General features: G+C 40.0%; 3 protein-coding genes and 1 pseudogene across 3 annotated transcripts; 2 read left to right on the top strand and 2 right to left on the bottom strand.

Annotated features, from left to right (window-relative positions):
* Positions 1 to 5524: 5524 nt before the first annotated feature.
* LOC118634147 lies at positions 5525 to 7635 on the top strand (annotated as a pseudogene).
* A 4990-nt stretch (positions 7636 to 12625) lies between these two features.
* MEIOC (meiosis specific with coiled-coil domain) lies at positions 12626 to 29575 on the top strand. Its single transcript, XM_036269304.1, has 8 exons — positions 12626 to 12691; positions 13229 to 13363; positions 16737 to 16891; positions 21156 to 21260; positions 22445 to 24314; positions 25113 to 25247; positions 26972 to 27152; positions 29346 to 29575. Exons 1-8 carry the CDS (start codon positions 12626 to 12628, stop codon positions 29573 to 29575), a joined length of 2877 nt encoding a protein of 958 aa, XP_036125197.1.
* On the bottom strand, positions 19535 to 20104 carry LOC118634630 (protein lifeguard 4-like). The gene has a single exon (XM_036269305.1). The coding sequence runs from the start codon at positions 20102 to 20104 to the stop codon at positions 19535 to 19537; it is 570 nt and encodes a 189-aa protein (XP_036125198.1).
* A 3355-nt stretch (positions 29576 to 32930) lies between the features above and the next one.
* CCDC43 (coiled-coil domain containing 43) lies at positions 32931 to 41982 on the bottom strand. Its single transcript, XM_036269977.1, has 5 exons — positions 41766 to 41982; positions 39830 to 39917; positions 37606 to 37741; positions 36316 to 36374; positions 32931 to 34498 (listed from the first exon to the last, which is right to left on the bottom strand). Exons 1-5 carry the CDS (start codon positions 41967 to 41969, stop codon positions 34311 to 34313), a joined length of 675 nt encoding a protein of 224 aa, XP_036125870.1. The 5' UTR covers positions 41970 to 41982; the 3' UTR covers positions 32931 to 34310.
* Between the last annotated feature and the right edge of the window lie 8952 nt (positions 41983 to 50934).

Genomic DNA, 50934 nt, shown 5'->3' on the forward strand with positions numbered 1-50934 from the left:
GCACTATAAAAGGCAGAATCGAAAAGTTTATGTTATGGTTATCATAATTCTCCTATTGGGTATTTTATTCTGTTCTAATTACATAAATATTTGCAAATGCATATATGGTATATAACAACTTCCATTTAGCCAACATATGGAATACATTGGAATACTTCATTTCTTGTTCATTCTGATTAAGTGGGAGTTCAATGAATCTCTCTCTCTTCTGAGGAATTCAACAAGTTTTTATTTCTGGCAGTTCATTAACATTACTCACTCTTTGAATGATGAGGCTAGAGATTATTTTCTCTGGGTGATTGATGGGGATATGGAATCAGAACAATTTAGAGTTGGAAGGAACTTTAAAGTTTGACTAATCAGACCCTTTATTTTATAGATGAGAAAAGTAAAACCCAGAGGAGACAAAGGCCAGAAATTTGGAGATTGTCTGGACAAGAGCTGGAAAAATACACCAGGCCAGTTGATCCTCAGTTTATTTTCCAGTGGACACCTCCCAACAGATTTCCCTCTTGGTGTGCAATGTTTTAAGATGAGCCAGGCTTGTTTAGGGTTTACCTATGTGATAGGTGGTTCCTGTCTCTTCCCAACTCCAGCCTAGGGCCTAAATTCAGCTAACTGGCTCTAACTGCTGAGCCAAACTGGCCAGGGCTCAGTTTCCTAAGGGAAACTATCTGGAGGAGAAAGTTCTTTTTTTTTTTTCTTTTTTTTTTTAAATCCTCACCAGAGGACATTTTTCCATTTTTTACTCAGATAGAGCGGGAAGGAGAGAGAGGAAGAGAGAGAAACATCGATGTGAAAGGGACACATCGAGTGGCCGCCACCCACACGACCCAACCAGGGCGTGGGACAAACTGCAGCCAAGGTACATGCCCTTAGCGGGAACCGAACCCGGGTCTCTGTGGACCGCAGGCTGATGCTCTAACCGCTGAGCCAAACCGGCCAGGGCGAGGAGAAAGTTCTTAAATAAACAGAGATGCAAGACCCTTTCTTAATTTTTTTAAATTAATTAATTTATTTTTGTTACAGATATTTCTCCCTTTTCCCCCAGTGATAACCCCCCTGAGCCTTCCTTAATTTTGACAATGAAGTGTGGTTGAAATGGGGAGCAACAGCTCTCAGTGAGGCCCCTTTTAATCATTAATATTTACATCATAACAATGTTCAAGGAGCTTGCTTGCAAACTAGCTCACATTGGAAAGTTAAACTGTCCTGAATATAATCAGTAGAGCAGGAAGAAAGGAATGAAGGGTGGGGCTGGAGGTAGGGGTGGGATTAAGAACTCCAGACTGGTGCAATCTATTAAGGAATGATATTATGGGTAGAAGGAGCAGGTTAAGGGGGAAAAGCCATAAAGAGCACTATTGCCAAGAGCTGTTATCAATTAACATTCTGGAAACCACAGCCATACACTTCTCTTCTTTGGGGATCCTATAAAATGAGACCATAAAGATTCATTGAGCCAACAAGGCTCTGGCTGCATATTGGTGCGGGTGGTAGGGAATAAGGATCAAGAGGCTCACAAAGGGATCCAGACGTCTGCTTCACTGGAGTGGAAAAACCATCATAGCGATTTTCACAATATATCTGGCAGGACAAGTTGCTGCAGAAGCCAACTAAACTAGCTTGAGAGTAGGCATAAGGTGCAGTGAGAGAGAGTTTTAATTCAAGAGGTGTTGCTGAGTTATGAAGAAACAGCCAGCCCTAAATCATAGGCTCACCTCTCAATCTGTTGGAAATGTCAGTTCTGGGTTCTCTTGTCCTCTGAGAAGGAAGGCCCTACCTAAGCTGTTGAACATCTCTGTTCCCTTTTGTTGGATCCATACGTTTCTTGTGCAGTTCTAGAAAAGCAAGAACATTATGGGCCTACCTCTTTGTAGCTTAAATAAAGGCGTAGGTCAAATTTTGTAACCCCAATATACTACTGATATTTGGGCAAGCAGTTAGGCCTAAAAGCTAAGCAAAAGTTAGAAACAAGTAATAGGGGCAAAAGTAGAGTCCTTGCCCTGGCCAGTTTGGTTCAGCAGTTAGAGCTTAGGCCCATGGACCAGAGAGTCCTGGGTTTGGTTCCTGCTAAGGGCACGTACCTCGGTTGGTCCTCGCCCCAGTTGGGGTCGTGTGGGTGGCAACCAGTCAATGTGTCTCTCTCACGTCAATGTTTCCCTCCCTTCCTCCCTTTCTCCCTCCCGCTCTATCTGAAGATAAATGCAAAAAATAAATAAATAAATAAATAAATAAATAAATAAATAAATAAATAAATAAATAAAAGTAGAGTCCTCTCCCAGGGAATATATGGCAGCTGACAGTCTCGAACTTTTCCTGTAAAGGTTCAGACAGTAAATATTTTAGACTTGTAGACCATGGGGTCCTTGTCACAGATACTCTTCTGCCATTATAGAGCAAAAGCAACCATAGACAATACATAAGTAAATGAGTGTGTTCACGTTCTAAAAAAAGTTTATTTATGGACAATGTAACTTGAATTTCATATAATTTTCACATATAATGGAGTATTATTCTTTTGTAAAAAAAATTTCAACCATGTAAAATTTTAAATCACTCTTAGCTCATGGGCCATATAGAAATAGTCAGTAGGCCAGCCCTGGCTGGTATGGCTAAGTTGGTTGAGCATCAGTCCGTGTACCAAAAGGTTGCCAGTTTGATTCCTGGTTAGGGCACATGCCCAGGTTATGGGTTTGGTCCCTGTTGGGTGCATCCAAGAGGCAACCAATTGATATTTCACTGTTTCACATTAATGTTTCTCTCTTTCTCTCTCTCTAAAGATCAATAAAAATGTATTTTAAAAAAAATTCAGTAGGCCAGATCTGACCTAGAATAATGCTGTCCAATAGAAATATAATGGAAGCCACATGTATAACATTTTCTAGTAAACTCTTGTAAAAGCCAAAAAGAAACAGGTAAAATGAACATTAATAATATATTGTATTTGCCCTGACCGGTTTGGTTCAGTGGTTAGAGCGTCAGCCTGCGGTCCAGAGAGACCCAGGTTCAGTTCCCACTAAGGGCACGTAACTCGGTTGCAGTTTGTCCCCGGTCCTGGTTGGGTCGTGCAGGTGGCAACCACTCGATGTGTCCCTTTGATATCAGTGTTTCTCTCTCTCTCTCTCTCTCTTCCTCCCACTCTATCTGAACAAAAAATGGAAAAATGTCCTCGGGTGAGGATAAAATAAATAAATAATAATAATATATTGTATCTAATCCAATGTATCCAAAATATTATCATTTCAATATATAATCAATATAAAAATTACTAATGAGATATTTTACACTCTTTGTTCATATTAAGTCTTTAAAATCCAGGGTGTATTTTACACTTATAGAGCATCTCAATTCATTCTAGCCATATTGCAGGAGCTCACTAGCTACTTATGGCTGGAGGCTATCATATTGGACAGTGCAGGTCTAAAGCACTATTTTCAAACTTAAGCTTGCATCATAATCACCTGGAGGGCTGTCAAAATACAGATTATTGGTCTCACCTCCAGAGTTTCTCATTTAGTAAATTCAGACAAGGCTCCTCAATTTGCATCTCTAACAAGTTCTTAGGTGATTTTGATGCTGTTGGTCTGGGGACCATGCTCTGAGAACCACTTTTCTAGAAAGAAAAGTAGAGAAGCAGTTAGGAGCCAGGAATATGTAAAAACAAGAGATGAAAAATGAATATTGGATGAGATACCATTATACACCTAAAAGAATAGCTTAAATTAAAAACACTGATGACGCCAAATGCTGGAAGGATGCGGAGCAATAGGAACTCTCATTCATTGCTGATGGGAATGCAAAGTTATATAGGCATTTTGGAAGACAGGTTGGCAGTTTCTTACAAAACTAATCACACTTTTATCACATAATCCAGCAATCACACTCCTTGGCATTTATCCAAATGAGTTGAAGAAATGTTTACACAAAAAGCTGCATGTGGGTATTTAGAGCAGCTTTATTCATAATTGCCAAAAGTTAGAAGCAACCAAGATGTTCTTCAGTAGGTGAATGGATAAATAAACTGGTACATCTGGACATGAAATATTCTGTCCTAAAAAGAGATGAGCTATCAAACTATGAAAATACATGGGGGGACCTTAAGTGCATATTACTAAGTGAAAGAAGCCAATATGAAAAGCCTACAACTACATGACATGCTGAAAAAGGCAAATGCGGAGACAGTAAAAAGATCAGTGGTTACCAGGGGTTAGGAGGGAAGGATGAATAGGTGGAGCACAGAGGATTTTTAGGGCAGTGAAACTATTCTGTGTGATACTGTAGTGGTAGGTACATGTCATTATACATTTGTCAAAACCCATAGAATGTATACCACCAAGAGTGAACCCTCATGTGAAAAATAGACTTTGGGCGATAATGATGTGTGAATGCAGGTTCATTGATTGTAACAAATATACCACTCTGGTGCAGGATGCTGATATTGGGGTAGACTGTACGTGTATGAGAGCTGAAAGTAAGAGGAACTCTGCATGTTCCACTAATTTTGTTGTGAACATGAAACTCCTCTAAAAAATAGTTTATTAAAGAGAGAGAGTATCCCGAAAAGCTATCATTTAGAATCAATGGACACATAAAGAGTTTCTCAGACAAGAAAAAGCTAAAGGAGTTCATCACCACCAAACCATTAATATATGAAATGTGGAAGGATCTTCTTGAAGAAAAAGAAGATAAAAATATGAACAATAAAATGGCAATAAATACATGTCTATCAACGATTGAATCTACAAACAAAATGAACAAGCAGAACAGAAACAGACTCATAGATACAGAAAACCTTTTGTTGGTTGCCAGATGGGAGGGGGGTTGGGGGAATGGGTGAAAAAGATGAAGGGCTTAAGAGGTACAAATTGGTTGTTAGACTGCCGGACCTCAAAGGGAAGGGGGTGGGGATAAACCAAAGAATATATATGCATATATGCATAACCAATAGACACAGACAATAGTGTGGGGAAGGCAGGAGGGGGACAGGACCAGGAAAGAGGGGGTCAACAGGGGAAAAAAGAGAGACATCTGTAATACATTCAACAATAAAGATAAGTTTTTAAAAAAATTTTAAATAAAAATTAAAGAGAGAGAAATAACCAGATTACTGTTAGAAAAACAGTAGGACTCCAAAGGTAAATACCTTGAAACAGAGGTAGAGCCTTACAAATGGGGAAACCTCCCTTACAGGGCCTTCCAAAGCAGGAGTCAAGGAAGCAGCTTCTCCATATTTCAATTTTGTAAATGTCCTGGAGGACAGGGCTAGAAAACCCTGCCTAATTAGGGGCTAGCTCAGAATGTGAGCAGTTTTCCAAAGCATTTGTAATGGAACAGCTATCTCCTATCTCTGACAAACTCCAATAAAGATGCTCAAGCCTCTTCTTATTTAACGCAATGATCTACAAAACAACCCAACTTTCAGCTTGAACCTATAAGTATGTCCTCTTACAGTACCTTAGATTGCTGAAATAGAAAGTGAGACAGATAGGCGGCTTCAGGGGTGTCTTTAGGAGTCAGCAACATGACAGAAGACATCAAGACCAAAATCAATAACTACCAGACTGTCCCTTTTGACAGCAGCTTCCCCAACCAGAACCAGACCAAGAACTGTTGGCAGAACTACCTGGACTTACACTGCTGTGAGAAGGCAATGACTGCTAAAGGTATGATGTCTCTGTGTGAATGGTAACAACGTGTGTACAGGTCCCTTTGCCCCATATCCTAGATGTTGGCCTGGGATGACCACAGAGAATGAAACACATTTCCTGGGAGATCTGAACTGGCTGTATCACACCTATCTTCTGTCCTCTACCCTTCTCCCAGGGAGGTGAAGGGGGACATGGGTGCACCCCATCCTAGGGTTCTGAGTCATGGCTTAACTAATAATACTTGTTGGAAAAGTGTAAAAAAAAAAAAAAGTGAGGCATAAACTAATATAGAAATTGGGGCTGCTCAAAGATTGCAACAATTAGGTAGGGTGTGCATTTGTAGAGAGATTCTATAAATTCAGAATTTATTTCCCACCTTAAGGGTATATAATCATCCAATTTGGAAACCACATCTTTCATAAATGTCCTTTGATTATCCTTTGGAAGAAAGCCTGCTTGCAGCAGTACATTACAACATGCAAAGCTTTAATGGACCTTTAAAAATGGGTCTCCTTGCCCGATGGGTGTGGTTCAGTGGTTCAGCATCAACCCATGCACCAAGAGGTCACCAGTTCGATTCCCTGTCATGGCACATGCCCAGGTTGTGGGCCCGATCCCCACTGGGGGCATGCAGGAGGCAGCCAATCAATGTTCTTTCTCATCGATGTTTCTATCTCTCTCCTTCTTCCTTTCTCTCTCTCTCTCTAAAATCAATAAATAAAAAATAAATTTTTTTGTTTTGTTTTGTTTTGTTTTATCCTCACCCCTGGATATTTTTCCATTTTTTGTACAGATAGAGTGGGAGGGAGAGAGAGGAAGGGAGAGAGAGAGAGAAACATCGACGTGAAGGGACACATCGAATGGTTGCCACCCGCACAACCAACCAGGGCCGGGGACAAACAAAAAATAAATTTTTTTAATAAATAAAAATGGGTCCCCTCATAAGTCCTGCAACTTTGTGACCTAAATTAAAACACTGGATCATAATATTTTAAATGGTAAAATATTCATAGTAGTTTGTTAAAATTATTAAGCACTTCAATGTATATATAGGTATATCTTTATTAACTTTTTATAATTGTTTTAAATAAGCTGTTTTCTGGTCCATTGGTGTCAGAAGACCCTTCATTATATAGTTTGGAGATCTCTTAAATTCAGGAGAAACTTAAAGGCCTAGGAAAATTTGTAGACATCTTTTTAAGGTGTCTTTTTCTGGGGGCACTCTTCCATGAACTTTTTCTAACATCTGGTTTCAATCAAACACTGAGAAATAGAAACTCAGTTCGGAAAGGCAATGAATCAGATATTCAGAATTGTTCATTTTACAAAAAAAACCTTAGTTCAATGTCTAACTCTCTGTTTAAATATCAAATATAATCCTATTAAAATCAATTAAAAATGTTATACTTAGAAAAATATCAAAATATAAAAAGATGAGAAAGAACATTAATTCTGACCTTTGAAAGGATACAAGATTTTGTCATAGGAAAAACACAATAATGTTATCTTTGATAAATATTAATCAACTTAAGTATCTTCTCCCACTTCAAGCAGAAATATTTACTCAGTAAAGGTAAATGCATAAATCTTTCAGGATCTCATCTCAAACCAGTAAAAACCTAAGTAACAAGTTTCCTGGAGCACAGGTTAAGAGAGAGTGACCTGGAACCCCAACCAACCAGAAGGGGAAAAGCAGAAACAAGCTTATTTCTTACAAAGGAGGAAGCTATAAAACTAATGCTAGAGAGCCAGAAAAACAATCATTTAAGTATCTAAAAATGGAGTAGTTTCAAATAGCTCTAAAAATTAGTATTTTGTAAATCTCTCAACAAACTGTTAAAGGTTGAGAAACCATGTCTGGCAGCCTAGTTAATTTCAGAAAGACTAATTAAAGAAATTTAGTCCCTAGTCAGAGATGTCTGAGAAGAACTGCAAGTTTGAATCTCAGCAGGTCTGCAGCCCATTTAAGTCTTTGGATCACTAGTCCTTTAGGAAACTGGAAAAACAATTTGTTTGATATAGATGTGAGCATATATAACAGTCCTGCAGTGATTTAATTGTATACTGACTTGGAATTATATGATTGCTTTCTATGAAGGATTAATTCAGAGTTCTCTCTTTGGCACTCAGATTATGCCTATAATACATCTTAAACTTTAAAATATAAATGCTTTATTTAAATTCAAAGTTTTACTTGGGGCCCTGGCCAGTTTTCTCAGTGGTTAGAGCATTGGCCCACGGACCAATGAGTTGCGGGTTTGATCCCGGTCAAGGGCACATACCTCAATTGCAGTTCATATGGGCCCTGGTTGGGGTTGTATGGGAGGCAGCCACTCAATGTGTCTCTTTCACGTCGATGTTTCTCTTTCTCTCTCTCTCTTCCTCCCTCCCTCCCACTCTTTCTGAATAAAAAGTGGAAAAATGTTCTTGGGTAAGGATAAAAATAAAAAAGTTTTACTTGAGAAAATAATAATATTCTATTTATTTTATCACTCAAAACTGTAAAAGTATATAAAGGACTTCACTAATGTAACTGAAGAATACCACATTGTACATTGTCTTTCAGAATTGCAAAGAAGAAGAGGGAGAGGCAGAAAGAGAAAAAAGGAGGAGGAGAAGGAGAAGGAGGAGGAGGAGGAAGAGGAAGAGGAGGAGAAGTAGTAGTAGTAGTATAGTAGTAGTAGTAGTAGTAGTAGTAGTAGTAGTAGTAGTAATAGAGGAGGAGGAAGGAGAAGAAGATCATTAAATATATTTGGAGGAGAAACTCTGAATTCTGCACTGTTTTCCGGGATGAAATGGGTTTAAATTGTTACCAGTTCTATCAAAGAATGTTCTTAAATAAATATCTTTTAAAAATCCAATCATAAATTCATATTCACTTAAATATCCTCAAAATAGCAAGAAAATAATCAGTTTGTTACTAGAGGGCACCACCATTCTGAGTTAAGTCAAGGTCACTAAAATGTGATCAATCTTATTATATATAAAAACCTCTCATGCCCTGGCTGGTTTGGTTCAGCAGTTAGAGCATCAGCCTGCGGTCCAGAGAGACCCAAGTTCGGTTCCTGCTAAGGGCATGTACCTCGGTTGCAGTTTGTCCCCGGCCCTGATTGGATCATGTGGGTGGCGGCCACTTGGTGTGTCTTTCTCACATCGATGTTTCTTTCTCTCTTCCACTCTCTCTCTCTCCCTCCCACTCTATCTGAACAAAAGGTGGAAAGATGTCCTCGGGTAGGATTAAAAAAAAAAAAACCCTCTCATGGTTGCTCCTATGGAGGGACATTCAATAAATGGAGAAATGATTTTAAGTTCAGATGAAGGTAGAGAAGACATAAAACAATTATTTTAGTATTGCTAATGCCTTCTCACTTTAATCTGAGGTTTGTATTTATCTTTGGGTAAGATTGTGAAACCAATCCTACTCACTTCTCAAATTACATGTTCAACAATAGAAATGTTCCAAAAAAGAAATACCAGAGCTGAAAGAAAAAGCTAACTATATACTAAATACTTGCTCCATAACCAGAACATTCCTTATTAATGTAGCCACATTTGTTCAATGTTGTGTTAAATTTTTCTATAATCTTCATTTCCAAAGCAAACCATACCAATACTAAACAAAACAGTATAAATGAACAAAGAACTTGAATATTTCCCCAAAGAAGATATACAAATGGCCAATAAGCACATAAAAAGATGCTCAACATCACTAGCCATAGGGAAATGCAAATCAAAACCACAAGAAGATACTGCATCACACCTCTATAATGGTTATTATTATTATTTTTAATTTTATTTTTAATTTCATTATTTTTAATTTTATTTTAATTTTATTAATTACATTGATCAGCTGCCTCCTGCACTCCCCCTATAGGGGATCAAGCCTGGAACCCTGGCATGTGACCTGACCGGAAATCAAACCTGAGACCTTCTGGTGCATGGGATGATGCTCAACCAACTGAGCCACACTAACCGGGCTGCCTTTTTTTATTTTTTTTTAAATGAAAATAACAAATGTTGGTGAGGATGTGGAGAAAGTGAAACCCTGGTATATTGCTGGTGGTAATGTAAACTGATGCAGGTGTTGTGAAAAACAGTTTGGTGTTCCTCAAAATGTTAAACAGAATTACCATATGACCCAACAATTCTACTTTTAGGTATATGTCCAAAATAATTTTTAAAAAAGAAAAAGAAAATCAGCCCTGGCTGATTTGGCTTAGCTGTTAGAGCGTCAGCCCACAGACCAAAGAGTCTCAGGTTCGATTCTGGTCAAGGGCAGTACCTCGGTTGTTTGGTCCCTGGCCCTGATCCAGGTCTTGTGGGAGGCAACGGATCAATGTGTTTCTCTCTCATTGATGTCTCTCTCTCTGTCTCTCTGTGTCTCTCTCCCCTCCCTGCTCTGTCTGAAGATAAATGAAAGAAATATCCTCAGGTGAGGATATATTTTTTTTAAAAAGAAAAGAAAAGAGACACTTGAACACTAATGTTCATAGCAGCATTATTCACAATAGTGAAAAGGTGAAGAGAATCCAAGTGTCCATCAACTGATGAATGGATAAACAAAATGTGCTATACACATAGAGTGCAATATTATTCAATCATAAAAAAGAATTAAGTTCCACCCTGGCCCGTTTGGCTCAGCAGTTAGAGTGTCAGTTTGCAGACCAAAGAGTCGCGGGTTTGATTGCAGCCAAAGGCATGTACCTCGGTTGCAGTTTGGTCCCCGGGTCCCATTTGGGGTTGTGTGGGAGGCAACCAATCGATGTGTCTCTTTCACATCGATGTTTCTCTCTCTCTCTCTTCCTCATTCCCTCCCACTCTATCTGAAGATAAATGGAAAAATATTTTTGGGTGAGAATTTAAAAAAAACAAAATGAAGTTCTGACACATACAACAACGTACATGAACCTTGATATTACGTAAATGAAATAAGACAGTCACAAAAGGACACTTATATGAGGTACTTAGAATAGGCAAGTTCATAGTGACTAGAGGTTACCAGGGTTGAGAGTAGGGGAAATGGGGAATTATTGTTCATTGGGTACAGAGTTTCTGTTTGGGATAAGAAAACCATTTTATGGAAATGGATAGTGGTGCTAGCTGCACAACATTGTGAGTGTACTAAATGTCAATGAACTGTACACTTGAATATGGTAAATCTTTTTTTTTTTTAATCCTCACCTGAGGACATTCTTGCATTCATCTTCAGATAGAGCAGGAGGGGGAAAGAGAGCAAGAGATAGAGAGAAGCATCAATGTGAGAGAGCGACACATCTGAGTGACTGCCACCCACACGACCCCAACCGGGGCTGGGGACAAACCGCAACCGAGGTAGGTGCCCTTAGCGAGAACAGAACCCAGGACTCTCTGGTCCACCGGCCGATGCTCTAACCGCTGAGCCAAACCGGCCAGGGAAACATGGTAAATCTTATGTATATCTTATTATAATTAAAAATACATAAGAAGATTCATAGTTTTTCAATCTTTTCTGGGTACTATGAGAGACACTAGCAGAGAGAACAGTAAGGTCTCAATGCAAAAAGGGGAAATGAGCTCCCTGTCAGCAACTTTAAGGATGAGGTAGGAAAAGCCACGCCAGGGGGTCCACTTTCTAAAATCAAAACTAAGTAGAGATCCAAAATAACTATGTGGACAATATGGGCCAACTGTGGACAAATTGTCCCCTATCTTATTTCTAATTTGCACCTAAGTTAAAAAAGAAACTCCCACTTAACTGAGCAGGTCTCAAGTTTTCATTTTATTTTTGAATTGATTGTTTATGTATTTGTTTGTGTTTAGAGAGAGGGCGTGAGCGAGAGACAGAGAGAGATTTGTTATTTCACTTATTTATGCATTCATTGGTTCATTCTTGCGAGTGCCCTGACTCGGGATGAAACCCGAAACCCTGGCAGTAAGGGAGCGGTGCTCTAACCAAGTGAGCGACCTGGCCAGGGTTCAAGTTTTCGTTTTAAATATAAACACCCTAAAACGTTCTTATTGTGTTTACTTTTATCATCTTCAATATGTCAATGCACACAAATATTTTTCAGCATTGTCTGGAACAAAAACTTGCATTTCTCTGAGATACCACATCCCCCAAATGGGACTACCAACGTAAATGCCTTGTTCGGTTCAGATCGATGTGACCTTTGTTCAAAAGTTACATTAACACCAAAATGCCTTCACCCCCACTACAGCCTGGGATCAAGGAAAGAGGATGGCGCTCCCTCCGAAGGGGGTTTCCCAACAACACCCAACTCTGTAAGGGATTCCTCGCCCTCTATAAATGGACATAGGTCTTATTAGTCTCCGGGCGTCTCCAAGGGATTCTGGGAGTTGGGGAGACTCAAGGGGCAAAAATAAAATGTTGTCACAAGGTAGGCATTGGATAGGTTTAGGATCATCAGCCAGTTGCTGAGTGATTCCTCAAATCTTCCGACCACTTCCTTCACTTTTCTCACTCGGTAAACCCGCGCCCCTTCCCCTCCTTCCACGCCCCGCCCCTCCACTGCTCTATTAACCAATCATAGGACCGGTGCTTCCTAGTCCAGGCCAATCCCGAATCAGTTTACTCTGAGCGGGAAAAGCTCAAAAGCTGCGAGAGAACGAGGGCAGCTAACCGCCCCCTCTCGGCCTTGTCTCTGGGGTCCGGAGGGTAACAGGCCCTAGAGGCGGTTGCCCATTGGCTGGGCAGCGGACCAATGAGGGGGTGTAAAGCGGGGGGAGGTTCTCACAGGAGGGGGCGGGCCCGGGCAGGTCGGTGCCCGGTCGCGAGCCGGGGTTGGCAATATAACGGCCTCTCCCCCGACCCTCTTTCCCGGCTCCGAGCCCCCACCTACAGACCGGCTCCAGGCAGCGCCCGGGGCGGCGGCGGCGGCGGCGGCGGGGTGCGGGCTGAGGGAGCTGGGTCTCGACGTCCCCCTCACCCCGGTGCCCCAGGAGCTGTACCGAGTCCCGGAGGGGCTGGGGGACCCATGGAGGTGAGAGGCGGACACCCCTCGCAGCCCCCTAACTCCCCAGGCCTCAGGGAGGGACTTGAGGTAAATGGTGGGGACGGCCAGGGCCCGGGTGGCGGCCGGACTTAGAGGACGGCGACTAGAGGAGAGGCTGAGGAGCGGGCGCGTCGGGAGACGCGGTTGTCTGAGGAGATCGCTGCAGGGCGGGAGAGGGCAGGTGGCTGGTGAGGAGCCCCGACGGGGCGCCCGGGTCGTGCCGCGGGGGCGGGCTGGGGGCGCGGCGACAGGTGGAGTCGGGGGCCGGGGTGTCCCGGCGCGGCTGACAGGACGGACGGGCCGCGGCCGCGACACCTCGACGTCGGGCCGCGGCGGCGCTGAGGCGGTGGCTGGCGACGTAGGCCCGTCAGGGCAGGCGACCGCGGCGCCCTCGGGTGGGCCCACAGACTGACGGCCAGGGCGGGGAGGGAACCCCGGGGACGCAGCGCGGGCCCCAGGTGACGGCCCTCGGCGGAGACGGGGGTCAAGTCAGGCGAACCGGCGAGGTGGACAGGAAGGGCCGTTTCAGCCGTGGCTCCACACGGCGTGATGTCTCTCCCCGGTCTCCCGTCCCTGCTCGCGCAGCCCAAGGTGGCGTTCCGCGGAGGTGCGAGTCGCTGCTGGAACCTGGGGGCCGACGCCAGCAGTAGGCTAACGGATGTGTTCAGCAGCGTGATGTTGACCGGCTCCTCCTCCTTCTACGATTGCTACAAAGCGCAGGTGCGTTCGCCGCCGCCGGGGTTGCGGGGTTTGTTCTAACCGGTCGGTTTACCTGAGCCGTTCACGCCGCTGTCCAGAGCGCTCGGCGCGTCCACACAGAGTTGGCGGAGCACGTGCTTTGCTTCGAAAACAAGTTAGGGAATAAGATGTCTAAGCGATTCTGGTTTTCGTCTTGCCTTCAGTAATGTCAGATATGTAAGGGAAAGATCCGTGTTTACTTAGACCTTAAAAAAAATTTTTTTTTTCTTCACGGATGTATCGTAACACCGTACAAACATGCCACCGTTTACCTCACCTAAAACATTTAGTTTTGTGAGTCATATTACGTTGGTCTTAGGGTGACTTAAGTCATATTCATTTGAAATGATTACTATCTTGTGTGTGGGGGGCACGTGCCCCTAGTGGGAACTGGCCGCGGGGCTGTCTGGTTCGCAGGCCGGCGTCAGCCGCTCAGCCGAACTGGCCAGGGCTCGTGTGAGCTTATTTAACCAGGATATCAGTGTTGGTCTTGTTACACCTTGAACTATAATGATACCCTGAAATAAGTTTTTACTCCACTCTACAGCCTTATAAAGTATTATGCCCACCATACCGATTGAGAAATTGAGGCTCAGAAAGCTTGATTTGCGCCCTAAGTGACAAAGCCCAGGTGGACCCAGGTCTTTTCACTGCCAACACCAGCATTCTACCGCTCTCTACAATTTTACATGATACTAAAATTTACTTGAATTTATTTTTAGTTGTTTTACCTATATCAAGGATATAAGTAGTAAATTTTGTAGTTACCTAGATCTAATTAATATGCCAACCCAAGCATTTGTGATTTAATCTCTAAATGTTTTAACTGAAAAATATCCAAATATTTAAAGTATAATTGTTTGAATTCTCCACATTACTTTAGTTGCTTGTTTTATCCTGAAATATAAAATTTAAATTAATCTTTTTTAAGAATTTAATTTTTCTAATACTCAAACTTATTTTAAAATGTGAAATATATTTGAAAAGAATATTCCCAAAATATATTTACTTTCCAGTATTCTTTACCTCATTTGATATTACATAATCTGAAAATGCTTCTTTTGTTTAAGCAACTACTTTAAAAAGATGAACAATTATTTATGTCACTTTGGATACTTCACACCTAAAAGAGAGTTAAGGTGGGCGTATGATAAAAACTTCAGAACTAAAGGAATAAAATTATGAAAGAGTCTAAAGATAAAAGTTACTAAGATCTGGAAAGATAGTTTTTAGTGGCACTCTTAGCAAAATTTCTTCTGTGCCTTAGTTTCCCCAGCTGAATACTTATCATAACATAAGCTATAAATAAGAAATTTATGTGTAGGTTTCAAATAGTTACCATAACCAAAATTTAAACAAATTGTTGTAAAATATTTGAGATTCCTGAAGATGGATGATTGGAAGGTATTAATTTTCATATTTTATTATTAAAGTATAAATTCAGTATGTGTGTTTAAAATGTTTTTCAGTTATGTCTATGAAGAACAAAAATTTAGGAATATAGGAATACATTGATCTAAATATGTGTTCTCTTTCATGTAAATTTTTTAAAATATGTTTTTATTGATGTTAGAGAGAGAAGAAAGAAAAGGGGGAGCGAGAGAGAGAGAAACATTGATGAGAGAAAACCTCATTGGGCTGCTTTCTGCATGCCCCCTACTGGGGATTGAGCCTGCAAACCAGACATGTGCCCTGACCAGGAATCCAACTGGGGATCTCTATTTAGGTGCATGGGAGGACACTCAGCCAACTGAGCCACATTGGCCAGGGCAATGTAAATTTTGATGAAGAGAATAAAAGCAATTAGAAAAAATTTTTAGTCAGGATTAGATTTTTCTGTATTTAATAAGTACAGGGTGGGGCAAGAGTAGGTTTACAGTTATTCGTATGGAAAATAATAACAATACAAGAATAAACTTACATACTCACAACTGTAAACCTACTTTTGCCTCAGCTTGTATAAGAAAATAATCATTTTTACTGTGTTATATCTGGATATTTGTAATCATTACATCTCAGATTTTAGTAGTTCTTTATTTGGAGAGTTAAAAATTATGAACCCATACTTTCAGACTTCTTTAAAGAAGCATTTTCTAGAATAAAATACATCTAAATGTTTCATCTTTTATTATTAAATTTATTCTACTATTTCAAGTATTTTATTTTTACTTCACAATCCTTCTTGGAAGGAGACAGGATTTTAAATCATTAAACTATTAAAATTCAAAATTTCACCTTATTTATCGAAGTTCATATGGAAGTGTACACAAGAAAAAGAAAATTAACTGGTATTTTTCTTCTAATTGTAGTAATATCTTTACATTTTCTGAAGAGATCATAACATTTTATATATCATCTCATTTTAAAAATATCTCCTAGAAATAGAAACAAGACTGAAAATTAAAGAAACTGCTTTAAAACATCCTAGAGTAGGAGTAAGAAGGCCTTAAGTTTGGATTTTAGTTTTGTCACCTTGGGCTCAGTAACTTGTAGTCTCAGTTTTCTTATTTTTTCTATTTTAATAGAATACCTATGTCATAGGGCTGACTGAATACAATAATGTATATGGAATTTGTTTGAAATTCTATATAAATGTACATTAACTTTTTTTAAAAAACAGATCAGGAGCATTAAGACTGAGCTTTGTAAATGATTTATGAAAAATAACATTACTAGTGTCTACATTATGCTCATCTGCTTAAAAAAATTGAAACTGCAGTAATTATAGGTGTCTTATACTAGGTATAAGCAAGAAGTACCCCCAGGAGTTAGATTAGGTCTGCCAAGTGCCTGTTTGTTTGTTTTTTTATCCTCACTTGAGGACATTTTTTTGTTTTTTGTTCAGCTAGAGTGAAGGGAGAGAGAGAGAAACATCGACGTGAAAGGGACACATCGAGTGGTTGCCACCTGCACGACTCAACCAGGGCCGGGGACAACTGCAACCAAGGTACATACCCTTAGCGGGAACCGAACCCGGGTCTCTCTGGACCACAGGCCGATGCTCTAACCGCTGAGCCAAACTGGCCAGGGCCAAGTGCCTGTTTTTGTAAAAAAAAAAAAAAAAATTATTGGAATACAGCTACATCCAAATGTTTACATATTATCTATCTATCCTGCTTTCAATGGAGACCTTAACAGTCAATAAACCCTAGTATTTCTTATCTGACTCTTTACAGAAAAAAATCTGCCAATCCCTAGTATAAAGTAAGCTCAAATGGCTAAGTCTAGTTTTGATTTTGTGTCCTCTTATGCATGTGTTATTTCCTCCTATTTCTTGTTATACCACTAATATTATGTAATAAATGTAGTTTTCTTTTGATGTGTCTGATACACAAATATTTCTATAAAATTTCAGAGTGAAGACAATGTTGACCTAAGGCAGACCTATACTCCACTTTCTTCAACAGAATATGCAAGTTCTGTAGATTCTTCCCTTTTTTATGCACCATGGTCTACTTATGGAGATGATATTAAGCAGCCTTCTAATTCTCAGGTTAATGTAAAGAACAGGTAAGTCAATAAATTTATTTCTCAGGCTAAATGAAGTGTTTTTAAGTTTAATTATATGTGAACCCAGTTGTATTAGCTCTTTGTTCCCTATGTCAACATTTTTAATTTTATATTTTTAACTTTTGTTATGGCATAATTTTATGTTTATCAAACTTCTAGGAAACTCTAAATTGGACAGTTATATATATAATTTTTAGCTTATTACTGTTTTTTATTCATTAGAGGCAACCTTTAGTGAATAAAACTTTGTTGTTGTTGTTGTTAATCCTCACCCAAGGATATTTTTCCCATTGATTTTTAGATAGCATGGAAAGGAGGGAGGGGGAACAGAGAGAGAGAGGGAGAGAGGGAGGGTGGGAGGGAGGGAGGAAGGGAGAGAGAGAGAGAGAGAGAGAGAGAGAGAGAGAGAGAGAGAGAGAGAGAGAGATCGAGATCCTCTCACATGGCCCCAGTCAGGGATCAAACCTCCTCTGCAACCCAGGTACATGCCCTTGACTGAGAATCGAACCCTCTACCCTTCGGTCCATGGGCTGATGCTCTAACATCTGAGCCAAACTGGCTGGGATAATAAACAGGATTTTTATCAAATGTAAGATACTTCTCATTTTTTTTTATCTTCATCCAGGGATACGTTTATTGATTTGAGAGAGAGAGGAAGGGAGACAGAGAGATAAACATCAATTGGTTGCCTCCCGCACACACCCTGACCGGGATCACACCCCGACTGGGATCAAACCCACAACCCAGGTATGTGCCCTGACCAGGAATCAAACCCAAAACCTTTTGGGGTATGGGATGACACTCCAACCACTGAGACACCTGGCCAGGGTTTAATTATTTTTCTATGCAATTCCACAATGGCCTACTCTATGCCAGATTCTCTCCTAATGGGGATATTAGCATTAACATGGCAAATATTATCCCCAACTTTATACATTTTACAGTACTGATGATGATGATTTGCTAGGCACTGCAAGTATGGTGAGGTTGAAAAGAGAAAGTGTAAGATATGGGAGCCTGCTACAAAGAGAAGCCTAGGAGAATGACATTTACCTTTATTTTAATTACATATAAGGAATCAGTTGATAGAAGCTGATGCATCTTTAGTTTAAGCAGAAAATAATTATTTTAAAAATCTTATTAATTAAAAAATTGTTTAAATTTTTGGTAAATTATAAAATAGTGACTTAATTAGAAAGATTATATAATATATAATTCTATAAAAAAAGGAATTTTTTTGTTTTAATCCTTACCTGAGGATATTTTTTCCATTAATTTTTAGATAAAGTGAAAGGGAGGGAGGGAGAAAAAAACATCAATGTGAGAAAGACACATCAATTGGTTGCCTGTAACCCAGGTACATGTCCTTCCTCATGCTCTAATTGCTGAGCCAAACCAACCAGGGCAAAAAAACAAATATTTTTAACTTGATATGTGTTATTTGAAAAAATTAAGACTTTACAAAAAATATATAAAGGAAAGCAGAGATCCACCTAACCTTGCCTCCCCACCTCCAAATAACAACTATTAATAGTTTAGTATATATTACATTGACTATTTTTAGATATATACTAATACATTATTACATAAAAAAACTTTATATTGAATATTTGTGAAATAACATGATGTAGTGGAAAAGATTTGTTTGACAAGTAAAAGTTTGGCAAATCATGTATCCTTGCAAAATATGAGTTTTTGTTTTTTTGGGTTTTTTTTATTTCAGTCACTTTTTATTTTATTTATTTTTTATCCTCACCTGAGGACATTTTTACATTTATCTTCAGATAGAGGGGGAGGGAGAGAGGGAGGAAAAGAGAGAGAGAAACATTTATCTTCAGATAGAGGGGGAGGAAGGGAGGGAGGAAGAGAGAGAGAGAGAAACATACATGTGAGAGAGACACATCAACTGGTTGCCACCCACACAAACCCAACTGGGGCCAGGGACAAACTGCAACCTAGGTACATGCCCTTAGCGGGAACTGAACCTGGGTCTCTCTGGTCCCCGGTGCCAACGCTTTAACCGCTGAGCCAAACCAGCTAGGGCTAATTTTTTTTTTTCTTTATGGAGTTTTAGAGAGGAAGGGTGAAGGAGAGACAGAGATAGAAACATTGATAAGAGAGAACATTGATTGGCCTCCTCCTGTGTGCCCCCACTGGGGATCAGGACCACAACCTGGGCATGTGCCCTGACTGGGAATCAAACCACGACCTCTTGGTGCATGGGTCAATGCTCTACCACTGAGCCACACCAGCCTAGCTTTGGTCACTTTTTTTTTTTTTTTAATCCTCACCTGAGGACATTTTTCCATTTTTTGTTCAGATAGAGTGGGAGGGAGAGAGAGAGAGAAGCATCGACACATTGAGTGGTTGCCACCCGCACAACCCAACCAGGGCCGGGGACAAACTGCAACCGAGGTACATGCCCTTAGCGGGAACCGAACCTGGGTCTCTCTGGACTGCAGGCCGATGCTCTAACCGCTGAGCCAAACCGGCCAGGGCACTTCGGTCACTTTTTATTAGCTGCTTCGAAAAATCGCAACAGGTGCAGGAACAGATTGATGATATCCAAGATGGCAGCTAATACATACTCCTCAAGTGACACAGCCTATGCATCAGTGAGTGTGTGTCATAGATGATGAATCCTCAGAAAAGAAGGGCTCCTACAGCAGCCACGACCAGTTCCACTGTCTCATAAAAAAATAACTTCAAGATTCCTGACAAGCAAAAAATCCACAAAACAGCAAACAATCCTGCTCCAAATTTGCTGAAATCTCTCTTAGATTGTAGAGTATTGATAGTCAAACCAAAAAATACCGCAGTAGTCAGTACAAATGCTTGCAGAATAATATATGCATCATAGAAAGTAACAATACTGGCCACACTCAGAGCTTCCAACAGTGTAAATCCAAAAAGCAGGTACAGGTTAAGGAGATGTTTATGTCTCTTTAGAGTCAATGCAAAAATCAAACCCAAAGATTCAATGGCAAACACCAAAGTTAAGGCAGGACTTTCATGTACAAGCGTCCGTATAGACTCAAAGTATAAAACAATTGCAGATGTCACTGTAGTTAAGAGAAATTGCAGAGAAAGAATGCTGTAGACTTTTCTTAGAAAGGCCATTCGGATGTACACACTGGCAGATGCCATCCAGTTCCCATAGTTGAAGTTGTCCTCGATGGAAGAGCTGAGGTAGCGAGGGACTGAGTCAGCCATGGCAGCACTGGTACCTCCAGCTCCCCACCGAAAAGCAGAAGAGACACTCAAGTTTCTTTTTTTTTTAATTTTTTTTCCTTTATTGATATAAGAGAGGGAGAGAGAGACAGAAATATCAATGAGAGAGAATATTGGTTGGCTGCCTCCTGCACACCCCCTACTGGGGATTAGGCCCACAACCTGGGCATGTGCCCTGATGGGGAATCGAACCAGCGACCTCCTGATGCATGGGTAGACACTCAACCACTGAGCCACACTGGCCAGACACTTTTCTGTTATATTTTATTTTATATTTATCCTCACCTGAGGATATTTTTCTATTTATCATCAGATAGAGTGGGAAAGAGGGAGAAGGAGAGAAACATCAATGCGAGATAGACACATTGACTGACTGCCTCCCACACGACCCCGACCAGGATCGGGGACGAACCACAACCGAGGTACGGGCTGGAATTAAACCCAAGACTCATTGGTCCATGGGCTGATGCTCTAACCGCTGAGCCAAACCAGTCAGGGCAAGTCTGTTACTTTTAAGGGATAATTGCAATATTTCTGTAGTATGTAGGATGGACCATATCACATTTTACTTTCTAATTCAACATGTAGTATAAAGAGACACAAAAATTGAGCAACAGGTTCATATGGTTTTCAAATAACAAATGAAAAATCTGAGCAAGTGTTTATGGAAGGATATACAATAGGATCAGATATACTTTTAGGTGCAGCCATAGTACCGAGCATCATAGATCAGAGATTCATATTTTGGTCACCTAAAATGAATAGCATGTGTTTTGGAGAATTAAGAGGTAGGCATACATTGTGAACTAGACGTAGGATTTTAAATGAAGGAAAAATATTTATGTAGCATATATAGTAAGCTAAAGTGGAAATTATTCTTGAGTTCTTGTTTCTTCTTTATTTGAAATTATCGTATAGATTCAATCCAAATAGTTTATAAAAAACAATGGTAGAATAAATCTGGAAATAGAAATCAGTATCTTGTATTTCAGTGTGAATAAAATAATTTTATGTGATACTCATTAATTTTTAGGATTCAAACAGAAAGAAATGACTATGGTAGTGAAACAGACTTATATGGACTTGTATCTAACATTTTGGAAGAACAAGATAAGTCACAACCATATTTTGCTGACGGGTTAGTATATCATATAAGCCATATAGTGTATAGTAAACATACATTTATTTATTTATTTATTTATTTTATTATTATTTTTTTTGGTACGTGCCCCTAGCGGGAACCGAACCCGGGATTCTCTGGTCCACAGACCAACGCTCCAACAGCTGAACCAAACCAGTCAGGGCTATAGTAAACTTTTAAATTCACATACAGGGTGGCGCAAAAGTAGACTTACAGTTGTGTGTACGTGAAACAGTTTATTCTTGAGTTATTATTTATTAATTATTGTATTCTTTTCCATATGAACAACTATAAACCTACTTTTGCCCCACCCTGTATACTAGATTATCCTATTTATTAACTTTTATTTTTACTTAATAGGGGATTATCTGACAGTAGACATCTTAATTCAAATACTTGTTTCTAGGAGCCTTGATTTTGCTAAGGTCCTTATATACAATTGAAAATTACAGTCTAAGGTTTAATTTGCTATTAAGAACTTTCATTTGGAAAATTACTCTTGCATAATTCAGAGCTATTTCCCTTGAGTTCATGAGCTAAAGTTTGGCTTAAAGAGTATAAAATCCAAGGAATTTATATACATATATCCCAAAGAATAAAATTAGGATCTCTGCTGTGCAGAAATCCATATGGATTTTATTCATTTGGTAAAAAAATTTTTAAATATACATTAATTGTTTTATTTGGGTGTGAAAGTCATATTACCCAAATGCCCTATTTCATAAATAGGGAAGTATGCCGCACACATGTAACCAATTAAAATACTTTAATTTCAATAATAGTTTCAACAAAACACATCTTTTTTCATTGAAAAAATTGTGATCAACAACACTTTTGTATTATGTAATAACCTACTTAAAGGAAAAACTTAATTTTCTGCTTACTATAGATAAAATATTACATAAGACTATACAGTCATCAGCCTTAGGCCTTAGTTAATGCCTCTTGGAAAAATATAGTGAAGCCATATTAAGATTAAAATACATATTCATATAGCATATAGAACATTTCAAGTGACAGAGAATTATTTGAATGTAATGGTAGCTTAAAAGAGTTGAAAAGGATTAGAGGATGCTGAGGTGGGGCGAGATAAGTGTTTTTAAAAACCTTTCCTACCTTCTCCACTGATGATAATGTTTTTTAAAACCTAAATTGTAATTAAATATATTTACTTGTTCCAGGACCTGCTCCTCCAATTTAAAGTCAGTTTGGCCAATGAACACAAGCAGATTTGCAGATCACCATGACCTGTTAACAGAAACCAAAAGGCCAATAGATACAGCCATCTCTCAGCAAGCTTTTTATAGTGGTGAATCTGTGTCAGCAGTGGAAAAGCAATACCTGCATAATAGTAATCTCACACCACAACAAAAAATAGATGAACTTTATCATGGATTTACTGGTTTAGACCTTGAAGAACAATGGATGTACCCCTCACGAAGTGATCATTCTAACTGTTACAATATTCAGACAAATGATACAGCTAAGACAACATTCCAAGAATATCCATTTGTCAAAAACTGTTTTACACCACAAGCTGGCCTGTCTGATGTCATGAAAGAATCAGGACTTGATACTTACCCTTATGGAAGAGAGAAAATGTGTGTTAAAAGTCTTGAAGCACCGTTACAGCAAAAACGGGCAGAGATATTTCTTTCCCAGTTTAATAGATACAATGAAAATGCAGATTATTGTAGATACCCAGAATATGCTCATCCTAATAAGGCTAAGCTTAATAAGTGTTCAAATTTTAGTGTCCAGGATAGTAAAAAATTAGCCAATGGCACACCTGAAACACCAACTGTAGAAGCAGACACCTACACAAAGTTATTTCAAGTTAAACCAGCAAATCAGAAGAAAATGGAAGAGATAATTCCTGACCAGCAGAATTTCACGTTTCCAAAAACAACACCACACATGACAGAAAAACAGTTTGCAAAGGAAGCAGCATTCACTGCTGATTTTGGCTTAAAATCAGAATATGGACTAAAACCTCATACAGTTTGTCCAGCTAATAATGATTTTGCCAATGTCACAGAAAAGCAACAGTTTGCTAAAGTTGACCCCTCAAATTCTGAGTATTTTAAATCAGTGAACTTATTGTCAAACTCAGCAACATCTTCAGGAGGTATCAGTTTAAATAGGCCAACTTGGATGAATGTCCACACAAAAAATAACACTCCTATTCCTTATCGAAATCAAGGTAACTTGATGAAATTAAGTAGTCATTTAAGTGCAGCTTCAAAAGGTTCTAACCATTCTTCAGATTTTCCCCAACTATCATCCGCAAATTTAACTCCAAATAGCAATTTGTTTCAGAAATATTGCCAAGAAAACCCTTCAACATTTCCTAGTTTTGATTTCAATTATAATGGTGCAGAAAGAATTCAATCTGTCAATCACATGGAAGGACTGACAAAGACTGCGGAAGAAAATCTCTTTGAATTGGTTACTGATAAAAAAATAAAGCAGCCAAACGGATTTTGTGATAATTATTCAGCTCAGCAGTATGGGATCATTGAAAATGTAAACAAACATAATTTTCAGGCTAAGCCCCAGAGTGGACTTTATGATCCTGAGGAAGGTCCAAAGCATTTAGATGGTTTACCTCAAAATACATATCAAGATCTGTTGGAGGCACAGAGTCATTTTAATAGCCACAGACAGGGAAGTGGAGACAACAATATTAATAGCCGTGTGAATCGCACACAGGCGTCATGCTTTTCTAATTATATGATGGGAGATTTAAGGCATAATCAGAGTTTTCAACAACTTGGTTTAAATGGGTTTCCCTTAAGATCCACCCACCCATTTAGCCATTCAGTTGTTCCCCTGCTGGATTCCTATGATTTGTTTTCTTTTGATGACTTAAGCCATTTATACCCTTATTTCAATGATATGATGTACGGTGATAATTCCTTTTCTGGTTTCGTACCAACTTTTGGATTTCAAAGACCAATTAAAACCCGTAGTGGGCCAGCCAGTGAACTTCATATTCGTCTAGAAGAATGCTATGAACAATGGAGAGCATTAGAAAAGGAGAGAAAAAAGGTAACACAAAGCTGTCCATTTAGGAGTAACTTAGGATGTCCCCTATGCCTATCTCAATTTTGTTTACCTTTGTGTACTTTGAGTAACTTGCTTTATTTCTAAGATGACTTCTTTCCTAATGGGCAGTATTTGTTAAATTCATGACTATAAGAAATTAATTAGGTGACTTAAAGACTAAAAAGGCTGGGGGAGGGGGAATGGAGACATCTGTGATAGTGTCACCAATAAAAACAAAAATAAATGTTTTAAAAAGACTAAAAAAACTTGGGATTAAAAAATTGTTGCTTATATAAAGTTTATTTTGCCAGTGAAGTAGACTTTTTCCTTAATGGGTTAAAAGTTTATTTCTTTGAATTTTTATTTATTTTTAAATCTTTACCTGAGTATATTTTTCCATTTATCTTCAGATAGAGTGGGAGAGAGGGAGGGAGAGAGAGATCGATTGGTTGCCTCCCACATGAGGTATGACCAGGGTAAATCGCAACTGAGGTACATGACCTTGACCAGAATTGAACCTGTGACTCTGGTCCCCAGGCTGACGCTCCAACCACTGAGCCAAACCCACCAGAGCATATTTCTTTGAATTTTTTAAGTATTAAACTGTTGGAGTGTTCAGGTATTTTATTTGTATTAAGTGTAATAGAAAAATACTGTGGTTTGTATTTGCTGCCTTTTGATACCAAAACAATTATTATTTAAAGGAGTAGTTTTTCATTTATTGCTTAGGCCGAAGAGAAATATTACAATTGAATCATATTTGGAAAACTTATAATCTAAAAATTATATAATTTTTTACAGACTGAATTGGCCCTTGCCAAGAATTACCCAGGAAAAAAAGTATCCAGTACTAACAACACTCCAATTCCAAGGCTGACTTCCAACCCATCTAGAGTTGATCGTTTAATTGTAGATGAACTTCGAGAACAAGCCAGGGTAAGCTGTAAAAACTTCCAATAATGGACTTTTAAATTGCATGATACATTTTTATAGCATTTCAATAAGGTAGATTTCTGAAGGATTTAATTAATTATTTATTTATTTATTTTATTTTATTTATTTATTTATTTTTTTGTGGTATGTGCCCCTAGCGGGAACCAAACCCAGGACTCTTCGGTCTGCAGGCCAACGCTCAACCACTGAGCCAAACTGGCCAGGGCAGAATTCTAAAGAATTTTAAAATCAAATTTATGTGTAACTAAAAAAAAATTTTTTTTTCTTTATTGACTTTAGAGAAAGAGGGAGAGGGAGAGAGAGAAACATCCATGAGAGAGAACAATTGGCACCTCCTGTATGCCCCCTACTGGGTATTTGGTCCACAACCTGGGCATGTGCCCTGAACAGGAATCGAATGGCGACCTCTTGGTGCATGGCTCGACACTCAACCACTGAGCCACACTGGCTGGGCTATGTGTAACTCTCTGAAGTATATTGTTTGGTCCTAGAACTATGATTAATATTTAGGAAAGAGAAAATAGCCCCACTTAATTATTTAAAGGTAAGTTTAGTTAACTTAAATGGTTCTTCTTCAAATTCAAGTTGGCAGTGGAGCTAATCCTCAACAGAAATAATTTTTTTTAAAACAAAACAATTTTGAATATTATTTATAGGGAAAATCCCATTTCTTAGTCACAAACATTCATTTTATACCTTGATGAGCAAGCCGTGCTTGCATTATACAGGATGGTAAATTAATAGGGAATATCCATATTTCATTTTCTTAACCCTGCACTAAGTTATTCAACAAACAAGTATATACAGCAGTGTATTAAATAACTGATAAACTGAAGTATGTAGGTATGCATAATTTTATAAAATAGTCTTGTTTTGGGAAAGTAGTATATCACTTCAAATAAAATATTGTATAAAATACTGATATTAAGTCCTTTTGTAATTTAATAAATGATTATTCCTATTATCTCTTTTGTAATTTCAGAATTCTCTAATCAACTTTAATAGAGTAGGGTACTTTTTTTTCCCCTTGACATCCCCCCCCTTTTTTAAATATGTTTTCATTGATTTTTTTTTTAGAGAGAGGAAGGGAGAGAGATAGAAACATCAATGTGAGAGAGAAACATTGATCGGCTGCCTCCTGCATGCCCCCTACTGGGGATCGATCCCAAAACCTGGGCATGTGTCCTGACCTAGAATGGAACTGGGACCTCTCAGTCCATGGGACAATGTTCAATCCACTGAGCCACACCGGCCAGGCTTGATATTTGTCTCTTAAAAAGTTAGTTTTCCAAGTAAAATTTGATGAAGATTCTTGAGAAAAAGCATGCAGTGAAACAGGTTGCTTCTCTGGTTGAATAAAAGCCACTTTAGGAATTAGAAAAATCAATATAACAGAGTCTATTTTATTGAACATCAGTTTCTTACTTGTACCATGCTGTCTTTAAAATATAGGTATGAACTAGTTTATTCCCATTAACTGATTACCTGAAAGTTTTTAGAATGAACATACACAAGTAGGTATAAAAGACCGACTTTCCATCTTTGTTTCCCCCAGCACAGTGTCAGGACACAATAAGCATTTCATTATTTACTGAATATTATTGCTCTCATGTCTATTCTGCTTCACTGAAGATTTGTTTTTACTTAATATCAGGACAATGTGGTAATGTAAGACGCCTTATCAAAATTTAAAATCTTTCCCTCAGGTTGTGACTTTACTAGGCAAAATGGAACGTCTTCGAAGCTCTCCCCTGCATGCCAATATCTCTACTGCTCTTGATAGACACTTAGAGTCCATTCACATTGTACAGTCACGCAGAAAGGATGAAATTGTTAATGCTTCAAATCGTCAAAAGCAAGGAGTTCCTAGATGCCAAGATGACAGAGGTACAAATATTATTGCATATTCTTTTTTTTAAATAATTTTGATTTTTTAGAGAGAGAGGAAGGGAGAGATACGAGATAGAAACATCAATATGAGAGAGAACCATCGATTGGCTGCCTCCTGCATGCCCCTCAATGGGGATTGAGCCCCCAACCTGGGCATATGCCCTGACCAGGAATTGAACTGGGACCTCTCAGTCCTTGGGACGACACTCAATCCACTGAGCCACACAAGCTGGGCAATGCATATTCTTTTAATAAGACAAGAGAGCTTGAATTTTTTTTTTTATCCTCACCCAAGGACATTTTTCCATTTTTTGTTCAGATAGAGTGGGAGGAAGAGAGAGAAAGAGAAACATCGACGTGAAAGGGACACATCAAGTGGTTGCCACCACACGACCCATCCAGGGCTGGTGACAAACTGCAACCGAGGTTCGTGCCCTTAGGAGGAACCGAACCCAGGTCTCTCTGGACCGCAGGCTGATGCTCTAAACGCTGAGCCAAACCACCAGGGCGGAAGTTTGAATAAAATCATATTCTAAGGTTAAAAGGTTGGACTTCTTAGATTTACACTTTTCTAAAGAATAAATTGGTAGCCCTGGCCGGTTTGGCTCAGTGGTTAGAGCGTCGGCCTGCGGTCCGGAGAGACCCGGGTTCGGTTCTCGCTAAGGGCACGTACTTCAGTTGCAGTTTGTCCCCGGCCCTGGTTGGTTGTGCGGGTGGCAGCCACTCGATGTGTCCCTTTCACGTCGATGTTTCTCTCTCTCTCTCTCTTCCTCTCTCTCCCTCCCACTCTATCTGTACAAAAAAACGGAAAAGTGTCCTCGGGTGAGGATTAAAAAAAAAAAGAATAAATTGGTAAAAGATGCCCACATAATCTACTCCAAAAGTACCTTGATCTGTTTTGTTAACTTAATCTGCTTTATTATAATCCAATCAAAGTATGTGTTCTACCCAAAGCATAGTCATCATACAAGTCAGAAATAAAGCGTCAACACATTTATTTATTTATTTATTTATTCCTCACCAGTGGATATCCTGCCATCCATTTTTGGATAGAGTGGAAGGGAGGGAGGGAGGGAGGGAGGGAGGGAGGGAGGGAGGGAGGGAGGGAAAGAGAAATAAACAAACATTGATGTGAGAGAAACACATTGACTGGTTGCCTTCTGCATGACCCTTACCAGGGCCAGGGGATCAAACCTGAAACCCAGGCACATGTCCCCAACTGGAAATCGAACCCACAATCCTCCAGTCAGTGGGCCAATGCTTTAACCTAACGGCTGAGCCAAACTGGCCAGGGCTAAAGTGTCAACACTTTTATAAAAAAATTTTTTCTTTACTGAGTTAGAGGGAGAGATAGAAACAGCCTTGAGAGAGAACATGGATTGGCCGCCTCCCGCATGCCCCTCACTGGGGATCGGGCCCACAACCTGAGCATGTGCCCTGACCAGGAATCTAACCCTCGACCTTCTGGCGCATGGGTCAATGCTCAACCACTGAGCCACACTGGCCAGGCTAAAGTGTCAACACTTAAATACATATTAAATCAAGAAATTTGGTTAGCTTAGTCAATATCTATCCTTCTTTTATAAAAATAATATTTGATCATTTAGTAGCTCAGCACTGAGTTTTGTTTAAGAGTTAAGGGAAACTTGCCCTGGCCGGTTTGACTCAGCTATAAGAGCGTCAGCCCGCGGACCAATGACCTGGGATGGTTCACACTAAGGGCATGTACCTCAGTTGCAGTTTGTCCCTGGCCCTGGTTGGGGTTGTGTGGGTGGCAACCAGTTGATGTGTCTCTCTCACATCGATGTTTCTCTCTCTCTCTTCCTCCCTCTCTCCTTCCCGCTCTATTTGAAGATGAATGCAAAGAAAATGTCCTCGGGTGAGGGAAAAAAAGAGTTAAGGGAAACTTGCCCAGCCAGCGTGGCTCAGTGGATTGAGTGTTAGCCCATGGACTGAGAGGTCCTGGTTCTATTCCCGGTCAGGGCATGTGCCCAGGTTGCAGGCTTGATCCCCAGTTGGGGGTGTGCAGAAGGCAGCCAATCTATGTATCTCTCTCACATGGATGTTTCTATCTCTCTGTCCCTTCCACTCTCTAAAAAAAAAAAATCAATTAAAAATTACTTAAAAAAAAAAGTGAAGGGAAACTTAAATGGTATCTAATGTGAACTGGCTCTGAATGTTTTTTTACAGATGTTTTTGCCCTTGCTTCAGCAATTAAAGAGATGTGTGTGGCTACTCGGAAGGCACGCACTACTCTGTGGTGTGCACTGCAGATGACCTTGCCAAAAACAGCCAATACAGCTGGCCAAGCAGATGTGGAAAAGGCTTCACAAGATATAGTAAACTGCGAAGATAAAGTCCATGAAAGTATAAATAGTAGCAATCCAATGAACCAGAGAGGTGATGCAAATAAACATTAAGGAAGTGCCAGCAGAAAGAATAAAAAGCTGATAAGTAAATGTATCAAGACACGCTCAACAATTTTAATGAACTTGTCAAATTGAAAATTTCAATGCATTTTTTTTCAGATTTAGAGTTTAATACCTTAATGAAGTCTAACTTCTATTTAAAAATATATTTGGAATGAATCAGATATAGTTTAAAGTGAACTCAAAGAGAAGGTTGACTACTCTAGGAGTTCTGAGTAGTCAAAGATAAGTTTAAGTAAATTAATATTTCCTAACAGCTAAAATATTGCTTAAACCCATTCTGCAGTGCAGGTAAATGCAAATGTGAAATTCTTCTAGAAGATAAGTTTTCATTTAGGTCTGCCTTAGTAAGTATAATTCCAAATAATGAATCTAAATGACTGTAACCCAATTATGGCTACAGTCTAGTAAGCAAGACAAGTTTTGATTGTGATATAAAAGTGTTTTCCTTACAAAACTGGATAATACCTAGGAAACAAAGGAAAACAAGAATGAACCCAATATTCATGTAAAACTTTAATATTTAAACTACTACCATATTTATCATTTGAAATCTTAGTTGCCTAAGTATATGGAGGGAAATGCATCTGATTCTCCTAAATTAGTGATAAAAGTGCCAGTGTAAAAACCATGCAAGTTACTGAATATAAAACCTGTTCAAATCATTTGTGTATATTCTTAAAACTTAATTATATACTATCAATTATTAAATATTTCAAATTTTAAAGTATTTAAATTGAATCGAAAAAAAACATTTCCTTTATCTGGATCTTTTAGATTTGATGCACAGTAACTAAAATAATGACTATTGTTTTAATACCCTTAGTTTGCTGCCTTTTATGAGGGTATCACGAAGTTTTAAAATATATTTTTAAGGTTAATCTTTAACTAGTTTAGTTTGCAATTGGTTAGTGTATATTTTGTGTAGTTGTGTTCATTAGTTTGCTTCTGTATTTTTTTAAAAGAGCTCTTGAAAGCTTCACTTTTTCTGTTTCTCATCACTTAATATCTTTGTATGAAACCCAAGTAATTTATTCATTAATATGAAATGTTGATATTATGTGACTCAGATCTTGGGTTTTAATATTTCTAGCATGAGTTAAACTATGATATAATGTACTGATGAAATTTAATTGAACTATCTTGACTAGAAACACTGATGTTTTAAATGTTGGTGTTTTTCCTAGTTTTGGAAATCCTGGTATAAAAAAAAGAGTGTAATCACACCACATAAATTTTCTTTAGATGATGTGCGGAAGAAACTGATTGAGAATTCAGGAGTAACTGTGGGGAGAAACATTTTGATCACTGATATGCCTTAGAACTACCAAATGAATTACATTGAAGGTAGTCAAATAAAATAGATCACCCCACCACAGTCACTGCATAGAAAGTGGTTAAGTTTGACATAAGACATGTTGGATGTTATAATAACAAATATTGTACTAATTTAGTCTCTCAGGAAAAGAAAATAAATTTTGTTGAAAATATCTGGTTTCATTTTTTACATCTGTATTAGTTTCTAACCTTAAAATTCACTCATGTCAGAAAACTAAATTTCATTTAACTGATAAAAACTGGTGCTGCCCTGTCCGGTTTGGCTCAGCGGTTAGAGCGTCAGCCTGTGGTCCAGAGAGACCCGGGTTCGGTTACCGCTAAGGGTACATACCTCGGTTGCAGTTTGTCCCCGGCCTTGGTTGGTTGTGCGGGTGGCAGCCACTCAATGTGTCCCTTTCATGCCGATGTTTCTCTCTCTCTCTCTCTCTCTCTCTCCCTCCCACTCTATCTGAACAAAAAATGGAAAAATGTCCTCGGGTGAGGATAAAAAAGAGAGAGAAAAAAACACACAAAAAAACTGGTGCTAAGTTTTAAATTTCATAACTATGAACACATAAGTAATAATGTTGGTAGGTAAACCAATGCCATTCAGATATCCTTGCATCTAGACTTACCTCCTTCAGATGAAAATTTTTACTCTGCCTTTATGTTAATCCAGGCAAACTAGGGTAAAAATTCTGGGGAAGCTTTGACATGACAGTGGTCAGAAATGAAACAGCCCATTAACAAAAACCAAACACAAAAGAAACTCTGAAATTTCATTGTGTCATCCTATTTATAATTCTCAAATTAGTTGGTTGTCCCTTTCTATGGTATACCCTTTCATGGATGGTTCTTAAGTATTATACAGTACTTCTGAATTACAACCTATGAAAACAAACTTAACATCACACAAGACTTGTAGTGAAACTGATGAAACTCATGTTCCCATCATTTCTAATCCAAAAGAACTTGGCATACTCAACATTTTTTTAAATAGCAAAAGCACTTTATATAAAGGTAGTTGAAAACTACCTTGAATTATATCAGTGTTCTTCCTATTTGAATAATCTGCTACTGTAAAGTTTTAGAAGGCTGAGAATGTTATGACTGAAATTCCAAATTTGGCCTAAAGTATCAATCATACCATATATGATATCTTTGTTTAAAATTTGCCTTTCGCAATACTGAACAGTCTAGATGTAAAGGATTTATTAGCACCTGAGTTAAGTGAATAAACTTAACTCAGAGTCTAATGAGCTGATCCTTTTCTTTCTGTTTAAACATTAGTTCAAGAGTACTCTTAACTATAACACACTGAGCCAAAAGACAATAGGTTCCAAAAATTACCAGCCCTGGAGTCTACTCAAAAACCATGGTAGCTTCTACTTGACTCCACACAAAGAACCCAAACAGTGACATGCCATGGTCTAAATGGGCCTGTGCCATGGCCAAACTATACCACTTTAAGCTTAAGAGTAGATATGAGCTAGCAAACAAAAAGACTGGTCATGCAACCAAACACCACTGATCATAAACTAATGCAGCATAACACTCCCAGAAGAAAGAATTAACTGTTATACAGATTGAAACATGGATATAACCCAACACTGCTTCAGAGACCCAAACAAATCAAGGTGAGAATCAACCAAAAATCCAAAATAAAGATTTACTAAATTACAATAGGCTCTCTCATATGCTATCTGTAGACTCAGCCTATTGCTACTGCCACATAAAGCTCTAAGACCAACAGTACTTCAAAGCCAGTTTACTGAGTTTCCAAAAAACAAAGTAAACTTTCTGATCACCTAATACCCAACCTCACAGAAAGGAAAACTGAGGCAGAGAATTAATGGATTTCAGGAAAAAGTTCTGTTGGTAGATTAGGGCTAAGCAAAACAAAGCATAAAGTAAAATTGAACACATTCCTAAGCAACTATCCATCCACACAATTCATTTCCATAGGTAGCTGGAAGGAATCAGGAGACACTGATTTAAATAAAGTTTATTTTTTAAAAAGGTGGTTATTTTTAAAATGTTTGCCAATGACACGTAAGTTATAGGAGTGTATAGTGGTAACACATCTTTTCCTTAACCATGCTTCTTTTTACCTTCTGCACAAAGGTAAAAACTTTTGTTAATCTCAGTGGTATAAAGCAGAGGTCGGCAAACTTTTTCTCCAAAGGGCTGGATAGTAAATATTTTAGGCTTTACAAGCCACATAAGGTCTCTGTCATATATTCTTTAACAACCCTTTAAAAACGTAAAATTTATTGTTAGCTTGCATCATACAAAAACAGACTAGACCAAATTTGTCTTGCAGGCAGTAAATCTGCTGACCCCTGGTATAAAATTTCTACTTTGTTTTGTCGGAAAAATGGCTTTCTTCAGGCTTCTTGACAGTCTGTTGCCTGAAGAAGAGAAAGGCCCAATTTAAAATTAAATGTAGCTTGTGATAAAAGTAGAAATGGAGAGTTACTGCTCACTTTTTACTCTCCCAAGCAATTTTCCCATTCACTCATTCAATTAATTTGTTGAGCACTTACTATGTACACTCTTAAATATCTTTGTGTTAGCAAGAGATTTCCAGTGTTTCTTAAAAGGCGGTTCCCCCATTTCCTCTAAACCTAAAATTATCAGGTCTTTATATTCAAGGTTTAGGGCAAACCAGGATTAAAATCTCTACTAGCAATTAAGAGTAATTTAGCTAACAATAATATCCTTGCACACAATACTGATATGCCCTTCTTAACAATCACAACCTAGATGAAAAATGTAGATGACTCTCTAATTAAAAAAGATACTTCCTTTCCTCCCATAGGGTGAACTTTTTTTTTTTTTTTCAATTTCAAATATTCTAACATCCATCAAATTTCTTCTCATTTTCCTAGTTTGTTGTCATGTAACATAAAATCTGGATCCAGGCAGGGCTCTTTATTAACTTTCTATTTGAGTCTTAAAACAATACATTTAGGGGTGGATAGTACTTCTGAAGCAATTTTTATTCTCCCACATTTCATCTCACGGAAGGAGTGGTCATGATTCTGATCCTTCAGGATGAAAAATGTAACTGTCAGCTTTCTGAATATTCCTGCTGTTTATCCAAGGTGAGGGAAGACTTTTGAAAGTGGCCAAAAGGAGCACAGGACTTCAGTACTAAAATATAAAGGTTGTCCCCATTCCAGATCTTTGGTACAGATATCATCTACAACAATCTGATTATCCACACCACAGAGACATGGCACATTTTATAATTAAAAGTGTGATTCTCCTTTTGACCATGTAAACAAAAGGGAAATGCCTTGAGAAACCACTTTGCAATGTTCTCTCATTGCTCTTAAATACACACGTGCACAATCAGTTCTCCTTTTGATCAGTTCATGAGGAGAAAGCATCAAGTTGACCAAGGTTATCGCTTTCGTTCCCCTTTCTGTGTCCTTTTCTTTTCCTTTTCCTTGCGCTCCTGCTTGGCTAGTTTGTCCCTCTCCCTCTGCAGCTTGTCCTGTTCCTTCTTCCTTTGAGACTCATCCCGAAGCGAGTCTCGCTCCAGTTTTCGGGCATTCAGGACATCTTCCACATTGGTATTTCGGAACAGCACTACAATGAGTTAAGGGATTAGGGTAGAGGTCACACAGGCCCAGTTACTGCTCTCTCTCTCCATTCTTGCTGTCCACCCTCCACATGCTGAGTCTTGAATACTTTCTACCTATTCCTAGTTTAAAAAAAAAACACTTATGTTTATCTTTGGTCTAACTGGAAATCCTGGAACTACCATTACACAAGTTAAAAACTAACCCTCAGAATAAAAATCTCATTCAGACTTATCTGAATCTAAATATTTTATGAAAATAAAATTTCATTCTAGAATAAATACTTATATCATTCAATGGCAGACTGTTGTTGGAGTATCTATGAGAATTTTAGTGAATAGAGTATTAATATAAGTGGCAATGCCCTGGCCAGTTCTGCTCAGTGGTTAGAGCGTCAGCCTGCAGACCAATGAGTCTCAGATTTGTTTCCGGTCAAGAGCACCTACCTTGGTTTCGGTTCGTCCCCAGCCCTGGTTGGGTCATGCAGGAGGCAGCCACTCGATGTGGCTCTATCACATCGATGTTTCTCTGTCTCTCTCCCTCCCCCACTCCCACGCTATCAGATAATAAGTAGAGAAATATCCTCAGGTCAGGAAAACAAAACAAAACTAATATAAGGGGCAAAATTTTTATGTACTTGGCACTATTAAAATGCTTGCAAAGAGTAAAATAAGTTGACATATACTATATCAATTTGTTTCCCTAGACCACTAAAGCTTTAGTGAAACCATGTTCTATTAACCACAAACTCTGAATTTATAAAATAGTAAATTTAGCCACAGTTAGAAAACACCCAGCCAAAAACTTCACCTCTCATTTCTTACAACTTTAAAAACATAACCTGTTACTACCAGACAAGCTCCTCTCTACTCTTAAAACATAACTTTTCTGCTTCAGTGATTTAAAATAAACGTCTCCTTAAAATACCCCCTCCTCCAGATAATCCACCATATTTCTCACCTTAATGAAGGGAGATTTCTAATTTCACTTTTTCTGGGAAGCTTCTCATAAGTGATTCTGCTCATAGGGACTTTTCTCAGCACATATGCTTCAATCTGTCCATAGAGGGGTGGGCAAAAGTAGGTTTGCAGTTGTAGTACAAGTAAATAATAAGAAAGAATATAAGAATAAACTCTGGCCCTTGCCAGTGAGTCTCAGTTGACTGGAACATTGTCCCCAAAACTGAAAGGTCACGGGTTTGAGTCCTGGTCAGGGCACACATCTAGGTTGTAGTTTCAATTCCCATTTGGGGTGCGTACAGGAGGCAACTGGTCAATGTTTCTCTCTCACATGGACGTTTTTCTTTCTCCCTCCCTTCCTCTCTCTCCCTAAAATGAATAAAAACATATCCTTGGGTGAGGATTAAAAAAAAGAAGAAGAAGAAATTGTGTTTCACATACTCACAACTATAAACCTACTTTTGCCCACCCCTGTATTTTCAGCTTAAAAGCATTTGGTGTTTGCATCCTTTCCAACAAATTTATAAGGTCTTTGAGGACAAAGACCAAAACTTCAATATTATTTTAATTGCTTCCACAGTGCTGAGAAACCCAGTGCTATATACAGAGAGTTCAGATTCTTATTTTCCTTTAGAAATCCTTCCTCTAAGCTAACCCCCTCAAAGTACAAGTTAACATGTCTTCTTTGGAGAAAGTTCGTGCTAAATTGACCACTTAGGGCTGTACTAGAAATGGGGCTCACAATGCTGGCCTGGCATGAGTTCCTGGAGGTAAAGGGAGCCCCCAGCAATGACAGCAAAATAATAACTGATCCGCAAGAGGATTCTGTAGAGAAGCACATGGAGATGGACTCAGAGAAGGATACATTTGTCAGAACCAATGTTCATTGTGGTGGCACCTGAATCATCCTTCTCATCTGCTTCGGTAAGTGATGTTAAGGAAAGTCGGATGGAAAACAAAGGTTAGCACATCCCAATCCAACATAAGAAAATATTCAATAAACTGAAGGACAGGAAAGGCACAGTGAATGGAAGGACACTGTCAGAGATGTGGTAGTAAACCCAGGAGAGTCATCTTTAGAAGTCTCAACTTAGGGAAGATTGTTCAGAGCTTCCGTTGACACCCTTCTCTCTTGGAGGCTGAAAAGAAACTTAAGCTGGTCTGGGTAGACAGCCACATTACCTGGAAGCCAGGGGATGGCAAGATGATCTCTAAAACAGTGGTTCTCAAAGTGTGCTTCCCAGAACTCCCTGGGAACTTGTTAGAAATGCACATTCTTGGGCCTCATCCTGGATCTACTAAATCAGAAACTCTAGAAGGTAGAGCCCAGCAATCTGTGTTTTAACAAGTCCCCAGAGAACCACTGCTTAAAACACTCTTTTCTAGCCCAAGAAATGAGATTTTTGTCATTGGAACCATAGCTCTGCCAACCCTGGCAAGAAAAATCATGAGGAAAAACTAGAATACAAGTTGGCCCCAAAGATGTCCACTCAGCAGGGCTTAGTAAACTAAGCATTTCCTGAACAAATGTCAAAGTTACAGGGAACCAAACCTGCTCCTACCAGCAACGCCTTCTTTTTACACAGTATCCACTCAAATTCCAGATTTATCTTGGTGTTACTTAGGGGTTCAGCCTCCCTTTTAATTATGTGATCACTGGAATATTTATTTTTTAAAAGATTCAAATGAAACTACTCCAAATTTGGGAATCCGTCACCCTAAAATATCCAGGTTCTAGTCCTGGTTTTGCCACTAATTATATGAATGTTTCTGATTACCCATTTATCTCTCAGTGCATCAGTTTTCTCATCAACTGGAAAAGAATTTAAAGATGTAAGTTACACGGTACTGCACAGAAAGGTAAAGAAACACAGCTAAATCTTATTTTCTAAAAACACAATATAAATGGTCCATTATTAAGGCATTATTGTTTTATAGGGAAGTTTTCAGAAATATACTTGATTATGTGTTGAAAAATGAAGTCCAGTGTCAACTATTCCAACTTCATTCCTCACACCCACAAAGGGCCATAGATCACTGTCATTTTAGAGAAAATTAAGCTACACAGTGGGCAACCTCCTAAAGCTCACTGTAAATCAGCAAACACTTCTGGCTTGAGCCTCAGGAAACGGTGCCGAGACTCCAAAAAGGATATTCCTCTTCATCTGTCACATCAGCATACTGGGCCAGGAGGGCAGCTTTTCTCTGTTTCTCCTCTTCTGATACCATCCTGGGCTTCACCACAATCTGGGCCTGTTTCTCAATTAGAGTAGCAATGGCCTGTACTTTGTCTGGGAGGTGGTGGAAGGAAAGAGAGGAACAACAAGGTTGTATGTGAGAAAAAAACAAGCTCACCAAACCACCAGTCCACCCAGGCAGTGCTTGGAGTAAATGCAGTGGCATCTGCTGACTCCTTAGAGCCCTGGGGTTCAAAGGAGGTGCCAGTAAGAAAGGCAAGGAAAGGCCATGCTGGCCAGGCTTTAGGTCTTGTATCTGTCTTCAATCAGAGCAGCCCTGCTTTTGTTTTATATACTGAAGTTCCGCCGCTTTAAAAAAAAAAGGTTGAAAAGCACTGTGTTAGAACCATAGTAAATTAAGCCTCCAAACATGCAACTTTCTCCCCTCTCAACCCAGAAACCTAAGAAGGAATCTAGAATCAACTTAAGCTAGTCCCTTTCATGCTGATAATTATGCCAGGTGAACTTCTTAGATGATTTTATTTTAAAATAGCCCTGGCCGGTTTGGCTCAGTGGTTAGAGCTTTGGCCTGTGGAGACCCGGGTTCGGTTCCTGCTAAGGGCATGTACCTCGGTTGCAGTTTGTCTCCGGCCCTGGTCGGGTCGTGCATGACGGAGGCAGCCACTCGATGTGTCCCTTTCACGTTGATGTTTCTCTCTCTCTCTCTTCCTCTCTCTCCCTCCCACTCTATCTGAACAAAAAATGGAAAAATGTCCTCAGGTGAGAATAAAAATAAATAAATTAATTAATTAATTAATTTAATTAAATTAAATTAAATAGTAAGTTCTCCATTCTCAAAGAAGGCAATAGTGTAAAGCAATGGTTCTCATGCCTGGCTGTACATTAGAATCATCTGGGGATCTTTTTACCTGGGCCTCAATGCCAGCCAAAGATGTTTATATCATTGGTTCATGGTGTGGCCCAGGTACTAGGATTCTTTTTTTTTTACAGAGAGAGGAAGGGAGAGATAGAAAACATCCATGTGAGAAACATTGATCAGCTGTCTCCTGCACGGCCCCTACTGGGAATGGAGCCCACAATCCAGGCATGTGCCCTGACCTGAAATCCAACCGGGACCTCTCAGTCCATAGGACAATGCTCAATCCACTGAGCCACACCAACCAGGGGGCACTAGCATTTTTTTAAAGTAAATCAAGCCCTGGCCAGTTTGGCTCAGTGGTAGAGCATTGGCCTGCGGGCCAGAGACCTGGGTTCGGTTCCCGCTAAGGGCATGTACCTCTGTTGCAGTTTGTCCCCAGCCCTGGTTGGGTCGTGTGGGTGGCAACCACTCGATGTATCCCCTTCATGTCGATGTTTCTATCTCTCTCTCTCTCCGTCCCCACTCTATCAGAACAAAAAATGGAAAAACGTCCTCGGGTGAGGATATAAATAAATAAATAAATAATAAAAATAAATCAAGTATGCTAAAATATAGCTAAGTATGAGAACTATGAGTGTAGGTGGTTCAGAAAGATTCTATTCAAGTTTGGCCCTAATGATTTGAGTTTTCTGCATCCTCATGCTGAGTATATTCACTCACTTCTCTTTCATTTTAAAGGGTGAAGTGTTTAGCTGAATAAAGCAAAAAGACCAATCACAATTTGTGTTATGAGAATATAAAAAAGGTGGGCCTAGCCGGTATGGCTCAGTGGTTGAGCATCAACCCATGCATCAAGAGGTCACCAGTTTGGTTCCTGGTCAGGACACATGCCCAGGTTGTGGGCCAGGTCCCCAGTGAGGGGCATGCGAGAGGTGGCCAATTGATGTTTCTATTTCTCTTTCCCTCTCCCTCTTCTCTTTCTAAAATCAATAAAGAAAAAAAAAGATGGAAGGTGGGGAAATATAGGTGACCCTATTCCTACAATGCAAATCTATAAGAGGCGGTGGAAAGAGGATGGAAAATAAAAAAGCATAACCCACAATGAAGACAATTGTGGTCAGCTGAAGTGAAAAAGTAGAAAAGGGAAAAGGAAACCAATATTTAGTTAAAAAGTTAAAGCTGCTGGGTGTTTTCCAGGTTAAATTATCTTAGGGAAAATGAGTATTCAACAGAGAAAACTAAAAACTCTCTCCCTGACAGCTGTATAGTTAAATGTTATTGGAAAAGACAATGGAGGTTAGACATTAAAACTCCAACTCTACCTTCTTTTTGCACTTTGGTAACAACATTCTGAGTTTCCGACCATCGTTCTACAATCTCCTTGCAGATGTTACAGAGAGAATCTTCTTCCTGTTTGGAAAAGTAGACTAATTAATTTCCTGGAGAGCCCTCAACCTGAACAAAGCCTATGCAGAAGGTATAGCTGGTGATGAGAAGAAACCATGAAGAGGGTCTGGGAGCCACAGAACAGAGTGTTTCTCTTCTGAGGCTCTGGACACAGAAGTAATCCCGTGTGTGAGTCCCAGAATCCACACCTGCTAGGTCAAGAGCACCTACTCCAAGATTCAAGGGAGAGGATTCCCAACTCAGATTCTTTTGGAGCATAAACCTGTTGCCTAAATCAAAACCCTGCTCCTCTGTTAAATCTTCTTTGGCTGATACACTCAACTCAGTATTTTCTCTAAGATTTATTACTTTCAGGCCAAGAGACTAATAGTCTAAGGCAAATTCATGCCTTTTTTTTTTTTTTTTTTAAATTCTCACCTGAGGATATTTTTCCATTGATTTTCAGAGAGAGTGAGAGGAAGGAAAGAAGAGAGAGAGAGAGAGAGAGAGAGAGAAACATTGATATGAGAGAGACATGGATTGGTTGCCTCCCCCATGACCCTGACCAGGGCCGGGGATGAATCACAACCAAGGTACATGCCCTTGACCAGAATCGAACCTTTGGTCTTCGGGCCGATGCTCTAACTGCTGAGCCAAACCGGCCAGGGGCATGCCTATCTTTATCAGCTAAAATATAGCTCCAAATAATGAAACCATGAAACAAACAGGTCAAGGAGTTGGTACCAATGGGTACCCAAGTTACTTCAACTTCTTTTTCATAGAATCTTTAGAAAACTTCCCAGTTGGAAATAAAAACTAACCTAAATTGCTTGCCTCCCCCTCTTTCCCTCTACAACCTATGATGTCAGGGTCCAAGAAAAGAATGTATTCTACTGTGTTGTATTTCCACTGAACTTATGAGCTGCATCACAACCTGTTCCAAGGCTTTCCCAAATATAGGTCAACCTCACCAGAGCACGCTCCGGGAGCCCTTGCCAGGAGGTCCTGGAACAGCTGCACTAGTGTTATATTTCAACCAGGTGTCCAATCAATAAACTACCCTTTCACCAAGTGTTAGTGGAGATGAAGGCAGCAAAAATGATCAGGAAAAACGGACAATTTGGGGACTTACTACTTAAACACAGCTTAAAGTACACATTTCTGAATTCTTGAATCTGCCTCTAAGAGGCTAAGTGCCAAGTTTATCCTTCTTTAAAACTCTCCTTATTTCTACTCCTACTACCCCCTACACACACACACACACACACACCAATGACTACTGCATTTCTAAATACTATAAAGTATAAAGCACAATATCTGCTTCAGTTCTGCCTTGGCATGGGAAGACCTCTACTAGAGCTTACCTTTTTGGATTCCTACCTCCAAAATAGGAACCAAGAGGCTTTTGTCATGGTACAGTCCTGGACAGTGCCTCTTAAGGGACAGAGACATCCCAGAGCACTTTATTCCCCCCTCTGAACACTGTCAACGGATGGGAATAAAATTGATCGTTAGATTATTCCCCCCTCTGAACACTGTCAACGGATGGGAATAAAATTGATCGTTAGATGTTTATGATAAAACTCTCTTCAGACATTTCAACGCCTTCCGAAGAATACTCACCCACATGCATCTGACAGAGCCTTGTCGCCAGGAATAAGGGAAAGCTATTCCTCTCTATGCACCTACAACCGCCCTGGTTCCCCAAACCCATGATAGGGAGTAACCCCCTTTCCCGCGGCCCAGAACTGAGAAGAGTATTCCTCTTCTAGGTGAGACCACTAATCCTCTGGGGCACTGGGTAGGGGAACTGGGATCAAGGTACTGACAGGGGCTGGTAAGAGGTTCAAGAAATGAATCTGGGCTTCTCACCAGGAAAGCAGAGAGAATACCCTGCAGAGCGTCCAACTTCTCTTCTTCCTCCTCTTCCTGCAGAACACCCAGGATGTAGGCACCGTATACAGCTTGGTCCACTCCCAGCGCCTCCAACCGTCCATCTAGCCACGACCCAAAGCCGCTGCCCTCGCCATCGCCTTCGCTAGAGGCAGGTGCGTCCGCTTCAATGGGCGCCGCCATTTTGGGGTCAGGGTCCTGCCAGCCCCTAGGGCGTCTACCGCAGTGCCTGACGGGCCACGCCGCGGGCCCACTGCGCACGCTCAGAGAGGAAACCCACGCCCAGGCGCAAAGAGCGTAGAACCCCTTGGTTCCATAATGACTCGCCTTGGTATTTTGTAACTTCTAAATAGAGCGCATTTTGGCGTACGCACGGTCTCGTGGTCTTGCAAGACCCTGGCAGGTGAGTCTTGTTAACAGACTTTTTTACAGTTGGGGAAGTTCAGGGAGGTTCGATAACTTGGCGAAAGTCACAGGCTAATAACTAAGCAGGAATGGAACTCAACTTCGATTCCAGCGCGTCGGCCCACTTTATGGAGCTCTGCACACGCCCACACACCTTTCAATCAGGCACCTGCTGACCGCGTCCGACATACCCACCTTTCCAAACTCCTCCCCTAACTAGACTCAAATTTCCGAAAACCTTCCCTGATTCCTTGATGTCAGTGTTAAGGCCACTCCGGTGTGTTCAGATTGGTTCTCTGCACTTAGCATTGAGTATTTAACGCAGAACCCGACATATAATTGGAGCTCAATAAATAAACAGGCAGGCGCAAGTCAATTCTTTTCACTCAGTAAGTCATCATTTACACAGGAACATCTTTGAGGAGCCTTCATTATCTTTTGCCAGACACTGTAGTAAGAGCTTCTGATGCGTTATCTCTTGTAATCCTTCCAAGAACCCTGTGAGGAGATGCTTTTATTTTCTACATATTGAAGATAAGGAAACTGAGGCACACAGCCACACAACAACAGGGAACCTTAGCAGAGACAAAAGCTTGAGGACAACAGTCAGAGCTTCTGCTGACTCTGCAAAACACCTGGCTCTGGGCTGAAATAAATTACCCAAGAACTTGAGTTGTCTTTCCCTGAACTACAGAGGAGGCTGGCAGGTCAATGGCCTGACTCCATTTGCTGTTTATTGATTACCCACAGCATGTCACTTCTCTTAGGCACTGAAAATATAAAAGTGTCACAAGATCTCTGACTTCAAAGGGTCTTCAGTCCAATGAGAACAGACATGTTTAAACTAATAATGACAGTATAGTGAGATAAATGTGTTAATGGAGCTTTTTCTAATGGGGGTTGCAGTAGGATGCCTTGAAGATTAGGTTAAATTGCCTGTTGGAGTGGAGTTGAAAGCTGTAAAAGTGGGGGGATCCAGAAAGGCTTCTTAGTGGAGATGGGAGATGATGCTTACGCTTTTTTGAAGAATAAGTAAGAGTTCGTTAGGGGAAAAGACTGGAAGAGAAAGGAAGCAGATTCAGGGAGCTGTGTGCAAAGGATGACAACAGCCCTGGCCGGTTTGGCTCAGCGGTTAGAGTGTCGGCCTGCAGTCCAGAGAGACCCGGGTTGGGTTCCCACTGAGGGCATGTACCTCGGTTGCAGTTTGCCCCCAGCCCTGGTTGGGTCGTGTGGGTGGCAACTGCTCGATGTGCCGCTTTCACATTGATGTTTATCTCTCTCTTCCTCCCACTCTATCTGAACAAAAAATGGAAAAATGTCCTCTGGTGAGGATAAAAAAAAAGATGATAACAAAAAGAAAGGGAAGGGCTGTATACTTTGCAAGGGGCCTCTTCAGAGAGTTCTCTGCCCATATTATCATTGGGATAATGTAAATGAATGGACATAGAACACTACAACTCAATAGAAATACAGGAGGGAGTATTTAAGATCTTGCTTCCTGGCATTGATGTCAGTTTGGGCTCAAATAAACTCATAGATAAAGTATCTTTGCCAGTTTGGCTCAGTGGTTGGAGCATCGGCCTGCGGACCAGAGAATCCTAGGTTTGGTTCCCGCTAGGGGCACATACAAAAAAAAGAGAGAGAGAGAGAAGAAATATAGGATAGTGTAAATATTAGCCCCATGACTTCTATGTACTCACTGAGTTGGAATGTGACAGTAATAGAGGAAGAAGCCAGAGTTAGTCTCCAAAGACTTGCCCCTGTTTCAAGTCTTCAGATGTCTCTATATCTACTAATCCAGTGGCTGTCTCAGAAGTGGGGTTTGTCAGTTGACAAGCGTGAGAACCATCAGAGCACAAGGATTGTAGTTGAGGGTAGTGCAGAGCCCCCACAACCATAAAAGTTACACAAAATTTTTAGGTTTTTTCTTTTTATTTTGAAATAATTACAGACTCACTGGAAGCTGCAAAAAATAGTACATGGAGACCCATGCACCTTCACCCAGTGGTAGTATCTTACATAATTATAATGCATTGTCAAAACCAGGAAATTGATATTGCCACAATACACAAAGTTGTTTTTTTTTCAAGCACCTCTCAAACCTAAGTGAAGGTTCTCCAGCCCCTGCATTAAAAAACAACAACAATAGCCCTGGCCAGTTTTGCTCAACGGTTGAGCGTCGACCTGCGGACTAGAGAGTCCTGGGTTTGGTTCCCGCTAGGGGCACGTGCCACAAAAATAATAATAATATAAAAACAACAATAAAAAAAAAAACACCCCACATTGGCTATTTTATTATAAAAGTGTTCACAGTTCAAAAAAAATTTATACAACTGGACAAATGACAGAAAGCTTACAGAAAACATCAAAATGGCTTTTTACACTATAAAAAGATGCTGTCACATTTATAATTTTTTAAATATGCAAATTAAACTATCAATGAGAGCCCTGGCTGGTTTGGCTCAGCAGTTGGAACGTCTGCCCTCAGACCAATGAGTCTCGGGTTTGATTCCAGTCAAGAGCATGTACCTCGGTTATGGTTTGTCCCAGCCCTGGTCCAGTCATGCGGGAGGCAACCAGTCAATGTGGCTCTATCACATCAATGTTTTTCTCTCTCTCCTCACCATACTCTATCTGAAGATAAAAGGAAAAATATCCTCGCTGAGGATAAAAAAAAATTTTGTTTTAAAATTATGAACTATTTATTTACTTTGCATCTTTTTTGTTTGTTTTAAAGAAATAAAGCCTACTTGAAACCTTTCCTCCAGTTTCATTTTCTTCCTTCTCTCCCCAGAGGTAACCACAATCCTGAATTTGTTGTTTATCTTCCTCTTGAATGTTTTGAAGCATAATACATATTGCTACACATGTAATTTATATTACAACATTTGTATATATATATGTATCCACCTATATATATGTATCTATAAACAATGTATCACATTGTTCTGTCCGTTGGAGTTTTCATTCTGCAGTGTGCTTTTTTCACTTAAGATTGTTTAAAATATTTACCCATGTAGCCCAGCTGGTGTGGTGAGCATCAGTCCTATGTACCAGTTTGATTCCTGGTCAGGGTACACAAGGCACATGCCCAGGTTTCAGGCTTGATCCCCAGTACGGGGCGTGCAGGAGGCAGCTGATCAATGAAGCATTGGTGTTTTTATCTCCCTTTCCCTTCTCTCTCTCTAAAATCAATAAGACATATTTTTAAAATAATAATAATAAAATAAAAATTAGAATATTTACCCATGTTGATACATGTAGCTGTTATCTATTCATTTAATGTTGTATTCCATTGCTCAATCATGCCCCATTTGATCCATTCCTCTGCTGATGGACATTTAAGTTTTTTCCCAGTTTTCTAAACAGCTCTTTAATTCACTTTTTTAATTAAATATTTCTTCTTTATTGATTTTAGAGTGAGAGAGGAAGAGAGAGGGAAAGAGAGAGAAACATCGATGAGCAAGGACATTGATTAGTTGCTTCCTACATGCCCCCCACTGGGGACAGGGCCAGCCTTGACCAGGAATCAAACCAGCAACCTCTTGGTGCATGGGTTGACCTATGCTTAACCAGTGAGCCACACCGGCTGGACTAATTCATTCTTATGTGTGTCTCCTTGCCCACCTGTAGGAAAGTTTCTCTAGACTGGAAAACATCAAACATATTTTTGCCACATAATCTTAACAGTAAAAATATTTTCACCATGTGGCCTTAATGTAGGAATATGTATTTAATTATGAATTACATATGTGAACCAATATATCAAATTAGTATGTCCATCAGTGGGCATGCAAAAAGATATCTATGAAAAGGGCAATTAAAAAGTTTAAGTAGCCCTGGCCTGTTTGGCTTAGCGGTTAGAGCATTGGCCTGCAGTCTGGAGAGACCTCCTGCTAAGGGCACGTACCTCGGTTGCAGTTTGACCCCAGCCCTGGTTGGGTCGTGTGGGTGGCAACCACTCAATGTGTCCCTTTCATGTCGATGTTTCTCTCTCTCTCTCTCCCTCCCACTCTATCTGAAAAATATATCAAAAAATGTCCTCGGGTGAGGATTAAAAAAAAGTTTAAGTAGCCCTGGCTGGTTTGGTTCAGCGGTTAGAGCGTCGGCCTGCGGTCCTGAGAGGCCCGGGTTCGGTTCCCGCTAAGGGCACATACCTCGGTTGCAGTTTGTCCCCGGCCCTGGTTGGGTCGTGTGGGTGGCAACCACTCGACGTGTCCCTTTCACGTCGATGTTTCTCTCTCTCTGTCTCCCTCCCACACTCTATCTGAACAAAAAATGGAAAAATGTCCTCGGGTGAGGATAAAAAAAAAAAAAAAAAAAAGTTTAAGTAGCCCTGGCTGGTTTTGCTCAGTGGTTAGAGCATCAGCCAATGGACCAGAGAGTACTGGGTTCGGTTCCTGTTAGGGGCACGTACCAAAAAAAAAAGTTTAAGTAGCCCTGCCCAGCCGGTGTAGCTCAGTGGTTGAGTGTCGACCCATGCACCAAGAGGTCGATGGTTGGAATCCCAGTCAGAGCACATGCCCAGGTTGTGGGCCTGATCCCCGGGGGGGGGGGGGGGGGGGGGGGGGGGGGGGGGGGCATGCAGGAGGTGGCCAATTGATGTTTTTTCTCATCAATGTTTCTATCTCTCTCCCCCTCTCCCTCTCTCAAAATAAATAAAGGAAAAAAATGTTAAAAAAGCCCTGGCCAGTTTGGCTCAGCGGTTAGAGCATCTGCCTGCGGTCCGGAGAGACCCGGGTTCAGTTCCCGCTAAGGGCATGTACCTCGGTTGCAGTTTGTCCCCGGCCCTGGTTGGTCGTGCGGGTGGCAGCCACTCGATGTGTCCCTTTCACATCAATGTTTCCCTTTCTCTCTCCCTCCCACTCTGTCTGTACAAAAAATGGAAAAATGTCCTCGGGTGAGGATAAAAAAATAATAATAATAAAAAATAAAAAAAATACTTTCTAAAAAAAAAAATGTTAAAAAAAAAAAAAAGAAGTTTAACTGGCCCAGCCGGTATGGCTCAGTGTATTGAACATCGGCCCATGGACTGAGAGGTCCTGGTTCTCTTCCCGGCCAGGACACATGCCAGGGTTGAAGGCTTGATCCTCAGTACAGGACTTGCAGGAGGCAGCCGATCGATATTTCGCTATCACATCGATGTTTCTATCTCTCTCTCCCTTCCTCTCTCTCTAAAAAGATCAATGAAAACATATTTTTTTAAAAAGTAAATAAGATACTTTCTGATAGTGGTAAATGCTATGAAGAAAATAAACCAAAGTGATTACCTGGTAAAGAATGGGGGAGCTACTGTTAGCTGGGGTGGTCACAGAAGTCCTATCTGAAAAAACGAGATTTGATCTGATGCCTAAAAGGAAAGATATCTGGAAACTGGAACTGTTAGTGCAAAGGCCCTAAGGCAGGAATGAGCTTGGCTTGTTCAAGACACGAAGGCGTATGGTCAACAGAGCAAACAGGAAAAGCCACTGGAAGTTTATGAAAGAGAAGGTAATTTGATTTGACTATATCAATCAGAATAGGCTAGGTTAGCAATTCTGAAAGTTTTGGTTTCAGGTCTCTTTCTATTTTAAAAAACTGAGGATCCCATACAGCTTTTTTGTTTATATGTATATTAGATATCTGTTGCTTTATACAAATCACCCCAAAATTTAATTACTTAAAACAATAATCTTTTTTTTTTTTTCTGGGTTTCTGTGGGCCTGGAATTTGGGCACAGCTTGGTTGGTTGGGATTTTCTGGTTTGAGATCTTGTGAGGTTGCAATCATCTGAAAGTTTGACTAGGGCTGAAGGATCTGCTTGCTAGATGGCTCAACCATATGAGTGGTAAGTTGGTGCTGGCTGTTAGCAGGAAGCCTCAGTTTGTCTCCACGTGAACTTCCCCACAGGCGTACTTGAGTGTCCTCAAGGCATGAGTGCTGTCCTTCCCCACAGCAGGTGATCTAATAACAACACAAATGTTGAAACATCTTTTTTGACTCAGCCTCAGAAGTCACACATTGTCATTTCTTCATTATTCTATTGGTCCATAACCCTATTTGATATGGGCAGGAATTGAGGATCATTGCAGGCCATCTTGGACACTGGCTACCAAAATGTGGGTTTTTCTTCCATTTCTATTTATAAATATAAACATTTTATGTATGTATATGTATTTATACAATAAAATTATATTTGATGTTTACCATATTAGAAATTAAAACAACATTTTAAAATATTAGTTTTTTTATTTAGAAATAAGCCCACAATTGCCGTGGCCAGTGTAGCTCAGTTGGTTGGGTGTCATCCTGTGCGCTGAAAGGTTGCCAATTCAGTTCTCCATCGGGGCACATACCTGGGTTGCCAGCTTGATCCCTGGTAGGGGGTGTGCAGAAGGCCCCTGAGCCTCTCCCTTCTCTGCTCTCTAAAAATCAATTTTAAAAATCTTTTTTTTTTTATCCTCACCCGAGGACATTTTTCCATTTTTTACTCAGATAGAGCGGGAAGGAGAGAGAGGAAGAGAGAGAAACATCGATGTGAAAGGGACACATCGAGTGGCCGCCACCCACACAACCCAACCAGGGCCGGGGACAAACTGCAGCCAAGGTATATGCCCTTAGCGGGAACCGAACCCGGGTCTCTGTGGACCGCAGGCTGACGCTCTAACCGCTGTGCCAAACCGGCCAGGGCAAAGAGAGAGATTTTTTTTTTTTTTTTATCCTCACCTCAGGATATTTTTCCATTTTTTGTACAGATAGAGTGGGAGGGAGAGAGAGGAAGGGAGAGAGAGAGAGAAACATCGACGTGAAGGGACACATCGAGTGGCTGCCACCCGCACGACCAACCAGGGCCAGGGACAAACTGCAACCAAGGTACGTGCCCTTAGCGGGAACCGAACCCGGGTCTCTCTGTACCGCAGGCCGACGCTCTAACCGCTGAGCCAAACCGGCCAGGGCTAAAAATTAAAAATCTTTAAAAAATAAAAATAAGCCCACTATGTGTTAACATAAATAATGCATTTTTAATGAAAATATATTTTCCAAAACAAAAATAATCAGAAGAATGACATTGTTTTACATTTCTGGAAATCTCTTTATTATTTGTTTTGACAAAAGAGTTGTATTCTCATTTTTGCTGTTTACTCCACTTAACATTCATGAGAGAATGAGCAAAAATGGAAAATAGTGTCTTAGTATTATTGTAAAAATAGTTTTGACTTTATGGAACCTTCTGAAAGCACTGAGCCACATTTTGAGAACCCTGAGCTAGATCATGGTATGGTAACAAATGATGCCAAAAAGCTGTACTAGTAGTAGTAGTTTACAACAAGGTTTATGTCTTCCGTATGCTACAAATCCACTATGGGTTGCCCACGGTTCTGTTCTATGTCATCTTTACTAAGGAACCAATATTGACAGGGCAGCCTCTAGCTAGGACATTGCCAGTCAATGCGATGAGTGAAAAGAGCTTGGCAAACCATCCCAACTTTTAAAACTTGTGCTTGGAAGTGATGTGTCATTTCTTTTTCTTTTTTCATTAGCCAAAGCAAGTCATAGGGCCAAGCTTTAGTTCATTAGGACTGGGATGTATAATTTTCTGCAGGGAAGGAGCCCACTGGAAGAGATACCAAATATATGAGGTATATACCTCTACCATGGTGTTTAAAGTAATCATTCTGGTTGTGCATGAAGAATGGATTATATTGGGGAGAGGTAGGAAGCTACTGAAGAGTAGAAGTAGTGTTTGGAATTGATAAAGTACTTTGGACAAGAAATGATAGTGACCTGGACTAGTATGGTAGCAGTGGTCTGAAGATGTACTTTGAAGTCTGTCTAACTTGTTTTTAGAGTGGGGGTGGGGGGGTGGGGATAAGGGAAAGTACTGAAAGGTAACTTCTAGGTTTTGGGTTTGAGCCACTAAGTGAATGATATAACATTTACAGAGATGGGGAAGACTGGGGAAATAGGTGTGGTTTTTTGAGGGGGTGGGAAGTAGAAAAATATGTTGTTTTGAACATGTTAAGTCTGAGACACCTATTAGATATCCAAATGGAAATACCCAGAAGGCAGTTGAATATGTAAGTCGAGAGGTCAGAACTTGGGAAAGAAAATCTGGAGGCATTAGCATGGGGCTGAATTATAAAGCCATGGAATTGGATGAGGTCATCTAGGGAGTGTTAATAAGGAAAAGAAGAGGACCCAGGGCTAAGGGCTAAAGCGGAGGCATACTCCATTTATAGGTGAAACAGTGCCTTTGGATCCAGCAATGGAAATTGAGGAGGAGCCACTGAAGTAAGGTGGGAAAGGTAGAAATGGAAGCAAAAAAGAAGAGTGTTTCAAGAAGGAGGAGGAGCCTGTTTCAGTGTTCTAAAAGTCGGATAGGCTGACGATACCAAAATGACCATACAATTTGGGACCACGGAAGTCACAGTTGACCTGGATAAGTATAGTTTTAGCGGAGAGGTGAGGATCAACGTCTAATGAGATGAGTTGGAGAAAAGATGGAAAGTGAGAAATGAAGACACCTCTTCCGAAAAATTTTTGGTTGGACAGGTAAGTGGAGAAAAGGGAGGGACTCAAAGATGTGAAGATGAAATGTGTATGCGCAATCTTCATTTAAACTGTACATACTCTGTGTGAGGCTTCTTTTATCATCATCGAACTCCCAGGGATTTCAAAGTGGTTTGTGTGAAGAATCAAGCTAGTCCCTGGCTTGCTGGTTATTAAGGCTCAGAGTATCTCCAGCCAATGAACAGATGAGAGA

Source organism: Molossus molossus, unplaced genomic scaffold (assembly GCF_014108415.1).
Source record: "Molossus molossus isolate mMolMol1 unplaced genomic scaffold, mMolMol1.p scaffold_m16_p_19, whole genome shotgun sequence".
Classification (NCBI taxonomy): Eukaryota; Metazoa; Chordata; class Mammalia; order Chiroptera; family Molossidae; genus Molossus; species Molossus molossus.

Bases quoted from the DNA above. Each gene is read 5' to 3' on its own strand.
- MEIOC (XM_036269304.1), top strand. From the start codon at position 12,626: ATGGAGGTGAGAGGCGGACACCCCTCGCAGCCCCCTAACTCCCCAGGC. The intron at 13,364-16,736 runs GTGCGTTCGCCG...ATAAAATTTCAG, and splicing joins ACGATTGCTACAAAGCGCAG to AGTGAAGACAATGTTGACCT. The intron at 16,892-21,155 runs GTAAGTCAATAA...ATTAATTTTTAG, and splicing joins CAGGTTAATGTAAAGAACAG to GATTCAAACAGAAAGAAATG.
- LOC118634630 (XM_036269305.1), bottom strand. From the start codon at position 20,104: ATGGCTGACTCAGTCCCTCGCTACCTCAGCTCTTCCATCGAGGACAAC.
- CCDC43 (XM_036269977.1), bottom strand. From the start codon at position 41,969: ATGGCGGCGCCCATTGAAGCGGACGCACCTGCCTCTAGCGAAGGCGAT. The intron at 37,742-39,829 runs GTAGAGTTGGAG...ACCACCTCCCAG, and splicing joins TACCAAAGTGCAAAAAGAAG to ACAAAGTACAGGCCATTGCT. The intron at 34,499-36,315 runs GTATCCTTCTCT...AACTCATTGTAG, and splicing joins GAACATTGGTTCTGACAAAT to TGCTGTTCCGAAATACCAAT.